The 65,728-nt window shown below is 36.4% G+C and overlaps 5 protein-coding genes across 6 annotated transcripts; 2 read left to right on the forward strand and 3 right to left on the reverse strand.

Moving 5' to 3' along the window:
* Positions 1-7,471: 7,471 nt before the first annotated feature.
* LOC140036876 (protein NRT1/ PTR FAMILY 4.3-like) lies at positions 7,472-11,561 on the forward strand. The gene is made up of 5 exons (XM_072079907.1): positions 7,472-7,905; positions 8,408-8,625; positions 9,143-9,583; positions 10,088-10,236; positions 10,450-11,561. Exons 1-5 carry the CDS (start codon positions 7,767-7,769, stop codon positions 11,336-11,338), a joined length of 1,836 nt encoding a protein of 611 aa, XP_071936008.1. The 5' UTR covers positions 7,472-7,766; the 3' UTR covers positions 11,339-11,561.
* Positions 11,562-13,704: 2,143 nt separating this feature from the next.
* LOC140036877 (uncharacterized) lies at positions 13,705-19,486 on the reverse strand. The gene is made up of 8 exons (XM_072079908.1): positions 19,195-19,486; positions 18,413-18,481; positions 17,676-17,798; positions 16,322-16,401; positions 16,141-16,216; positions 14,810-14,995; positions 14,241-14,369; positions 13,705-14,087 (listed from the first exon to the last, which is right to left on the reverse strand). The coding sequence occupies exons 1-8, from the start codon at positions 19,270-19,272 to the stop codon at positions 13,923-13,925; spliced, it is 906 nt and encodes a 301-aa protein (XP_071936009.1). The 5' UTR covers positions 19,273-19,486; the 3' UTR covers positions 13,705-13,922.
* Positions 19,487-21,028: 1,542 nt separating this feature from the next.
* On the reverse strand, positions 21,029-39,446 carry LOC113731958 (cullin-associated NEDD8-dissociated protein 1). The gene is made up of 29 exons (XM_027257510.2): positions 39,040-39,446; positions 37,441-37,522; positions 37,100-37,269; positions 35,205-35,415; positions 34,280-34,445; positions 34,027-34,156; positions 33,209-33,323; positions 32,951-33,108; positions 32,734-32,857; positions 32,093-32,143; positions 31,936-32,018; positions 31,224-31,308; positions 30,979-31,080; positions 30,767-30,865; positions 29,534-29,644; positions 29,376-29,459; positions 29,155-29,295; positions 28,319-28,411; positions 28,086-28,207; positions 27,805-27,967; positions 27,481-27,720; positions 26,442-26,690; positions 26,170-26,346; positions 25,913-26,059; positions 25,019-25,135; positions 22,890-23,058; positions 22,657-22,734; positions 22,439-22,577; positions 21,029-21,575 (listed from the first exon to the last, which is right to left on the reverse strand). The coding sequence occupies exons 2-29, from the start codon at positions 37,477-37,479 to the stop codon at positions 21,479-21,481; spliced, it is 3,660 nt and encodes a 1,219-aa protein (XP_027113311.2). The 5' UTR covers positions 37,480-37,522; positions 39,040-39,446; the 3' UTR covers positions 21,029-21,478.
* A 2,074-nt stretch (positions 39,447-41,520) lies between these two features.
* Positions 41,521-46,745, reverse strand: LOC140036878 (2-C-methyl-D-erythritol 4-phosphate cytidylyltransferase, chloroplastic-like). Of its 2 annotated transcripts, XM_072079910.1 has the most exons (9): positions 46,602-46,745; positions 45,930-46,009; positions 45,771-45,853; positions 44,921-44,998; positions 44,327-44,395; positions 42,610-42,678; positions 42,411-42,457; positions 42,222-42,312; positions 41,521-42,000 (listed from the first exon to the last, which is right to left on the reverse strand). In XM_072079910.1, exons 1-9 carry the CDS (start codon positions 46,649-46,651, stop codon positions 41,932-41,934), a joined length of 636 nt encoding a protein of 211 aa, XP_071936011.1. In that variant the 5' UTR covers positions 46,652-46,745; the 3' UTR covers positions 41,521-41,931. The 2 variants fall into 2 exon arrangements, with proteins under 2 accessions (XP_071936011.1, XP_071936010.1); XM_072079909.1 differs by lacking the exon at positions 46,602-46,745 and having other exon boundaries at positions 45,930-46,286.
* Positions 46,746-48,797: 2,052 nt separating this feature from the next.
* LOC140037224 (protein FAR1-RELATED SEQUENCE 5-like) lies at positions 48,798-52,227 on the forward strand. Its single transcript, XM_072081413.1, has 6 exons — positions 48,798-50,910; positions 51,034-51,114; positions 51,282-51,353; positions 51,519-51,626; positions 51,740-51,808; positions 51,937-52,227. Exons 1-6 carry the CDS (start codon positions 48,838-48,840, stop codon positions 52,006-52,008), a joined length of 2,475 nt encoding a protein of 824 aa, XP_071937514.1. The 5' UTR covers positions 48,798-48,837; the 3' UTR covers positions 52,009-52,227.
* The last annotated feature ends 13,501 nt before the right edge of the window (positions 52,228-65,728 follow it).

A 65,728-nucleotide genomic window follows, 5' to 3' on the forward strand; every position in this document is an offset into this window, starting at 1 on the left:
AAGGGTATTTTAGGAAAATAGCAACTAAATTTATTGTTCTAACAAAGTTAACTACTTTTTCTTAAACTGTGTGAAAAAAAACTAGGACTATCAAAATGGGGCAGAGGAAGTATAAAATTTTAGCAAATGCAATTTCTTAATTATATCTTGAGAATATTAACGTACTACAGAAGTTCATGAACCACCTAATAAACCAAAGTAATTCTAGAGCCATTTGGAGTTGCGGTAACTTATTGAAAAGTATTTTTTCAATAGATTTTTTAATAAAAGTACTTATTAAGTGTTTAAGTACTTTTAAGTATACTGTTTGGAGATATAGTTCAACAAGTATTTATTGTATTGGATAATATGTGATTTAAAAATTTTTAAATGTATTTATCTCTTTATTTAGTTTATTATATAGGATAAAATGATTAAATTTAATATTTTATTTTTTAAATTACAAAAGGTGCTCTAAAAGCACCAAATTTGAACTTTTACTAAGAGCGTTTTAATATCAAAAACTCTACTTTTAATTTTATGGAATGATGTTCATCAAATGACTTAAAAGTACTTTTAATACCTAAAAATACTTTTTTACTAACCAAACAGGACCTTAATTGAAGATGAACTTGACCAGACCAGCATGGGGACTGGCCATCAACCCGACATATCTAGTACAAAGTTGAGTTATAATGGACTTCTTGTTTTGGTGCTAAAAAGGGCTCGATTTGAAATGCACATATCATTGTATATATCAAATATACACGAATTTTGTTGTTGGTAAAAAAAAAATAATAATAATTTCTTAGAGCCCGTTTGGACTGTTATTTTCTGAAGTTTTTTTTTTTTTTTTAAATTCTGTAACGATTTGATGTATGTGCGATAACAAAGTAATTAAAAAATATGTGTTCATAAAAAATACAGAACTTTTTTTTTTTTAAAAAAAAAAAGGCAATCCAAATACATTACACTAATGGTTACTGCAGGTAAAAGTGTCACTATACAAAAGATTATGGTCCAACATTTTAGCTTAATGGGATCCACTCTTAATTCAAAAGCCATGTCTCCACTTGGTCTCCCATATTTGACATTGTCCTCCTTCATCTCCTCCTCCCTCTCGATGGCGCGGTGGTTCTTAAAAAGAGAGTCAAGCTCTCTCACTAGCTCGAAAAGATTATTTGATCATGGAGGTTTTAGGTTGGCATGCACTTTACATACACTAGTAAAAACTTCCCCGATCCCCACCAGAAATGAAGAAAACCAAAAAGGAGAAAACCCACTACTTTATTTTGTTTTCGCCGGCAAACCAATCAGCAGTTGCCACTTAACACCAAGATGCTGGGAGCTGTATTAACATTATAAGGCAGAGCTTTCCAGTTACAAGCTAAGCTACAAAAGATTACCATTAGTTATAGTACTTTTTTTTGATAATAGCTATATATCTACTTGAGAAAGGTGTTCATTTGGAAGCCATTTCATAGGAATTTTCGAGGAAAAATTATCTATTAATATATAGAAGAAGTGACGGGGGGAGCAGAATTGAGTAGGGTTGGCTTAGATGGCGACTTTGCTTCATTACAACCCTACAGCACACGTGCGAGCGGAGCAAAGGAGGATGAGATCAACATATTACACATCGACCCATTGATCACTTTTTTTTTTTTTTGCAGTGAGATCAAACATATTCTGTGTTTGATATTTTTGCAGTGAATTTGTGCTGTAGAGAATTGTTAAATTAACTCATCATCCCTTAGATTACAAGGGATAAGAAGGGGACCAGTGTATAAATTTACCAATCGGCAGATCAGTGACAAGGTTCATTAAGATGGAGAGCAAAAAGAAAAAGAAAATCTCAAGTGCGGCATACTTTCTCTCTTGGTTGGTCGGTCGGTTGGTTTACCACAATGAAACTAATATGTTCATGAGCATGTGAGATCTAGTTAGCAAATCTTATCCGACGGGGTTAAAAGTGAGACGTTCATAAGGCCGGGTTAAAATTACCTATCAGACATCCATTGAATTTAATCAAAGGGTGCTCCATGATTTTGGCCATCACAGGAATTTTAAGTTCTTTTGTCGAGTTGTAGGTCGTGGGATCGAATTCCTTAACCTGCAGTTCTGATGCATTCTTCTGATTTAGAGGTGATTTATTCTCTTCTTTGATTTCTGCGAGTCCTTCCCTTCTCGATTCGATTGCGTAAGAGTAGAATAGATACTCTAATTCCTACCCAAAAATGAAAAAAAAAGGTGCTCTAACGTAGTACATTTTTGGCCCAAGACTCCTTTAGACTCACCTCTTATTCATTGGTATAGGAACAAGAGTAGGTACGATCACACAGGCCCCGTTTCGAAGGTGAGTTTTTTGGGTGTTTGTCTAAAAATTTACTGTAGATTACTGTAGAAGTTGTAAGAAAAATTTTTAGGATGAAAATCTTTTTTCTTTCTTTTTCTTTTTCTTTTTTTCTTTTACTTTCTTTCTTTCTTTTTTCTTTCCTTTCCTCTCTTCTTCTTCTTCCTTCCCCTTCCCCCGGCACCTCTGCCTCTGACGAAGAAGAACCAGCAGCCATGTTTCCAATTTTTTTCCCTTTTTCTCTCCCCCTCTTCTCCCTCTCCCTTTCCTCCCCTTCCCCGTCGCCCTCCGACGCCAGAGAATTGCAGCCATGGATTTTTTTTTTTACTTTTTCTCCCCCCCTCCTTTCCCTTTCCCGCCATCCTCCCCCTCTCCCTAGTTGCGATCTGGTCTCCCAGCAGCCATCCTGCAATTTTTTTTCCTTTCTCTGCCCCTCTTTTCCCTCTCCTATCCCCTCCCTCTTGCCCTCCGACGCCAGAGCTAGCAGCCATGGATTTTTTTTTTAGCTTTTTCTCTTCCCCTCTCCTCCCCCTCCCCTAGCTGCAATCTGGTCGCAAGACGAGATCGTAGCCCCCCTCCCCCTCCCCCTTTGCGATCTGGTCGCGCGACCAGATCGTAGCTAGCGGGAGGGGGACGGTGGCGGGGGAGGGAGAGGGGAAGAGGGGAAGGGAGGAGAGGGGGTGAGGGAGAGGGAGAGAAAAAAAAAAAGAGGAAGGCCAGCACTGATTCCAGTGCCGAAATAAGTGACCGGCGCCGAGAGCGGTGGTGGAGGTGATGGCTGGCAACGGAGGACGTGGTGGGTTGGGTGAGGGAGGAAAAAGAAGAAAAGTTGAAGGAAAATTTTTTGTGTATTAGATAATTTTTAAGTGTGTAGGTTAAAAATTTTGAATTTTTTTGGGGTTCCTATAGTAAAAATTGTTAAAAAATTAGTAACATACAAACTTGGGGTTCCAAACAAAGCCACAATTTTTTGCTGGATTAGAACGTTAGAAGTGATTTAGTCCCTTCTGAATTCCCGACAAATATATACTCAAGTCTGTATATATCCATGAGTTCCATTCCAACTCTTGATATGAAATTGATTAAGCTTGATTTTTCAACTCACCATGAGTGGCTAATTTATTTAGTTGCTTTAAAAGATATACTACGTGCCAAGCTGTGTGGTACTGCTGCATCCAGCTTGGACCTGAATGTTGAAGTGCTGTCCGTCTCTCCCACACGAATTAGCACACAATTATTTTCGACCATTTAATCGTTCAACGTTTGGTATATAAAAATTATACCACTGCTGATTCGTCTTTCCAGCTGGTGTTGTTGTAAACGTAGACGGTCTTATCCAGTTTCTGGGGCATTTTGGAAAACACGTAGACGAGAAAAATCAAGCAATCAACCAAGAAAAATCAAGACAGCAACCAAGAGTTGACTACTTAGTCGTAATATAATGGTTCTGTTTGGAAGATGAGTTTTTTGGGAATTTGTCTAAAATTTTACTGTAGAAATTTTTTAAAAAATTTTTGAATGTGTAGATTTTTGAATATTTTGAAGTGTATAGTTTAAAAATTTTAAGAAATTTTTTGAGGTTACTGTAGCTAAAGTTTTTAAACAACTAGTAGCAGACAAACTTGGCAAAAAACTTGAGTTCCAAACAAGGCCATTAATATTTCGCTCAAAGAAGTAGGCAGGGAAAATGGTTTTTCGGTTATACTACAACACTTTCTTATATACATATGTATATATATATAATGCATCATGAACTGCTTTTGACCTTTACCTTGTCATTCGTCAAACGGATTAGTTTATGGACTCAAAATCATAGCAGCACAAACTTCGGGAGTATAATAATGCTCATTCCTCCCATCAAGTCTTCACTGCCGACTCTCTTTTGACTTTGGATCTGCTGTCCTTTTTATACTTCATGCTTAAAGAACTTATTGTACACACAAGATAATGAAAATGAAAGTTTTGCATCTTTTACACGATAATATTTGAAGAAATATCACTTGTCCAGAAATATTAAGACTAATTTTACTTTGAGCCCACTAACTTGTATAAAACTATCATTTTTCACCATCATATGCATCTGCGCAGCAGATGAAGGCAGGGATGACAATAGGACGGGATCTAAACATATCCCCCACCCCCCCCCCCCCCGGTTACCTGCTCCCCTGGCCCCCACCCCACCGCACTTCACTTCCCCGGCAGATACCTGCGGAGGGAAAAGTTTATAATTAATAAAAAAATATAATTAGTAAAAAATATAATTAGTAATTTAGTATAAATGTATAATTAGTAAAAAGTATCTAATGGAATAAATGTAGATTAGTAAAAATTGTAATTAGTAATTTAGTATAAATATATTAGTATAACTAGTCAATAATTTGTATTAATATAAATATATAGTTATTAGTATAACTAATAATATTAATTATATTACATATGCATAATTTGATATATATATATCTAATAATAATAAATATGTTATGTATATAATTAATATATATTATTTTATTTAAGCGGGGGATGGGGCGGGGGTATAGTCTCCTGTCCTCTGCCCCGTTTTTTAATGGGGGAGCATTTTACCCGCTGCCCCGCCCCATTATCCGTTCCACGGTACCCACCCCCAATTGCCATCTCTAGATGAAGGAAACTTTTTTTGTTTTTGCCCACATTATACTACTGAGGAAGAAAAAAGAAAAAGGAATAAAAGTTGATAATAAGAGATATCTACCCAAAAAATAATAATGTAATGTGAAAAATGAGAATCTTATACAAGTTAGGGGTCCAAAGTAGAATTGATCAGAAATTTTAATGCATGTGATACAACAATAAACAATAATGTAAGCAACAATGACAGAAAAGAAATTTTCACTAAGGGCGGTGGGATTATGCTAATTCTTATGCAACTTTAATCTAAGTTAGGTCAATCATCATATACGTAAAATTATTACTTGCTAATGCACAACCACATAGTTAAAAAAACAAAAAAGAACTTACAAGAAGGCCTAGAAAATAGACACTAATGAGTAGAATTATTACTATTGGCCATGAAATAATCTATATATATTATCGCTATTGGCAAATGCAGAGAGCCTAGTGGAGCTACTGTTTCTGCATTCCCGGGGTGACCTCAGTGCCTAGGCACCAATCACCATGCAAAGAATTGAATAGAGGAGAAGGCAAAGTATAAAGCAACATCTAGCACTCGTCCAGTCCAATTTTGAAGGTCAAAATCCCTCAGGCCACTGTTTTTTTTTTTTCTTGTGGTAAAATGTAGCAAACTGTCTTCATTTCGGCCACAGATTATATTATATCAAAAGACATCTGTAGCCATGTGACCAGCCTATCTACATGTAATCAAATCTTTCTGCTGTCAACAAGTCAAACGAACAACCAATTTTTTATTTTGTTTTTTCATATTTTCCACGTTAGACTGATTAAAAAGTAAATAGTGCATTAAATATTATTTCATGGAGGACAAATTTTCAAATTTCTTTAAGAGAAACATTTAAATCAGAAAAGAATAGATTTGAAACTATTGGCTTTTAGCTTCATAAGTCCTTTTCATACCATATCAATGAGTGTGGATTATTTATGTGTCTCTTTAGAAACTCATGCTATATAGAGTCATAAAATTCGCTCACGGACGTGTCACCACTAACTTGAGAAAGCGATTTTTTCTATAAAAATTATTGAAATGACTCATTAAGTCCTAAACAAAAAATGTATCATATTTTTGTTTGAATAAGTAATTGAGCTTAATTACTCATGTTATATATTTTTAGAGGAAATTAAGTCTTAAAATAAGACATGAGATAAGCAATTATTGCTAGTGATGATCATCATTTTTCTTTATTTAGTCAACAAATTGTCATACTTATAAAATTCACCAAGTATGATTGACATGGTGCGCTAATAGTAGTATCCATCCTTACTTTCCCATTATACAAGTACAAAGTTGCATGTGGTATAATCCATTTTTCATTGCATCATCCTTAGTATTGTCATAGGTACAATCAAGATGCTCCTTAGGTTGGGCAAATGACCCCCTCAAAATTTTAAAACCCCTTTTTATACCTTATAACTATTGCTAATTGCATTTTAAACTAGTTATATTGTAATAGTTTGCACTCCCTAAAATAATAAAAAATTGTATATTGCTCCCCCTCAAAGAAAAATTAGGGTACTTAGTAAAAGTTAAATCAATCACCAACTATGTAATGAGGGACAAGTGAAGCAAAACCGAGAAATTAGTATATAAAGACAATTCATGCTTAAAAAGTCAAAAAAAAAAATACTGTTTTAGATTGAGAATAATATGGAAGGCATGACCAAATACAATTAATCTATTTAAGGAAGAAAAGAGCTATGTGTGGGGAAAGAAGAAATATATAAAGAGAAAAGAGTGCAAAAGCAAAGAGATTAATCTAATAGCGTATTACAAACTATATATTTGGAATATTTCTTTCCTTGTTGAATTTGAATTCCCTTTTATTGTTAGTCTTTTATTTGGTTGATAATTAACTCACTGACACTTGGATAATTTGCAATTGTGTAACTCATTTTGGTATTAAAGCGCCCTATAATTTAACACTCGACTAAATTAACCACACCATTTTGTGAAATACTAGTGTTAATCATTCAAATAATTAATGAAACGAGTGAAAATGCTAAATTCTAATTTCTTTTTCCATGGAAACATATATATAAATATATATGGGAATTTCAGTAAATGATTTTGGGTGCTTGGAAAATTATTGACTACATTAAAAGGACTAGAATTAGATGGTTACTAGGCATTTTTAATAAAATTAGAATTAGACGGTTGCTACAATAAAAGGATTAAAAGAATTTTAGTAATTAATAAAGTAACTAGGCATTTTTGCATTTTTGTAGTTGCTTTTTTCACTAAGATACGTAGTTACTCAATAGTAGACAGTTACACTTCCTAACCCCGGGTCTTGACTCCGCCACGACACAAAGGATAGTGATAAGACTTATGAATGCAATAGCAATTGTTGAATCTGAAATTATTATAGGAAAAACCAAAAAAGAATTTAGTTATAAGGAAAAAAGGAAAGAGGTCGGAGTGGGGGGATTGGTTGCAAAGAAGCTCTCAAGGCTATGTGGACTCCGTGGCCACACTAGCCAATAGGGACCTGAAGAGTTGTATAAATAAGCTATACATCTGTCTGTCTCTTTGTATAATCTATAGCAAGGTAAATAGCTCCTTCACGCCTCTTCTGATATGTATGTGCTCACACAAAACTAGTGAAGGAAGTTTTTAGAGGGATTCAGTTATAGAAAAAGAACCAAGTAGTAAGACATATTATACTCCTAGATATATATATATAAATAAAAAAAAAAACTCCTAGATAGCAGAGAGGGAAGTGAAGGGACAATAAGCTAGCCCAGAAAAGAACTAGAGAGAAAGTTGATGGAAATGGAGGCAAGAAGGCAGCAGTTGGAGAAAGGGGATAATGTTGCCAGTGAGGAAATTACTACTGTTGACTGGAGAGGCAGACCCTCCAACCCAAGCAAGCATGGTGGAATGGGAGCTGCTGCTTTTGTGTTAGGTCTATTTCATGCTCTCCCTTTAATCTCCAGTATTTGTTGTGTGTGTTTTTCTGGGCTCATCATAAGGGGTCAGTTTTGAGGTTCAGAACCTCAAAAAGCAGGCTTAGGACTAATTTGCATCACTTTTTTTTTTTTTTTAAATTATATGAGGTTGCACCTTCTCTTTCTTCCCTCATCCGCAGCAAGATTTCACCTTTCTTTCTGATGAGTAAACAGTAACCACCTAAAATCCAGTGTTTTTTTGGTTGCGTGTGTGTGATATTGATTTCTTCTTAGTTTCCTTTAAGATGGCAAGTCGGTAATTTAGATGTTGATATGGTTCTGTGTGATTGCATGTGTCCATGTTGATGTGAATTTTTGCCCCTTGTACATATGTTTGTTTGGTCAGGGTTAATTACATTTTTTTTCTTTTTATTTCAGTCATTGTCAATTTATACATGGTTGTGATTTTCTGATTTTATGCCTTGAAGTTGAGATGTATATCTATATATACCTTCGCAGGGCTTCAAGCATTTGAAATAATGGCAATAGCAGCAGTTGGGAACAACCTCATAACGTATGTGATCAATGAGATGCACTTTTCTCTATCAAAGTCTGCCAACATAGTGACAAACTTCATTGGAACTGTCTTCATCCTCGCACTCCTTGGAGGCTACCTCTCCGACTCTTATCTTGGTTGCTTTTGGACCATGCTCATCTTTGGCTTTGTTGAACTTTCGGTATATCTTCTTTCCCCATCAGTTTCTCTCCCTTCTAGGTCCCTTCACTTTTTGTCTTTCTCTACCCTCTCCTTTCTTTTTTTTTTTTTTTTTTGTCATTTAAAAGCAAGGCGGATAAAATGATGATTTCATCAAAAAGATTATTTTACCATCATACTCTCTCTCTCTATATATATATAGAGAGAGAGAGAGAGAGAGTATCAGCGCGCAAAACCCAGAAAAATCATCAGAAGACAAATTATTTGTCTGGTCCTTGTTTAGAGTACTGGGAATCTAACTGCTACAAGAAATTAGAAATTGGAAATTGGTTCATGTTCAAGTACATCCTGTGTGTGTACGTCTTTGTATTTGCATGTGCATGCATAGGACAATATATACTTTGTTGGTTAATTGGTGACAGTGTGATGTTATAATTATTTGTCCTTTTTGTAGTATATATATATGTCAAAATTATTGGTTGTAGAATAATATCCATGTATCAGCTGATCTGTACCTTTATGTTTGTGTTGAATTACAGGGTTTCATACTATTGTCAGTTCAAGCTCATTTACCCCAGCTAAAACCACCCCACTGCAACATGTTAACTGATGGGGACAATTGTGTGGAGGCGAAGGGATTCAAATCCATAATATTTTTCATGGCACTGTACCTGGTGGCATTAGGGAGTGGATGTGTGAAGCCAAACATGATAGCTCACGGTGCTGACCAATTTGACAAGGAAGTCCCCAAGGAGTCCAAGAAACTCTCGAGATACTTCAATGCTGCCTATTTTGCCTTCTCCGTGGGAGAACTTGTTGCTCTAACCATTTTAGTTTGGGTCCAAACACATTCTGGCATGGACATTGGATTTGGAGTCTCAGCTGCAGCCATGGCAATGGGTTTGATCAGCTTAGTGGGTGGTACACTTCTTTACAGGAATAAGCCTCCTCAACGAAGCATCCTCACCCCAATTGCACAAGTAATTCATTCAGAATCTTTCTTTGGTTCCATCTTTCACACATAATTAAAGATATATACTCCTATTTAATTTGTACTATTACTTAATTTTTTTTTTCATGTCATTAATTTCACTAACCTCTCTGTGACAATGACCTGGGGTGGGATTATTTATTTGTTGGATGACAATTGGAATCTTTTATCATTTATTTGTTTTAATCATTTTATATTTCTCTAATTAATCCGGTGAATTAATTAAACTACTCTTTTGATTCTTATGATTGTGAGTGCAATCTTGTTTTCTTGTGCTTGCTGCATTAATAAAAAAATAATCTCCTGTTTGTTGAATCAATAAACTAAGGTCATTTAGATGCAAGTGCCAGCTGCTGTCTTCTTCTGATTAACATTTTTATGAGAAAAGCTCATCATTGATGTGCCATATCATAGCCCAACATCTCATTTTTGGTCGGATAATTTGGCATCTACTTGTACATTAATCTGTTGAATTTTGTAATATTTCTCCCAGGTCCTAGTGGCTGCAACTTTAAAGAGAAAGCAAGTTTGTCCTTCAGATCCCCGACTGCTTCATGGGAGCCACTACCCTAAGCTTCCTAGCAGCAACAATATCACCATCTCTGAAAATACGGGCGATCTTCATCATACTGAAAGATTCAGGTAACTTTTTCTTTTCCCTTTGCAAGATTCTAAGTTGGATTAGAATACTCAGAAATTTCTTTAAATTATCATTTACCCTCCAAAAGAAGTTTGAGAAAGTTTGCAACTTAATTAATAACGATTGACATTTATTAGACAAGAAACTGAGGCTACCTACACTGAATCAATCAATTAATTATTTTTCTAACTAGCAGTAGTGCAATTAATTCTCAGGTTCTTGGACAAGGCATGCATCAGAATTCAAGATGGAAATAATACAAAGGAAAGTGCATGGAGATTATGCACAGTAAACCAAGTCGAGCAAGTGAAGATACTAATTTCAGTCATTCCCATCTTTGCATGTACTATTGTCTTCAACACCATCCTTGCACAGCTCCAGACATTTTCAGTTCAGCAGGGAAGTGCTATGAATACTCGGATAACCAAAAGCTTCCACATCCCTCCGGCTTCTCTTCAAGCAATCCCTTATATTATGCTAATCTTCATAGTCCCTCTCTACGATTCGCTTTTCGTCCCTTTTTCCAGAAGAATCACAGGTCATGATTCCGGGATATCGCCTTTACAGCGAATAGGATTCGGCCTTTTTCTTTCGACATTTTCCATGGTGGCAGCCGCACTAATGGAGAACAAGAGAAGGGATGCTGCGGTAAACTCAAACAAGATAATATCCATTTTTTGGATCACCCCACAATTCTTGATCTTTGGATTATCAGAAATGTTTACTGCAGTTGGCCTAATTGAGTTCTTCTACAAGCAGTCTTTAAAGGGGATGCAATCATTTTTAACAGCCATTACTTATTGCTCATACTCAATTGGATTTTACCTAAGCTCAGTTCTTGTTTCTCTGGTAAATAAGATCACTTCACATTCCTCCGGTGGTGGTTGGCTCAGTGACAACAATCTCAACAAAGACAGATTAGACCTTTTCTATTGGATGCTAGCTGCTCTAAGCTTCATCAACTTCCTCAATTATCTGTTTTGGGCCAGATGGAATTCAAAGGACTCGGCAAGCAGTCTACAGTATGATTCTAACAACCAAGATTTACGCCATCATCCTATCTTCAGCTCCAGCAAAATTGCTGGAGATGATAGTATACCTTGAATGTTATTGAATTGTCCCCAGTTGGATGCTTAATTTCCTGATCGCATCCCTTGAATATTGCACTAGACGTATTTAGAGGAAAGAAATCAAGAATGCTTTGGGAGTGGCCCCAAACGCTTGCATATTAGGCTAATCTCATCTGTAAACAGAAGCATAAAATCCCATTACAAATGGGTTATCTAATTTGGAATATGGTGGATATTTCCTCCAAATGCTTTATGTACTTGCTCAAGGAGTTGATGGCAAAGTATCTTGATGCATGATAATTAATCGGAGATTCATACCCAAAAAAACTCCTCCAAGATCTAAAACAATAAGCTTTTACTTCATAACAATAAAATATTTAGAAGCGATCCTGTTTCTAAACCAAATCATGGCTTAGATTCTCCCCCTATACTATTATTATAAAGTTATCCTTCGAAAAGCAAATGGTTGCCTAGTTGTACTTACGTTCTACAATTGGAGGGCTTGCTTTCCGCACTATATGAAAAAGGGTTTTCCAGGACATTTTAAGTTGGTACGAATTATGAAGACCATATATAGGCACAAGTTCATTTGCAAGATTCACTGCACAAATCTCTGCAACAACATCAATATCATGATTCTTTTATGAGCATGACGAGTATGGGAGAACCATTGCATTTGATATTCTATGGATTTGGATAGGAAAGAAAGGAACATCTCCAGTCCACCTACTAGTTTTGGGTGCTTTTCGTCTCTGTTGCATGAAGCTAAAAGGGTCCCTCAGTGTAACCTAACTACAACAATAATACGTAATGCATATATTTGTATTCATGGAACACAATCAAAGCCTCTATCCTTTCAAGTCAAAAAGAGAAGGGGGCGGGCCAGGAGGACGTAAGGGACACTACTGATGATTTTCATGGAGGAAATCTAGCGTATGTAATTGTAGAGAGAGGATGCTGTCCTGGTTTTTTGTTTTCACCTTTCTACTTACAGAGGGACATGTCTGAAACATGTTGTGATGTTGGAGCTAGGCCCCCCACTTTGGAGTTTGGAGGCCTTTTACAATTTCTATCCTCCTAACACCACTGGCTCAATCCTCATCAAGATGTTTGCTAAAAGAGTAACATGGCCCCCTCCATGCAATATGCCCTTTTGATCCCTCATGCTCTACCAATTTATACCATGCACAGTTAAACGGGGAAACAAAAAAATGAAAAAGAGCTAGTACCCTGTACCCTACCATTTATGAGATTGATCACAATTTTGCCTCAAATATATATATATATATATACCATTAATTAATTTCCTAACAACAGGGGAGGGCAATTGCTGAAGGAAAAAAAGGGATTGTTAGATTTGGAACTGAAAATCAAATGATAATGGAGCCCCTTAACTTAACTTAAAGATCTTTGTAATGCAAATATATACATAGAAGTCAACGTCAAAGAGTGGAAATAAAATGTTGGCACCCCATATTTGTGTGTTTTAGGACGCTATATTGTGGAACACCAATTGCGGATTAACAATAATCTTCATAATTCTTCTGCATCGAATTTATTGTAAACCGCAGAACATGAGTCATTGACTACATTTGTATACATGAATTGTGGCAACCTCCACAATTCATGCCAACAGCATAAGACCTTCTTTTATTTTCCTCCTACCAAAAGGAAAATACATACATATATATATATATATATAGCAAGAGCAAGAGCTTTGGTTCCTTTTCCTTCCGTTCAATGAATTTGTAGCCTTTTTCTTCCATGATAACTTTACAACGTCATGCCACGTGCACATATAGTATTAGTAGCCAAACTGGAATCCTCTCCCTCCCTTGCTTTTTTGGGGGGTCTTTCTGCCCCCCCACAGCGGTTTAAAAATCCAGCACAAAGTTTATCCATGCACCTCCATTATTTATGCAGCTGGATGCCTACAGGTAAATACCATAATCAGGCATACTACCTGAGAAACATCATCAAGTTTTCGGACAGGGAAAAAGAAAAAAATTGAGGAAGCAATTTAGCAAAAAAAAAAACTGCAAATTCCAATTTGTAACCTTTTACTGTTTTTTCCCCACCTTTTGCAGCTGTTAGTACAACTTCAACAAAAAGTTACATCAGATTTTTCCCTTTTTTTATTTCCCCATTTCTCCCGGCCACTGAAAAATGGCGTTTTTCACGAGCATTCGGATGAAATTGAGCTGCAGCAAACCTCCATTCAACCATTTAGACAAAATGAGAGTTCCCCGCATTCAACTTAAACCACATATTCTGGCAGATCGGAAGACGACTGCGGATGAGGCTTTTGATTCCTAACTCGACTTACAACTAACTCAAACACAGACCCCAAAACAAAAAAAAACAAAAAAAAAAAGAGGTCCAGACGTGAAGACTGAGAACTGAAGAACGTTGAGGTACAAGACACGTTAACTATTACTTGTCTTGCACAATAACAGCTTCTGTTTCAGTCCAAAAAGCAAAGGCCCCAGGTAAAATTTGGTGATTACAGCAACATATTTTACATCAGTCCTAAATTCTATTTCAAACTGCCCAGCAGCAACAGATACTAACAATCGGAAGATGAAACAAAAAAAAAAAATTTTGCATTTCCAATGCCTCTAATCATCGGCAGCCTCCATATTTGCTCCTTTAAGATGCAGGTGTTTTTCCCTCTTTTGAAACTCTGTCAAACCTTTCCCGCTTCCTGTTACACCAACTTTCCCATTTGGGTCATCTGGGGATTTGAATATGCTCTCCCGCTTTCGGCCAGAGAAGAAACCAACCTGAGAATTAAGTGAAATTCGAGAAGGAAATGAGTTAAAAGCGAGATGATCAAGCAATGGGTGTATAGGGTACAGGAAATGCATCTTTTAACGCACTAATGCATGTTTCACGAATTCATGACACTACAAGAGCCAGATTCTTTGTGCATCTACCTTCTTAGCCCGGCCCTTAGTTGTCTGAAATTGCTGCCAAGCATTTTGCCTCTTATTCTGTGTCATCTCAAGCTGCTCCATTCGCATCTTAGACTTAAAAGCATGTATCTTTTTCCGTTTAGCAGCTCTCTGTAAAGGGTGAAGATAGTTAAATGGGACAATACAGTCAATAAATGGGAAATGAAATGCAAAACGTGAGAATACAATGTAAAGTAATGTAAATTGGCACAATGTCAACCAGGAAAACAAAAAACTACAGAAATATTGGTGTAGCAGTTATGAAAAGCCTGGAGACTTTTTGAAAGTAACCATGATGAACATTAATAAGATATTCTCCACTGCAGCTTTCACTAGTCACATGAATATGTGTGGAGTTAACATGTTAAATGAGTCCTAGACAGAAAATTTTCTTCAGAATAAAACACAATGAACATTTTGACAACAAAATTGGCTTAAGTAGATCATTGATCAAAGAGATGCCAAGACTTCAGTCAGGCAAAAACATGAGGCCTATTATGGAAAGTCCAAAGAAGTTAGGAGTTCTCCAACAGATCCTTAAGGGAACATACCACATCTTCGGGATCATCAGGCTCAATCCGAAGTTTTGCTGGTAAACTTCGAGACTGAAAGTCAGTGGAAGCAGCCTGTGCAATTTTCCTTTTGAGAGCTTCTTTCGTAGCCTGAGCTAACTTTTCTGCTTCAAGTAAGGGATTAACAGTTGCATCATGAATTGGTCGAACATTGTCTGGATCAACCTGGAAGCATAAACTGTCAATGACACATAGTTCCACAAATTAAGTAAAGCAGTCTGTAGCAAATGACAGCAAGCAGCAAGACAAATTCCCACATCAAAGGGTTCACAAACTAACTGCAACTTAAGGCAAAAAAAACCCAACTAGCATGGCATGTCATCTGCATTACATAGTAAATATATAGCACACTTCCCTTGTCTTAATCTTATAATCAAATGCAATAAGAACTCTCCCCTTAGCCAAAGCACCATATCTCAAAAGATCTTAAAGTACCTAATGGAGTTGGTCAAACTTCGGCCAATCCTAATTATTCACTTAATACATTTCTTGCCTTCACAGGTGAAACCAGAAAAAAGGGTTTCTGGTCAAGTTGATTTGTATTGCAAATGGGAAAAGGCATACTTTCCTTGTTTTCTCGACCACACATACACCCCTGTTCCCATCTTACATGTCATTGTCAACGTTGAATATAGTTAGAGAAAAGTAAAACTTGAGAAAAACACATCAGCTACTAAAGCAGCTCTTTCCATTATTGCCCCTCAATTCTACTTCATCATTTTTTAGTTCAGTTTTGAATTTTAAAAAGGCACAACAGCTACTAAAGCAGCTCTTTCCATTATTGCCCCTCAATTTTACTTCATAATTTGTTAGTTGAGTTTCGGAGAGCAGTATTTAAACGTTTCTTGTTGGAAATAGTAAGAAGTGTACAATAGGAAAGTTTTAATTTATTTCGATTTTAAACCATGACAAGTAATTTGGACAAACCAATATAAAAATCAAGACGTATAAAATGGGACAGAGTGCTACATTAAGTAGAGGGTTGTGCAGAGATTATAGAAGTAAACCATGATAGTAGCTTATAATGTTTTTGGAGGTCACGAATTCAAGATATCAAAAGCCTGCAAGAACCTTATGGACTAGAATGTCATTCAATACCATACCACTAAAAACATAATGATAAATACACAGTTTAACCATATTATTACCAGAAACTAACAATTTGGAAAGAGCAAGAAAGGAAAGGAAGACAACAGAACCAAGTCAAAAAAGTTTAACGCATAACGAATACTATAAATCTTTGTAAGATGATTTACAAGTGTATTCCAAGAAGACAACTCCAAGATAATAAAGCAGTCTGGAGAACATACCTCTTCCTTGTTACCCCAACCATCATAATAAACATAATACCCATTTGGAGTATGCGCCTCAATTGTTGCTTCATACCTGAACATTCAGCTAAATCAAACACAAGAAAATGGTAAAGCAAAAGCAGGAATGAAACAAATAACATCATCAGAGTGCAAAATTAGTTGAAGTAATCTTACGAACCATTCACCATCTTCACTAAAGACAGCTTGAACTTTGGTGCCAACAGGAAACTTTGAGTAATCCAACATGGATCCCGATTCCTAAGTCAGAAGACACAAGCAAATAAACCTTAAGTGGCACATCAATGCTATGTCAACATTCCACGTGCAAATTCTAGAAAAGTAGTTGGCTGCAAAGCTCCAAAACTTTACATATAAATAGCAGATGCTTTTTGCGAACATAGAGCACAACTCAATAAAGTAGAAATGTAGAGCAAGTGTGTCCAAGCTGTTAGACATCTAAATTAAGTCTAAATAGCGCATTAGAAGATCTAATCACCTGCTTCTGAGATAAAAAATTCCATAACTGCTCAAACCCCCCCCCCCCCCCCATAACCGTGCTATTTTAGTCTGTAACCATGTCATATCATTTTTGCAACCCAATATTCTTTATCAACTTTTCAAAGTTAACTTTGTCAATTCTGATTTCCAAAACCCCCTTTGAACCTGGCAGAATTTGTGCCAAAGACAATTGGAGGGGATAATCATGGAATTTTCTCTCTTCAAATTTTCTCAAAATCCAAGGTAAATGCAAAATGGTGTATTGGCACAAGGAAGTGATAATTACAAAAAAAAAAAAAAAAGAACTATGAGGGACTGGCTGGCAGAGCCAACTCAAATGAGACAGCCTATGGTAACCTTAGTGATGAAAAGCCAACAAAACAATCTTAACATGCACTTACATTTTACTATGCGCCATAGTTCAGGAAATGCAGACTGATCCAATTTTGCATAATTAGAAAAGTTTCTCATTGTTATCCCATCAAGTATCTGGAAAGGCTAAAACGTCATGCTTCCTTTTCATAAAAATCGTTAAGGTGTTCTAATCCAATTCAAAAGCCCGTAGTCTTCAAATAAGCTGGGACTTTCTGACTTGGCCAAATGCTAGTACTTAAAAGAAGTCAATATAATTGCACAAACAATTTCTTTGAAAAGGTAGATTTGAATAAGATGCTGGTAATCAAAGACAACATTTATGTATCCATACAAAAATACACTCTCTTGCTACCATTTAGTGGACTTTCCTATTGCTAAGGAAGACAGCACTTGCATTGACAATGCTGGAAAATATGAGTCAAAAATTAAAAGAAACTTATAGCGAAAAATTTCAGGAAGATGCCTTGAATTAAAATCATGGACTCCATCAAAGCCCTTTAATCCACCCTTAAGAAGCAGACACACTTCCTCACTCTTAACCAAAGAGCAACTCTTAAAAAAGGGTGGTGGTGGTGGTGGTTTTTGGTTGGGGGGGGGGGGGGGGGTCAAGCTAAAATTCAAGAGTGCAAATTCATATTACACATTAGAAGGGGATCTACCACATTAGAAAAATCCGCAGCATGCCGCAAACTGAGAGATGCATCACCACTAGCCCCAACACCCAATCCTGAATTTTCGTTTTGTCTTGCAGTTGCCAAGAGCTCTTCTGTCAAAGAAATTACCTGCAATCCAAGAAAATTAGCCAGTCCAGACTTAGTTAATCAGATCAACTGTTTCTGCAATAAAATTTCAAAATTATTGTTAAGTTTCGAACTTAGAATCACAGATTGACATCTGAAATGACATGTCAGAAGTAGGCCGGCCATCATGACTCATAGCAAACCTGCAATGGAATGAAGACAAAAATGATGGAAATCTTGATAAATTTTTTTACCCCAAATTTTTGCAAAAATGTGCTCTCTGCTCATTCCAGGTGTCTGAATTTCATTTTAACCAAAAATGCAAACTCACCTTCAGACCCCATCATACAGCATCTCCATCAGACTGCTTGTTCGAGCAATATAATAATTTCACAAAAATATGCTTGCATGCACACTTGAAAGTATTACCCATACAAAGCAAGAGAGAGAAATGTAATCAAGCTTTAGATGAAAACAAAAAGAACCACAATCGTATTATTATTTTACATGACTGGTGCTATTAATCAAGTGTCCTGAAATAAATGATCAAACACCCACTCCACTTCTGCATGACAATCCTATAAGCCAGATATCTTCACAATTCAGAAAGTACAAAAGAAATACAAAGGAGGAAAAGATTCCATCGGCAAGGTTACCTCTACAAGCTCCTTCTCCATGTCCAAATATTCAGAATTTCCAGGCTCATCATCCAGGAGCTTGCGGACCTAGAAAAAAGTAACAATTTCATGACACTATCATTTTGATGTGCATTTCATACACGAGATAATCAAACAAGTATTACATGTAGTGTATGCTACTGAATATAACAGTTGGAAACTCATGAAGAGAATCAACAAAAACATTTTTCTCCAAGTTTAGAACTAAAGCTCACTGATCTTAGCAAACATCATGCCAATTGAAGCTATTGGCATAAAATCAACTCTGTTGACAAATTTATACACAAGTAATATACTCAGTAAAACTAGAAACTTTTATAAAATTCCAGTTCAAATCTCTTCAGTATATGGCCAACCTTTTCCCTATTGGTTTCCGCTTTCAGCACATATTCCAATGAAAAGTCCTTTAAACACTCCCAACTAACACAGAGAAGTAGTTCACATTGTTTGAACAAGAAAATTAGAAAACTTATCCAGTAAACTAATCTGCAAAATCAGTACCGTTAGTAAACGATAAACATATACCTAAATATCTACGAAATGCTCTCAAATTATCTAATGCCAAAAATGTAATTTCAAGAAGCCCAAAAACTAAAATGTGAACTAGCAATTTACAACAGTTCAATCAAATTAAAGAAACAAAAACCCTAAGTAAAACAACAAATCAAAATCACGAAAATTCAAGAAGAAAACTCGAAACTACAGAAGTTAAGGAAAAAGAGAGAGAAAAGACGCAAAATTGGAGATAACTTTGATAGTACCTGTTGAAGCTGTTCCTTATACGTGGAGAGATTCGAAGCGAGTTCTTGGACGCTCACCTCCTCACTTCCGCTTTCCATTTTTTTTTTTTTTTTTTTTTTTTTTGGTTTTCTTGGATTTACCTCCGAAATTTAATCAGTTATTGAAGAACTACTTATCAGATTATTCAGAAGTTTAATTGAATTTAAAGAGACGGTGCGCATGAGAGACGACAGAAACCCTTGGGGTTGAGGTAATTTGTTTGCTTGAGGGAAAGGGACGAGAGAAACCGGTGAAGGTTTTCTACTTTTGTTTTATATTGTTGTATATTGCAGATGAGGATAATTACAGCCACAGTTTTCTTTAATTTCCAAAGAGGTCCCTAAATGCTTTGAATTTCTCAGGCTCGCCCCCGTGAAAATAAATGGAGATTGGCGGCCCTTCACAATTTTCTCTGTCAAACAACTGAAGGCCGAAGTCCCAGTCCAAAGTGGTAACAGCAGGTCTTTTATGTCGGTTCACAAATAACAAGACAAGGCAACTACTGGGCCTTGCTTGGTCCGATGGACAGGAAGAGACTCTTTAAAGTTCCAGAGTTCTCGTGTGTGTCTCAAATCCAACCCCATCTAAACTAGCGCATCACAAGAAAGAGCATAATACATCCTTTCATAAAAAATTCATACAAAATGATTTTGGACTGCCAAGTCCCAACTCCCGCGCAAATACTCCTGCATACAAGTACTTTTGGATCCCTTTTCCCCATAGCATAGATTAGCATAGGAGTAACGTCGATTGTTACCGTTGTCCCAAAAAAAAAAAAGATAAGATTGGAGTGTCATATTTGCTCGCTAAAATTATAGGAAAATTTATTCGAGGTTGAGCCAGTTGAATTTTATCCATTTTGTTTTGAATGATTAAAGAGTTCGGCATATCACCCAACTCAACTGGTAAAAATATTAGAGTAATGTAATTTTTATTTTTAAATTTTTTTTAAATCATTTTCCTAGTAGAGCAAAGAGCAGGCAAAGAGTCACAGTTGAATACAGAAAAAATATAGAAAAACAAAAAGTATTGCTGCCAGCTGAGGAAAAGGTTATTTCAACTTAAAGTTCTTTTTTAAATGCATAGTTGGTGAACTTGGCTACTCGGCAACTGTTTAAGTTTCTAAAAGCAGTCCAAATATTTGGAATTACAAACTAATAATTGCCCATGCTAACGCAGGAAAGGATAAGAATTTGAAGAAACTGGATTAGGTAGAAATCTTTTATGCCCATATAAAGTTCTTTTGTTTGAGGAAGGTTGAAATCTTATCCACGAGTAAAAATATTGTCAACATTAGGTGGCTGTAAGAGATGATGAAGGGACTATCTTCTCAGAAAATCCATTCCCGACCAGAGTTGGACTAAAAGGTGAAGAATAGGCTTTAGCGTTCTCAAACCACTACGGTTATCCTTTTATGACACTACCGGGAAAAAGAACTGAGAAACAGGAGCAGCAACCATTGTTTTTATCTTCTGTCTAAACCAAACGATTAAATTGATTACACAGCTAATCCAGAGAGATCAACAATACATGCTGCATATGCTACTAAGACGCAATGGATCACACGTCACTAATAACTGACAAACCAAACTTCAAAAATTCCAATAAGAGAGTGTGGGCAGTGACTGACGTGTGAATAGCTTCAAAATTCCCAGTCTTCAAATTCTGTTTCTAAGTTGAATAGCTGATGAATAGTATGGAGCTCGCATCTAATCAAATCAGATGCCAGAGATCTGGGTCGTGCGAGGAGTCCCTATGTGGGAGATCTTACTGAGCCAACGTGGTAGCGCTGACACAGACTCAAGGGAAAAGCAATGATCCTCACATAACTCGAGCAAAATTTCGTAATATGCCAAGGATTAACAGCCGCCAATTTTTCCTGTGCTCGGAAGTCAGGTTCCTGGGGGCAAATTTCTTGCAAAAACTAGCAACCCAGCTGAATTTTACAACAATTTAGGGGATGGAAGAGGAAAGTGATAACCTAGTGCACAGATACTGGGGGGAAAACCCAATAAAGAAGAAAATGTAAAGCAGCGAAAGAATGGAAAAACTAGTGCTATGACTATACAATGTCAACCAAATCAGCCTTTTCCCCAAAAAGAGAGCGAATTGTACCATACCATTCTCCACAAACCCCATCTAGCTTGTATTCTGCACCCATCGATATTCCAACGGTATAACTTGTAAAAGGCTCTCCCGGAGAAATCAAGCAACGATCATTTTCTTCAGTTCAGCATGAACCTCAGAGGTGGCTTTAGAAAATTCTCACTCGTTACGAATAGAACAATAATTGTCCCAAAGTGTTTGAGATTTTCCAATTTCATTCATGAGATTTTTGAACTTGTGGCTGCAGTCTCCTCCACTGCAAAACAAAAGACAAAGTAACACGAGTCAAAAGCTAATAATTTAAATTTATAGGAAAGAGGAGAACATCCATAAAAACTGGCATTCCCATTATTGCTTCGACAGGAACTGCCATTGTCACTATTGCTTGACAGGAAACATGAGACCATTAGAATGCCAGAAGCTCATGCACAGAAGCACTGAAAGTTTGGCGAGGCACCAAGTGTAGCTTGTTTCAAACAGTTCTTAGAAGCAAGGCATGAGGCATGAAAGGCACACTCTAATGAGCCATAGGTGGGTTGTAAGACGAGCTATTTGCATGCAGAAAGATGAAGCTCGAAGTACTTTGCAACTTCAGGCATAATAGCTATGTCGTTCATTCCATCACAAGTATTACTGACCTCCTCCTAAAACTAAAAATTTAGATGGCCACCAAGCAATGGAAATGATCAAGCGCATTATTACAAACAAAAAGTCAACCATTTGATTACTTTGACAAATTTTGCTAGCAAAGTGATACAAATAACATACATATATATACAAAACTTGGCCTCCAGTCATACTTCATTGTCATAAAAGATATCTATCTACTCAAATTTCAAGCTGATAAACCAGAAAAGCCAAACTCCTCTCTTACAAGATATTCTAATAACTGCCAGCTTGAATGTTGCGCAAGACACTGGCCCCAGCCACAATTCATCTACTTTTTGAGACAAAATTTTAAAAAGAAAAATGAAATGACAAGTTCCAAGGAGGACAAACCCAGGTGCTTGTGTTAATTTAAGAAAGCAATCAAGTAAGCTAAAATTGTGAAGGAAGCAAAAAGAACAATTATCTGTGTGAAACTCCCAAATAAGGGGGAAGGGGGAAAAATAAACATACCTTATGCGGTTCAATGATGCAATTGCTCGAAGGGCACTCCTAACCATGTCTTCATTACGATCAACTTCTTGCTTGACTGCATCCTGTTTTGGCCTGAAACTAACAGTTTTTTGCAAGGGATCCACCAAAGAATCCAAAACTGGAAGCCAACAGATTTAGTTGATGAATAAAAAAATAATCAGCTAAAAGATCGACAATCAATATTCAGATTGAAATACCTGCTAATACGGCAGAGGGGCACTTATCCGCAAGTTTTGAGAGGATAAGATGACAAGGCATTTTAACATCATAATGATCTATGAAGCCCAAAAACCACAATTAATTTAGTGAAAGCCATAAGCAGAATAAGGATCAGAACAATGCTTGATACACACAACAAAGGCAATGAGATACAGTGTCTAAGAGTTGAAAAAGGCAAGCATAAGATGCTAAATATCAGAAAATAACTTACCTTCCAAACCAGATTTGAGGTAAGGAACAATAAAAGATGACGGATTCACTTGATCAAGACAACTGTCCAACAAAGTGTCAACACATTCAAAAGCTGCTTTTCTCAATTCAAGCCCATCATCTACTGTGTGCTTGAAGGGACCCAGATCAACTGTTCTAATCAATTCTTGCTGCCAACAAAGAGGAGAAACAAGTTAACATAAATTATTCTCAACTCATAAAAGAAATTAAAAATTTGGTGATGTCTAATGCCCACTCAAGTTAAAATAGCTTTATAAAAAGGTTCCTAATTAGATTTGCTATCAAGATCAACAGTTAAAGACTTTCTGCTTTACAAGATAATGTACCAATTAGCCACAGAAATGGGTTTTGATTTATCCAATGCAACTCCGCAGATGCCAGAGTTGCATGTGCATACTTATGAGTCAACTATAAGGGCAATAGATAAATTTCACAAACTGTCAGCAGAACAATTATGAACTTACAAACAGCAACCTTTACCCTTCCTTCCTCTGAAAAAGATTCCACAGATTCCAAGGTATAGATAGTCAAAACTTGTAACAAAGACATGTTGAGGAACTGAAAAACATGGGTAGTCCAGCACATGACATGCAACACTAGCTTCAACCAGAGCAACATAGAGTAGAACTATGGAGTCATGCATTAAGTGCTGTACAAGCCTATGCTTCATTTTCTCATATTTTACACGTACATGTTCAAGTCTACTTTGTATATATGAAGAATGGGGGGTTTAGCGTTTTGCCTTCTTTTCGCCACATGGCTTTCTATTGATGCAACAAGCGGTACATCTCTATATTCAGGACAATGACATCCTTCATTGCTTTTGTTGGTCTTTGTTAATGGGCCCGATGAACTCAAAAGGGTTCAGCCTAATGAATAAATTGTATTTGTCATATTTTAACTGCTTGGCCCTTAACGGTGGCCTTTACCCAAAAGAAAAAAGAAAAAAAAGAATGTCACCTTTATTTAGTTCTTTGAGGCCCAAAGGGTTAATCTTAACTTAATTAACTTATAATTAATTTACTTATTATCTGGTTGGGTGGATGTGCTGTCTAAACCACGACTCTTAGATTAGGCTTAATGGACTAATAATAGATTTCAACTGAGATAAATTTCAATTAAAATCTAATTACAATTTCGCTATTGTTACTTACAATAACATATCTTGCACATTGCTATTCTTGCCATTACACATCGTTTTGTTTTTTCCTTTTGCCTGTTATTCATGACAAGTCAAATAAGTCTAGCCCTTATGTTTATGGGTGCTTATTGGCCAATAATCAGGAATTCGGTAAAAAAATTTGGTAATTCGAAAATTGATTTTTTAAGACCAATATCTGATCACCGTCCAAACCTTAGTTTGATAAATTGGATCAAAGAACCGGTAATTCAGTAATATCCGAAATATCGATAGTCAGTTAAAACATTTAATTTTCTCTAAAAAATTGTTATAACAAAATAATATCTTATATGTTTTTCCAATAAAATTCAATCAACTCAAACAAACATGATATTAAAAAAAAAGGTTCATAATTCTAAGTCCTAACTTATAATTTCAATTCTTAAACAACATTGAAATATATAAGAACTTCAAATTTAATTGTTGAGCTAAACTCCAACGCATCAATTTCCATTAAAATTTTACATCCAAGTACACTTATAGTTAAGTTAACTAATTAGTATTTAGTGATAGGATTAAGATTTACTCTTATTTTTAGTAATATACATAAGTGGGCATATATTCTACTTTGACGACTCCTATTGATTTTATGCGAAAGAATGGTTTACTTAATTATTCTTGAAATTTTAAGTGGGCAAGCACAGCCTGAATTCTGCTAGTGTTTGTAACTTACATGAACAAGGACTTGGACCTTAACTACCAGTTTAACTAGCCACTCATTACCATCAATTCAATCACACAAATAAACAGTAAAACTTAGATTGCCAGCATTAAATAGACTAAAGTCAAAAGAGATGCTACTATCCAACCAAATCCTCCCAACACTCACGCTCCAGAGAAATAAAATTGGGTAACTTTCAACTGGTTCCTTTCTCCACCTTTAACAAGTCCAAAGAATTAGAATTCAATAACCGTGTACATTTACTTACCTTAATTATCGTCTGGTCGTATAGTAGTGGCAAAAGTTCAGGTAAAAGACCCTTTATCAAGTTTGGCTTATTATGGGCTGCTGTATTCAAGGCCAAAACAGCTGCACGCCTAACATGCTGCACAACAGTTAGAGATAATAAGATCAATGAAACAACCCAAGGGGAAAAAAATATAGAAAGCTAAAGTATCCCCCCCCCCCCAAACACCCCCAAAAAAACCAGAGAGAGAGAGAGAGAAAGAGAAGAAGGAATGTAGGCCAATCAAGCCTACCTCAAATTAAAGTCCATGTTAGCTTACTCTGGATACTTTTAGACCAGAAGGGTCAACATAGCATGAAATGATTAAATGAAATTTCCATCAGAAAATAGAAGATCTAAAGCTATTCTCACATGATATATACCATCCTGGGAACTGAATTTTGATGATCTAAACTACAATAAATTCAGCACCATCAGTTCTGAACAAACTGTTTTCTTGATAAACTAATGTACCCATATCAAAAACCATTCAGGATATAAGACCGGTCAGCAAAGGACTGCAGCAGCAGGTAGTGATCAGCTAGTTGGAGCAAAAGATTATAAATAAAACAGAAACCCCATTGCGTCTAGATAAAAGTACAAAGAAAAGGGAGAGCAATTTGATTAAAAATTGGCAATCACTAATTGAGAATATAATTATCATCTTCTGCAGTGCAATAAAGCACCAGAAAAGGGACTTACCACCTTTAAACATTCAAGTTGAAATTACATAAAATTAAGTTGAGCATTCATGTATCACGTACAGCAAAAGAAGCCAAATACAAAAGATCTCCAAACCATTATAAGCAGAACTGGAAAGCTTAAGAAATCATAAGCGATAATATATACAACTTTGCATATTGAAAGGGAAATTACCCGGTCTTGATCCTTTATGAGCATCAGGAAAGATGAAATTTCAGACTGCAGAATTGCATCTATCTTCCCTGGACGCTCAACTATAGCATATTTTACCCCAATGACAACTGTTGCTCGGGTAAATGCGGCTGGATAAGTGGTACGGTCCTAAAGAAAGGAAAAACATGTTGATTGTTGGGTTGTTATCAATTGTACAAAAGAAACTGTGCTAGCCATATAAAAAGAGATCAACGAGGCATTATTGTGTGTAGCACTACCTTGAGAGCAGGAACAAGTTTTTGGGGTTCAATGAGGGCAATTTTTCCAAGACACTCAGCTACAACATTGCGAACACCCTCTTCCTCACTTTCACAGTGGTTAAAGAGCAGATTAAGTATCTTCTCAACACTTGATTCCTGAAAATCTGATCTGTCCACTGACTGTCTTACAATGACCTTAAGGAAGGATTCATTTCACAAGTTTTAGAAAGTAATAAAAGATCAAGCAATTAAAAAGAATATCAAGAGAGAACTCCATATCAATGGCATACCTCCTTCAATGAGTGTAATAGTAGATATTGTTTCTTCTGTTGATTATCAATCTTGTCCAAGATAAATGGCAGATATTTTTGTAGATTACCAACAGCAATATTCCCAAGAGCATAAGAGGCAGCTGATTTGATCTCTTCAAAAGGAGATTGGAATGATTCAATGATAATACTCTCGATCTGAACATGTGAGCTTAGATCCTTTCTCCTCCCAATCTCTCCCAAGCAAAGCAACGCAAGATGTTGTTTGGCCTAGAGAAATGGAAAATAAAACTACCACAAAATGATAACAAAGAAAGAAAGAGGAGCTCAAATATATATATATATATATGTTAAATTGCTACTCTCATACTAGATTCAGCTTATCACAAAGCTTAAAACACAAGTAATTCCCAACTTACAACCAAAAAGTACAAATAAATAAATAAATTCCACTTGTGTTAAAAGACACACACAATATGCATGCAATTTAGAAATTATTATTATTTTCCATGAATATATAAATTTTGTTTTTACACAAATAAATTTTATATAAATTATTTATTAACAAACTTCAAGTTATGATAATAAATAAATTTGGTGGTTACAATACTTACGGTAGTTATGAGTGCATGATAATGTAAACCACAGATGGAAGCCCTTCGAGGTGGCACTTGAGTGCAAAGCTATACAAGTAACAAATTTCTGCAATCTATGTAGAAACCACTTTCAATTTCTTAGCAGATACAACAATATCATGCCTAATTGCAAGCACTTAGCATACTAGCAAAACCTTCTCTAAAGCACCTAGCATCAGCTAAATTCACTGAACAATAATATCAGACCAATAAAAACATGTAAACCTTTAAGAATAGCATGAAGGTTATCAGAAACAAATTCAGCTAAAAACTAGTTTTCACCGCAACATAAACTTTTCCAAGAACATTGAGAAATGATATGAATAGCTTTATCACTTGTAATTTTTATATGATACTAATCTAAGTAAGCAAAAATCATATGGAAAATAAGGCATAAAAGTTTTTCTAGTCTAGGCTAGGCTTACCGAACTTGTGCTGCTGTCATCTTTCAAAATGTCTGTCAGCATGTTAACGGTAGATGAACATTTCTTATCACCTGCAGCAAGGCAAAGAACAGCTACACACTGAGCAATGGAAAATAAAGCCTGCTTTGCAACACCACCAGCCTGTGGAGATGGTTTGGCAGTTGAAAGAAGAGATTCCAGTAATGCATCAAAGCTTGTATTTGCTGAGTAAACCAATGCAGCAAAAAAATTCCGCAAAGCCTGCAGGTTTGATAAAAAGAAAGTTAATGCAAAGAAGACTGCTGTACATCAACCATTTTATAGAGTACAAAATGTGCAACGTACAAGAAGTGCCTGTCCCTGAAGCAAGGAGCTTTTCACCAAAGTTAATGCTTGAGGAAGAACTTTATTTCTGACAGTCAAACCCACATTAGGGGTTGATCTGCTGTCAGACATTAAGGTACAACAAAGTTCCAGGGCAAGTGCTGTCATATGCAAGTCGAAGTCACTGGAGTTCAAGAAAAGCACCATCAGAACTTTTTCATTAATTAGCCCATGACATTGAAAACTCATAAACAGATACATAGGTACAAAATGCAGTTTAACACAAAATACTAGCAAGAAACCTTATCAAAGTAGAGAGTTCTATGACAATGACTTCGCAAGCAGCCGAACCAATTTTATCACCATAAGCAACTATCAGGGTGTTTAAAGTCCCAAGTGTTGCCTGTCTTAGTGCGCGATTGGCCTATCCATAAGCAAGTAAAGGAGATCAGACATTTCTTCAAAGGTACTATATAATCTTGATTCAAAAAAATAGAACAGACAAAATTACTTGTTAAATGACAAATTTTCTCACCTTTCTTAAGAATGCGGTCAACTCTGAAATTACATGCTCTAAAACACAAGATAGGTCAAGATGCAGTGGAGAAGCAGCAATGACAGCAAATGCCTGGAGAGACAATACATTAAAGCTTCTACACATGTAAAAGTAGTTAAGCAGTAAGTTCTGAAAGTATCCAATGTCAAACACTATTACTACTATGTCAACATAGTGAGAGGAAAAATATTACCACCCACTATCAACTCTTCTCCACTTGCCAATAACAAGAATACAAAAAATAGAAGAGAAGATAGGGCTACCATACCACCAGCAATAACATTTTTCTACAAGATTTCAGGAAAGGATGGGCAATGTAAAAGAAAATGACACAACAATGTCAAAATTTAGATCTGCAGAGGTAAAATTATGAACCTAAAAGCCAAATTTTCTCTGCCACTAAGACATAACAGCAATTCCACAAATCAATGTCATATAGCTTAAATGGTTGACAAATCATCAACTAAACTCTTGACTCCAGAAACATGCCACCATTAGATGGTAACAAGATGACCAAGAAATAGTTTATCATGATAGTGGAAAAAGCATTTACAACAGAAATGTGATGCAGCTATTCTCCAATTCAAAATCATGAGGGAAAAGTGGTTGGATAATCTCTAAAATCAGTTGCCACTTTACTTCAATCAAATATCAAACCAATAAGACAAAAAAAAATGAGGGGAGTCATAAGAAGCCTAATGACAGCCACTCAACAACAGTTTTATCATTGAGAAAAAAAAATCATTATCAAGTACCCATACCAACTTTCTTAAGAGGTTCTTTTCTAGTCAATGTATTCTAGAAACTAAACCAACCTTCACGGCAGTTAGCCGAGTTATCTCATTCCCCATTCGATCCACAAGCACAGGAAGGCATGCAGGTAACTCCCCTCTCAGATAATCACCAAACGTTGAAACAACGAGCCCCATACATGTAATGGCACTTTCCTTAACCTCCTGCAAAGGAAGAATGATGAGACACTCCAAAGTTGTATTGAGCTGGAAGAGAGAAAATTATGGATACAAATGTTGCAAACCTGATCCTGATCTTGATTTGCCAAACGGGCCATGATAGCATTATATATTGGATGAACATATGGTTTGAAATCAAAACCAGAACCCTGAAAAGGGTATCCCATTAGCATCTGACAAAGTAACCTGAAATAAGAGATGCACGAAGTAGACACAATCTAACCTCAATATTTGGCCTCACAACACGAACAAGTTCTCCACATACTCTGAGTGCTTCAGCTGTAACTTTATAGTATCGCTCACCCACAGCAGATATAACAGGAGCTGATATGGCCTGAAAATAAAATGGGGAAGCCAGAACCAAACTTTTTGGGACGTCAACGGTTCAACTAGAGGATATCATACATGGTATAATGCATCTCTAAGAATTATAAAACATGAAAAGAACATTATAAACATATAAACATATTTTATTCATTTAAAAAAAAGCAATGAACCCAGAATTGTCCATCTCATCTTCATTCAGTATTTTTTTCATTTCTCTTTAATTTCAGAAAAGGTTTCTATTGCAAAGAAGCTTATACAATACAATACAAGACCATCATTGATTTCCTCTTAGAGGTTTTTAATTATTAAAATTAACTGTACATAAGAAAATAAAACAAAAAAATTACACATTTACTTCATGTCATACACGTCAACTGCTTCTGCAATTTCACCATCATTGATTTGCGCGCAGAGGTTTTTAATTATGAAAATTAACTGCACATAAGAAAATAACCAAAAAAATTACATTTACTTCATGTCATTCACGTCAACCACTTCTGCAATTTCTTTCCCTTTCTCACTTCTAGGTAAATGAAAACAAATGAGAGGACCATTTAACACTTTTGCCAGTCATTCAGTGTATAGCTATACAAGCTAAAGCTTTTCTAGAAATAATCTAGAAAAACAAATCTAAAAATGAGTAAAATGGTAAATTAACACAACCAACATCGAAGAGAACCTTATTCTAAGTACCTGACATGTTGGAAGACATAATAATACTTACCATATCCACAAACTAAAAGGTATGTCTCAATCTTTCAGTAAATGTACGAGCTTGTAGTTCTGGATTAGTTTCAGGGGTATAAGCTGGAGAGTTTCAATGTGTTTACATTTTCCTTAATATATCACATGTACAAGCTACAATATCTCGTGCAACCCAAAGCAGGAAACAAGAGTCAAGAAAAAATGGCTCAGTGGATTTTGGGCAACCAAAAAGAAATGACCTAACATCACTCCTTACAGGAATGTGATATTAAACAATGAAAACCAGCCAACATTGCAAACAGCAAGGATGAAGAATGCACCTGATTGCTTAAAATGTTATTAAAGTACTTGATTGAACAACACTTGACGAACAATTTGACATTCTTGACATGTTTAGAAGGTAGAATGAGTTATAAGACAATACCTTAATATAAGGATGGAAAACGGGAGGTGCATGAGAAGCCAAAACTAATCTTGTAAAAGTAAGAGCTTCAATCTTCAAATTTGAAGTAGAGGACTTGTCCTGATAAATTTTTAAAAAAATTTAAAAAAACCAGTAAAATACCAGATTAGTTTTTTATAAACAACATCAAGATAATAAGAATTTTGTTTCACATATGAATAAATAAAACTCACACATAATGCTTTCTCAAATCCAGGTATAAGAGATCCAATGTGCTCAGCAAGGCAATCAGGCAAGACCACCACCAGTTCTTTCAAAACTGAAAATGCACCAACCTGCAGAGGAAACACTATAAGAAAGTCGTAGAACAAAAAATGAACCTTTATCACTTCAGATGATAACACTTGGAGACAAAATAAAACAAGTCCCTGAATCAAGACAAATATAACAGCACAACTGTAAGGTTATAGAAGTCAACCTTTGTTTTGACAGATTTCTCTCTTAATTGCTTATTGATGGACCGAACAATTTTAGGCACTTCTTGCTTCAATAACCATCTAGGACTGCAAGATACATCGTTAAAATAGAGCAAAACCCAACATTGAGCAGAAAACAGCTGAATGCCACAACAAATTGGTCATAATCACAATCGGCAGGAAAGCTTTAGACTACTTTGGTATTGACGGGAGATGCGACACAACAAACACTAAAATCCAAAGAAAAGGATTTTCCACAAATGTGGCTAGATACATCTTGTTGCTTTCTAAAGTGCAAATTTGAACAGAAAAGTGCCAACACCAGCACAGTAAACGCATGCAAAAACAAGGTGAAAAAAAATAATAAACCTAACCGCACCCAGTACGAAACTTGCCCATATATCTCTTCAACTATTGTCAATGCACCAGATGCACTAGACAGAAGCAAATTGAGAATATCATAGAGAACAGATTTCAATCCATGGATGCATGGCAATGATAAGCTCTAAGAAATTGCTAGTTATCATTTTCTATTTAACAAATTAACCCCCTCAACACCCCCATCCCCCCCCCCCCCCCAAAAAAAGAAAAAAAAAAAAGCAATAGAAGCTATCTATACAAATTGATACAAGATTATCTCCAGCAATAACTAGAACTCAGAAGGTCCCAAGCTTTACAGGTCAGCAGTTTAACTAGGTTATAAGAAAATCTTGCCTTGATTCATCAAACTCCATCTGCCCTTTTGTAACATTTCCAGTTTGTCGCAGCAACGAAATGAAAGTATTGAACACATCCATCTGTGAAAAAGATAATCAGATGCTTTACAACAGGAAGATTTAAATTTGAAATCCAAAACATTCACTGGCATTACCTTGACATTTTCTTCCCTTTCCTTAAATCGGTCAATTAATTTTGGACAAGCCTGCACAAGAAATAAAACTTGAACTGTAAAAGTAATAAATGCAATGCACGAATTCATTTCATTTACATGCATTTAACCAGCAGCAAAAGTTTATCACTCTTTCCAAGGAAAAGATAAATCCTCCATCAATTGTCAGCATGAAATCCCTAATTATGTGACAAATCAACACTGACACGGAAATTGAAAACCTGCAAACAAAAAGCTGAGACAGCCTTTCTTGGTATATGAAAATTGGTTTTAGAATAGCTTAATATACCTTAAGACTGTAGATATTGTAACTCATTACTTCTTAATGTTGACCTAAATGCTTTTTCAACAGTTAATCATGAAAATTAAAAGGATGACTAACTTATTCTGTATTGTCATGTAAACCCTTTTTTTTGTTTGTGGTGGTGGTGGTTTTTTGGAGGTGGTGGGGGTGGGGGGGGGGGGGGGGAAGGGAACCACTGGACAAGAGAACTTTTGGTAAAATGGGATCCAACCTAATCTTTCACATATTGAAAGCAAAGTAATTTCACAATAATGTCAAAGCAATAATGTTCATGGAAGCAATAGAAGAGTACGAAAAATCAGAGTTGCCCCTTATGTACCTCTTCATATAGCTTTCCAAGCAACTCAGGGCGAGAAACAATTACTCCCGCCAAGCACTTGGCTGCAGCCCTACGGACTTTCCAGCTGACATCTTCGTCATCTGTATACTCATTTTCACTCTCACTAATATACAATAAAAAATGAGAAGTCAGCTGAAACTCTATAATAGACAGATCGATAAAGGAATAAGCAAACCAATATTAACTGAGAACATACTCATCTTCTTCCTCCTCATGACTTTCATCATCGGTATCTTCCTCCATGTTATCAGTGAAATTTGGATCATAACTAAGAAACTCCAATGTAAGGTGGAGAATTTCATCACAGTAAGAAGAAATATCTCTAGGGCACCTTAGTAAAAAACTCTCCAATGCCTAGGAACAATAATTCAATATCTTAGAGTGCATTAAAGCAGAGAAGCCAATACATAATATTAACAAAGGGGAAAAAAACTCTAATTAACAAATAAAATACCTGCAAGCTATATTCGCGAAGCTCCTCATCATTCTCTGATGCACTTGTGCAATAGTTTATTAGAACTGGAACAGTATCTCCAAGGTGGGGACCAAAACGATAGCCAACAGCTCGGCTAGAGATAAAAGCTCGTGATCAGTCAAATCAGGATTTCTCATTGAATAAATACAGAAAAGACAATAATGAGACACCAAGAAAAAGCTATAGAAATGTTGAACAATCTCATGAGCCCATACAAAGCATCATAGAGAGAAAAACTATTCTCAAATGCTATTGCAATCAGACGAGCAACACGTCAACCTAGGTCGGAGGCTTTTTAACCATGCTCCTTTCATGATGCAAAATCTTACACACAACTTTAACCCATGTTTCCTGGCTTACAGAAAATACAACATAAAATAAATTCTTTTATGTATTTTGATGAATTTTAAAGGATAGCATGAGACAGAGTAACCAAGGCAGAATACAAATGTTCATCTCAATGAGACCAAAGTTGGGAAATGTTTCTTCTCCCATGAATTGAAATATTGCATTTTTCATTTCTTATTTTCAGCCAGTATATACTCATTTTGTACATTGAAAAAATAACCTTTATTAATCAAAGACATAGCTCTGACTAAGACTACGTGGGGTCAAAAATTAGTTTTCCTTTCCCTCACACAACTTGATATAAGTCAACAAAAATCTTTCAACACCTACAGGCAAAACTATGTCATCCACATCCAACAAGTGGACTGCAATAAAAATTTAGATCCAAAAGGAAAGCCTCCAAATGTGAGTAAAATTAAGAAGCATGAAAGCCACATCTAAAAACAAACCTTAAGGCCCCGCTCATCTGAATGTTTGTTCGTGCCATTTCAGATTTTGAAGCCCTATTTTTCAAAAGCCGAAGAACTTCGCCAGTAGCTTTTGCCAGCAAGTCATCTGACAAGCTTGAAGCCAAAGATGCTGAAGGAAGACACAGATCACAATCAGAATACTCCATCAAAAGTCCCATGGGGATTTTCTTACCAATCAAAGAAGCATTTACAGAACATGCAAACTTCTCAATTTGAGTATATTTGTGCTTACCAATACATGAGACAGTCTTCTTCCTAACTGTGGCTTGATTGGAACTTAACTGAGGTAATAATGCACCTAAAAGTGGCTCATGGTCTGAAGCCATCAAATTCCCATATTTGTGAAGAACATCACATAAAATGTCAAGACATTCACATTTTATTTCTGTGCTCATTCCCTGGACAAGCAAATAAAGGATATAACAATAATGGGAAAAAGAAAAAGAATTTATAAGTAGAAGGCATTCCATGCAAGTCAATATATGAGTGTACAATCCATTTTCATTTGAAAAAGAAAATTACAAATGCAAGAAGAGAAGGACAGAGCAGTAAAGGATATAGGGGACAAGTGAATTCAGCCCTTTCTTGACCACTAGGTCCACATTTTAATGTATTTATTTCGCAACAAAGTAGCTAATTATATTAATTTCAAGAAAATCTCTTCCAAAAAGTTTAACTTGACTGCAATATCCGCAGACAACCAAAATGTTTAACTTGAGAGTGAAACCAAAACGATAGAAAGAGGAAATGTGCACTCTTGCTCATTCAAAGTAAAATGAGGTGCCATTCAACAACTTCTATAGCACAAACAGGAATTATCTCTCTCAATGCATGGAAAACATGACTAACAAATCAAGAAAATTCAGTTTGTTCTTGAATCTGGAAGTCAAGGACGTGAAGTAGCTCCCATTTTGCTGAATTCAGAGCAAGATTTTGAGTGACTTAGAAATACTATTCCACATTGAAGTTGGTCACTGGTTTGAAGCCAATTATGCAAAATAAATAAATACATATCCAGGATATCACTTTGATTTAGAACTGAAATATTGTTTACCAAATAATACATGTACACAAGTGCATTAATCTTCACAGATCCTGATTAAAAGTTTAAAGAAAAACATCTATGATTTTGGAACAATCTGTTCTCAGAAACTTACAGTGCCAGTGATCCCTTGAATCAACCTCGGAGTAATGGACACAAGAACAGACTGTGCAACAGAAAGTGAAGGAACTTCGGCAACAATTGTCTTCATAGCTATGCTAGCAATATCACGATGCTGGTCTTTTAAATTAAGCAGCTTATCACAAAGCTTATTAGTCATATCCAACACTTGTTGCTCATGGATTTTCTTAACCAAAGGAGCAAGGCTGAAAGTTAAGATCAACACAAGAAATGAAAAACAATCAGAAAACAACCACAACAGTAACCCATCATTAAACATCCATCAATGCTGCAACACAATGTAACCTAGTCTCATAAGAGTCAAAATAAACAAATACAATGAAAAGATGGCACATGCCAATAAGTACTTTGACTCGATGAATGAAAAGCAATCAGAAAACAGCCACAACAGTAACTCGTCATGAAACAAAATCGGTGTTGCAACACATGAAGGTACTCTCATCTCAAAACAGTCAAAGCAAACCAAAACAAAGAAATAACAACGCTTGCCAACAAGTACTTTTAACTCAGCCTCTCTCATCCATCGAAAAGTGAAAAAAATGTTGCAAAGAAGATAGACTATTGAGAGAACTACCAGAAAATCCTCCACTGTAGATTGGAAAAGCAATCCAATGTTCCAGAATTGAGAGAAAATGAATTAGTGTGGATTAACAATCTATCACTGTGAAATTAATATGTTTAAAATACTTGACTGAATGTAATGATAAGGATGAAACTAAACATTATGACCATTGAATATATGTAAATGGTCAAATTAAAGAGAGATGAACCTCATTCCCCATCTTAGGTTATGGATGAACTTTTTGCAACTTATTGGCAATTATAAGCAGAAATATGTAATCAAAAAAATAATTGGCTGAGATGAGAAAACATTATGGCATTGCTTTCAACCTCAAAAAAAAGCTTTAGGACAATAGCAACATTCTGTGGGTGCAGGAAGAATCCTGATCAACTATCCAATTATAACATATACCCTTGAGAGTTCAGAGCAGCCTTTTGGCAGTTGAAGAATTAATTATCTCCTTTGGCTAGTTAGCCTATAAATTCTACCATCATTCACTTCCCCATTTGCCACTGTTCCTCGAAGTCCATAGAATTCCACTTAGATAAATATTCTAACCTCGGGTTATTAGCACTTTCAGATGTGCTCTGATTCCTGTTTGATTATTACAACTTGCCTTTTGTTTAAGTTTCAACTCATAGAACGTTGGGGCCACGGCCAAGTCATCCCATATTCAAGGTTTTCTCTTGATCTTTTATATATAAATCAAGAACTCATCAATCAAAGTATCTCTCTAATGCTTATGCCTTTGCAATTGCGGATCCGCATGAAATTACTGAAGGAGTAGGAGGCAGGATAGTACTTTTGCCTGGTAATGGTGAGTTCCTATGAACAACCCGCTCACCAATTAACTACAATGTATATGAAACAAAATAAGTTCAACCAAAGAAGCTCAGATGAATGTCCAGTTTCCAATTTCTCATTCTCCACTAAGTTTCCCAGTAAGCCAGCAATTTAGCAACCCGATTCTTAAAGCCAATTGTTTCTTTGAAATTTCCAGAAATTCGGAACATGCTATTACTACGCAAAGTCACAATGTTCATATGTAATTAAAATCATGGTATATATAAAGGCTCAAAGACCTAAATCATTGCTAGCACATAGAAACCTCATGCATCTAGCTGTAGATACAACCGCCACTCAAATCCAAAGAACAGAAATTAGAAGTTGTCGACTGCCAGACAAATAAAGAAATTCTTTTGTTCATTTCTCAAAAAAGCTATCTCAACAAATGCATTGCACAAAACAAAAAGTCTTGTAATGGGAGAAGGTGCAAATTTTGCAAATATTACTAGCTGCAGCATTACCATTTTACAGCTAATCCAGAGACATCACCAGCCACATCATCAAGCTGCTGCAGAACAATATTTGACAACTTCCCCTCTAGCTCAACATCAAGTTTAAATCCCTCCTTGTTTAATTCATTTAGCAAATCAGATGTTGCCATGTATCTGTAATCCTTATCCTTCCCAGTCATCTGCACCAATATATCAAGTAAGCAAGCAATATCCAGCGAAACTTTGAAAGGAGAAACCCACAGCGAAATCAGACACATAGATACAGATGGAAAGAACAGACCACCTTTTGGAAGATGGAAAGTAGAGGGGCCTAGAATTTGAACATACAAGAAAACAGACTGACTAGTTACCTTTTCAAGTATGCCAGTTATGGTGAGATTCGCCGCCATTTTAAGGAACCTGATGAACTATAATCCCGGAAATAAGATTAACCTGCAGAACGAAACCCTTAGAAAATCAAAAAAAATCAAAGAAGAAACAAGCAAATGGCTGCAGGGGTTAGAACCACATATTTACTAATTGTAAACAGCATGAACCATTATCCAGATAATTAAAGATTAAAAACAGTACCAAAACCAAACTATTTTAGATAAAGGAGATGGAAGTCATTAATGTCAAAATAAACCAACTGAAATAGAGGCTGAGCTGAAAGTATTGAATAACCAAGTGACAGGCAAGTGTATATATGGATAAGTCCCGATGAACATGGAGAGTCGTATGTATCTAACTCTAAAAGCTGACATCATGGAAGCAGTCCAACAAGATCCTTTAATCACACAACCAACTCTTTTTAGATTAAAATTTTTCACTTGCGTGCCTTTAGAATTACAGTAATAATTGAGCATACAAAATTTAAATGTACGATCATTATGAGGTCTGGAATTTGTACCATGTAAAATCCATATAATCCACAGTAAGAAAAAGATCAAACACAACCATCCCAGACATGTCAACATAGCCCGGGAGGCCTCTGCCCTTAAAATCCTTTAAGTACTCATGATTAATATTTTAAAAGTGATTCTCTGTTGAATACTAAAACTAAAACAATTCCTTTTATTTCGATTTGGATTTACTTTTTCGGCTCTTCCCTGCCGTATGAAAAGAACTCCATAAAGAACATAAAATTGCCATTTACACCTTTCAGTCCACAGAAGTTTCCAAAATATTGAAAGTCTATACCAGATTGAGTAAATATAATTTGGATTTGTTGTCTTGAAACTGCCGCATTAAGGATGTTGTTGTGCTATTCAGCTTCAACTTAGCATGTATTTAATGCAATCTATATCTTATTCCAAATAGCATATCACATCTTTTAACTACTGCTTCTCTCAAATTAGGGCCCTTGCTTTAAAACTATCATCGTATCGGATATGCCCCATGGGTCTTAATAGAGACTCATAGACTACCCATTGCCCGCCCGACGCCAGTCAACATGACTTTAACAAATCACTAACCAAAATCCACAAGGTAAATAAATTTAGATAGACCAACGGTTTGTCCATGAAAAATAAAATTTAACTCAAATTAAATGTTCAGAGACGTCATTCTGTTATCAACCAAAGAACTAGACAAGAGGGTTCTGTATATCCCTTCATCTAGCATTGTAAGCAAAGACTGCCCCACGTACAATAGCATATGACCCACAAAACATAATTAACCATTAACCACAGTTTCAGAAGTCTTCAAAACACATAAATTAGCATATAATCAACAACAACAGAAGAAAATTATGCTTCTTAAGGAACGTAAAAACAAACACTTGATGGATGGTAAGAATAGTAAAAAGATCAGTAAACAGCTTCTATGAATTCTCAACCATTGCCCTAAAAACCAATCGATAATCACAAGAACGAGCTGAACTATGAACCAAAAAAAAAATTTTTTTTTTTTAAAAAAACGCATTCATAAGTTTTAAGTGAAAGCGAACATAAAAGGAAATGAACGCCTACCTTGAGTATCAGCGGCCAAAAATAAAAAAAGGCAGAAAACGCAGGCTTGCGCTGTGGTTGTATAGATAAAATATGCGGAATTGATCGGTTTGGATTGTTTCCCGGAGCTGTTAAACCCTACCAGTACAATGCGTAACAGTTTGCAGGCATCAGACTGAGACTGTGTAGACTGCGTGTAGTGCGTGTGAGTGAGGTTTTAGAGAAAGAAAACAGAAATTGACGCAAGAAGCGATGACCGTCTTTAGCTGGGCCGCACCTTTTTTTATTATTTTATAGAAAGAGAAGAGAAGAGAAGAGAGACAGGTGGGGCGGTCGCGGTGGGGCGATGGCTGAAGGAGAGGGAAGGAAGACAGGGACTCCGAGGTTACAGATTGATCGAGGAAAGTTTCTAAAAACTTCACATCGGCCCAATGTCCTGTCCGGGTCGGGTTTTTTTAAAACTTTTTAAATTTAAGTGTATCCGAGTCAGGTTTTTTTTTTTAAGGGTTATTATCACTTTACCCCCTTAACGTTTGGTGCTACTATCAATTTCCCCCATAACGTTATCTTTTAGTCACTTTACCCCCAAGACTAACGGTCAAACTTAACGGAATTTGTTAATTAAAGTGAAAAGACATGTTTAACCCTTAAAATTATTATCACTTTACCCTCAAAAAATATAGTCTCATTATTAATTTACCCCATAGAGTTATTTTTTAGATAATTTATCCTACCATTAAACCAACTTAGCAAGTTAAAAAACTTTAGAAGAAAATACCATTGTCTTTGCATAATAAAAATAATAAAAAATTTAGAGTGACTCTTCTCCTTTTTAATATCAAGAAAAAAAGTCAAAGTATTAATTTTTTTCTTCTTGACAATCTTATTAATATTGAAAAAAATAGAAAGATGGAGAGGGGGAGGGGGAGAGAGAGATCTCAATTCTTTTTTTAAAAATTACAAATAAGAAAGAATTAAATACTTTTATTATTTTAAAATTATTTCACTTTTTTGTTTACCACCAAATTTCAATTCTAATCCCGACAATCTTAAAATAATACGATAATGTTAGACTTTTCTTTATTTTATTTTTTTGCAAAATCTAATTTTTTGTTTCCTTCTTTCCTATCTCTTTTTCTTTTCCTAGTATTAATAAGTGCGAAAAAAAAGAAATTTGAGAAAATTCTTTTATTTTTATGTTTTTCGATCTCTTAAAGTGAAAAAAAAGGAAGAATAACCATTCTAACTTTTTATTTTTAATTATATATAAAAAGGGTAAATATATTTAAAATTTTTTGATCATACTAGTTAGATTAATGATGAGGTAAAATGCCTAAATAATGTTAGGAACTAAAATGATTGTATCACTATAATTCAAATGAATAAAGTGATAATAACAACGTAGTAATGCTATAAAATAAAAGGATAGTTTTGCCCAAAATTTATTAACATGTTGAGTCGAATTACTTATAGGGGTGAAGTAACTAAAAGATAACGTTAGGGGGTAAACTGATAATAATGATATGGTTTAAGGGGGTAAACTGATAATAACCTTTTTTTTAATATAAGATGAGATAATTTGATATTTTCTGGATGCTAAGCAGCCAGTGTGTACCAAATTGAGACTAATCGATACACAAATTGTAGATTTTTCTTAACAAAAAAAAATGTGTACCAAGTTGTGTTTTTTTTTTTTTTTTTTAAGTGGGAGGCCTACTGAATACCAAGTTGTTTATGTATATACCGTTATTCTTTTTTAAACAGGGAGAGAGAAAGAGAGAAAAATATTTATCGATGCTAAGATTGCTGCCTACTTGGGATTAATCACTTAGTTTAGATACACAGATTTAAATTTACCGCGTTTAAAAACACAATAAGATTTATTGAATTTCATAAAGTGTATCCATAGATTTGTCATGTCTTCATCATAGTTCCAACAATTTCAATTATAGTAGGGTAATGTTGGATTATAAATATCTGAACCCTCCAAAGCAACTTTTCAATTTTTCTTATTTGATGCACCCCTAAAACAAAATGAACCTTAGTCACTTGTGAGGATTTATCATAATTGCTTTTGTGTCCAATTAGCTTGATGGAAAAAAAACAAAAGAGAAAAAATTCTAGTCAGCTCATAATTGGCAGACAAAAATAAAATTTGTATATGTTTTCCTTCACTTTTTCAAGTGAAGATGCATACTTCAATTTTACGAATTTCAATTGTTAAAATGCTGCATGATACCCTTTAAATTGCTTCAACCAAATGGTTGTACTTTTTTTTTTCCCTTATCCGATACGCGTTTGGAACTATTTTAAAATGGCAGACCACATATAGTGGCAGATAGTGGGAGGCAAAGTTTGAACCTTGACCTCCCACCCCACCAAAGCCTGCCATTGAATGAAAAGATAGTCAAACAATAAAAGGAATAAGAGAAACTACAGACCCCAGATGGCATGAAAGCCTTAATTCGTTTGACAAACAAATGTACAACCACAAGAAGCAAATGAGGAGCATGGAAAACTCCAGTAATGGAATTCCATTAAATGACGCTGCAACAGTTATTGAACTCACAATAGCTCATTATCACAAGAATTACAAACGAAGCCCCAGATCAGGCTGGAAGAGATGAACCTACAGTAGTGCTGTAGTGGCAAACTTGCTTTTATTTGCTAGCATGGTATTGTAATAGAAAACTGCCTCTTCCAGAGAGGTTTGATTTGTAATAATGCACAAAGGAATGAGTTGCTATTCGATTTTCTGCAAAACTGGGAAACAAACTACGATTAACCATCAACACTTGCCCATTTCTCGAGAGACCTATGCCGCATAAAGCTACAAAGAGATGCCTTTCTTGGTCTCAAGGCTGAGATCGAGAGTAGGATACAAAAGGTTGAGGCTCGGGGGAGAGATATTTGCTAGGATGGCTTTGGAGAGGTAGGCTTCAGTATTCTTTCTGCAAGCAACAAGTCATCCGGCGTGGTAACCTGCACGTTCATAAAGATCTCTGAGGAGTTGACATGTAATTCTTAGTAAGTCAGACGACTAGGAACAATTACATGGCAGCAATATATTAGCATCCAGGCATGTGATATGCTTATAACCAGGAATGTTAGGAATACCAAGATATCGGATATGCTGAAACAGAATAGTGGGAGTTCATGGGCTTGCCTTTTGGGGAAAAATGAAACAATCATAGTTTCATTACCTTGATATTTGTGTAGGATCCCTCAGTAATATAAACAGGATGTTTTAGGTGCTCCACTATGGATACATCATCAGTGACCTCAAGGCCCTCCCTGGAGGAAAATGGAAGTCCATTAAAACATAACATAACAATATTTAAAATTAAGAAGACAGAAAATAACTAATGTTTAGCCACCAAAATATTGATTACCTGTTAACAAGCTCAAAACCCTTTCTAAGCAAGTCAGGCTTGATAACCTGTAGAAGAAGTTTTATGGATATTTCATCGACCATGTATATGGCTAAAAATGTTTATGTCCTATCTATCTATCCCTATCATGATAAACCAGGAAACTTTTTAAGGTATCATAGCATAAAGAAATAAGATAAATATGCTTCCAATGGCAGACCTGTGGAGTCTGCATTTCCCATAATGTTTTCCTGTCTAGAGTCTTGACAACAAAATATTTACTATCAGCCTGCACAATGAATGGGAGACCTGTCAGATACCATAAGCATAGAGAAAGAGCAGAAATCTTTTAAACAATTCAAGTACTAGCATCTCAAGCCAGCATGAAAACTCTTTCTATCAGATTAGGGCTTTAGGCAAGCTAGCTAGTCAGTAAACTAGAGTGTAGGAGTCCCACTCACTTAACTCAATTCCCTCCTCATTTCAGAGTCCCACTCACTTGACTCACTTCCATGTCTCATTTCAGAGAGAACCTCAAAGTGGCTCTATTTCATCATATTCCAGCCATATCCCAATTCCACTCATTCAGTATCCATCATTGTCATGAAAGATGTCGTTTATAGTCCACAATTCTTTTGTAAATGTGGAAGGTTCAAAAAAACATCATATAATAATCCAGAAATTGCAATAGACAGATATAAGGGAGATTTGTAGTGATTTTTAATCTTTTCTGCTAGATAATCTAGTATTTTTATGCATGAAGATAGGTCATTGTGGTCGGAATATATTATGGGGAAGAAGAGTTATTCTTTAATATAAAAAGGCAATCCATCTCCAAATTGAATATAAAGCCACCTTTCTATTTGTTTACCTCACATACTTCACATCCCAAAAAGTGCTAAACTGTTTCATCAAATACACATTTTCATGCTTGTAGTTCCACTTAGTTCTTTACGATAAATGAGTACCACTTATGCGGTGGATGTGATTAGATTGTCTTCACTTGAATGGCATACTTCTATAAGTTTTAAACTCAGTTAAACCTTGCAATATAAGCAGATGTACCAGTCAAGCAAAATTCAGTCTTTGTCAATCTGGTCCTCCAAATTGAAAGTGTCATCCCCCCCTCTCCCCCCCACCCAACCCAAACAAGGATGCCAAATTCACTATAGCCATCAACTCAGTCCTTCTAATGTTTATCTTTTCAGTTTAATCCTTCAAATGTTGAAATATGTTCCAATAATCACCCTTCTGCTAGCAGTCATGCATGCAGAGTTTTTACAAAAATAGAAGGGTAAAGTGGAAGAGTTTGAAAGTTCAAGGATGAAATTCAACGAATTAGTTGTGACTTGTGAAAGGACTCAACTAGTATGAGACTATAATTTGAAGGCCAACTTGAATAATTTGATCTTTTAACGGTTTAATAGACAATTGTTTTGGAGGGCTTGATTGGAATCTGTTCTCCTTGATTAAACATTGACCAGTGAAATGTAAGACCAGTGAAATGTAATGACTAATTTTGCCTCGACCAGCTAAGTCAGTAGAGAGCAATCCATGCATCATGGTGTTGACTTACTACCATTGCACCTTCACTACTAGGAAAGAAGCTCTGAAACAAGCAATTTGAGACTTAACAATAACTCATCTTCCTCGGTATGGAATACATGTGCTCACAATTTGGGGTTCAATCAACTGAATAATCCAAAATCACGTACTGTATAAGCCAAATTGCTCAGAAACCTTAAAAAGCACTATAAAGCTAAGAATTATTATTCAGCCAGAATAAAAGCAGAGAAGTACTTTGGATCACTTCTTTCATCCAGACACAAAGTTCTGCCTCTGGTCATTTCATACCAGTCATTACTCTCTAAAATGGCCTAAGTAGACATTGCTGACGTCAAACTGGGATAGAATCAACTATCATGAAACATATGTACCTCTTTGATTGTGGCCTTAGAGGGTACACCAAGTACAGCAGCTCCAACCCTCAAAGCATCCTTTAGAACCTGCCATGATGCCACCGAAAGAGTAAATGGAGTATTGCAAGGCTGTTTCTTTGAGCATTTAATATTTAGGAGGGTAGATTCTAGAAAATAAGCCAGGGCAAAAATAGAATATGGAAGGATAGCATCCTACATTTAATATGCAGATGACAACAAAAATCTCCCCATAATATGCTCATGTCTAACTAGCATTAGATCCAATATTTTAAGTTTCTGAGTTTTACATTTTACATAGAAAATAGAAGACTGAATATAGGAATATTACAACTTCCTGATGCACATAACCAGCTAGGACAAACAGCATGATTAGTTTCAAATCACAGAGAAAAGGTTAAACAAGTATAACAGATAAAAGAAGTGAAGAATATAAAAGAATGGAAGAACATCAGATAAGCTTTTGGAGCTTGATAAGATATACACAAATACACCAAAAACAAAAAAAGATGAAATTCTATTCAAATGTGAAACTAATATTGTCCAGACATTCAATTAATAGAAAGAAGAGATAAGTTTAGATGATGACAATACCTTCCCTACATCCTCAGCTAATACCAGAGGTCTCGCAGAATCATGGATGCAAACAAGTTCTGTACTTGAATCAACTGCCTAAGCAAAAATAGCCATGTATGAATAAGATAGATAACCATTGCTGTGAATTTCATAGGAGCATGAAGAATTGCAGATGAAGTGCCACATTTGGAATCAGCAAGCATTGCATCGGGTAATCATGAATTTTGGGGTTAAGAACTAAAAGTCAACTTGTCTTCTATTCAATTGCAAAAGGTCAATACCAAAGGATGCTTGACTAGAGACAAGTACCCACACATCTACTGGAAAGTTGATGACCATAGTTTCAATATTAGCATGCAGATGAATCGCATAGGAGAACTTCCATTACGTTCCTAAGGACAAGTACTATATGGAGAATAAGACTGATATAAATATCTTCTAGGACCCAAAGAGACTCTGACAAGGAACTCAGATAGTATTTACACTGTAATATATAAATATCAGTATATTTTCTTGTTGTGTAAAAGCAGATGTGTGCTGTAACTTCAAAGTGAAAAAGATGGAATAAGTGAAATCGAAATGAGCAAGTTTTCATGTGGTCTTCAATATGTAAAATTCTTTTGTACTAAGAAGCAAAACCATCAATGGGAACATTGAGTTGAGATGAAACTTTCTTACATCGACCCTAGGAAAAAGGTATAAGCAACCCAAAGTTAAAAGATCACGAAGAACATCAACCACTTTTAATCACAATCAATCATTGTAACGAGTTTTGCACAAAAACCTTCGAAACGTGATACAGCATATATAGTTCATTTGAGTGCCCTTTGACAACATATTCTATTAGACCAAGATACCATATCTGTACCTGTAGGCCACTATACACAGAGTCTTGTCTCTCCTTTCCAGGCAATGCAAACTTCATATCCACGTGGATCTTCTCTTTTGCATCTGAGGTAAGGAATTTAGACTAATTAACTGTTATATCAGTAAGAGAGAATAACTAAACAGACGAAGGTCTACATACCTTCAAAGATATCTTGATAAGAAGGATCGCATACCACAACAATTTCCCTTACTTCAGGCAGAGCGCAGAAGGTAAAGAAACTAAAATGCAAGTCATCCAATAAACAACTCAGAGAGTGAAGGTTAGCCAAGAACAGCAAACAACCATGGGAAATATTTACTCTGACTCTGAGATGAAGTTCTTTCTTTTTCTTAATGAATGTGAACCCAACCACAACAGGTTTCATCTAGAAGATAATTCCACTAAGAGTTGAGTACACTGATGTTTAGACTCTAAACGATCAGATACTAGTAAGAATATATGCAAGTGAAATCTTGCTTTAACATTGGCATGGTTGCAGATTGGAATTAGATCAGATCTCCCTGTTATGGACAGAAACTTAAAAGTGGGATGGACTTAAACTACTCATAAAAATGGAGAGGATAAACAAGGATATTTTCTCTGAAATTCTTAACGGGCCCAGAAATATAGCTCTGTCAACCTTGCAAATAAAACAAATAATGTAGGGCTCAGAAATTCTAATAAACTCATATAGTTTATTTTAATGACTTCAATTTTGTAAATTTTCAAAGAGGAATTTTGGTTCCTTTTTTCAGAAGATCTCAACAGACCTCATTCTGACTCATTGGCTTTCATAGCTATCAGGCTTGAGTTGGAGCGGTAGCTGTTTACCTGTACAATGCGATAGGTTGGCCTAGAAGTGGAAGATACTGCTTTGGCATGCTAGCCTATTCACACAAAAGAGATTAAATCCATCATCTGACAGTGAAAATCATTAATGCAAAGCGCTGAAAATCCATCACGAGCCAATGATGCAAAGCGCTGAAAATCATTATAGAGTAAACATCCCTTATCCTGGATTTCCGGATACGGGGCAGGAGCGGTCCTCAGACGACCGCTCCTGAACGGTCTCCTCACAATAAAAAACGTGAGGAGACAAATGAGCCAAGTCAGCAAGGCTGAAGCAGGGCACAAAAACGATGCCGTTCCAAATAAAAAAATGTTGACTTCTAAACGGGAGCAGACGGAGCAAACGGAAGAGAATTGGTTTTTGAAATTCAAGTTGAAATTTTGAATTAGCCGCAGAAAACAAAACTGAGGGAAGCGTTTTCATGTGCTTGTGAAGGTAATCTACTCTGACCAACCACTCACTGAAAGCAGAAAGCTGAAGTTCAGGTGGGATTCAACCTACTAGGTGTTTCTAGGTGAAGTGGGTGTAGTCTACTCTGATGAAGGTAGCAATTGACAGAAAAGTGGGTGGAGAGGCAGGCGGCATGGAAGAATCAAACAGAGATGAAGCCAAAGTTTATCCGTAAAACTGAATAGCAGAAGCAGTTGTGGTCTCCAATTGGGTATAAGAGTGTTGTATGTATTCTGAATGCGTGCAAGAGCGGCGGTAAGGTAGAAGCAAATAGAGGAAATTCAGCATCTCACGAAACCAGATTTTGTCCTTCAACTTAATAGCAGAAGCAGCTACGTCTCCGACTTCGGTGAAACGTGAAGCGTATTAGCAGACCAAGGTAACATGACTGAACCATGTCAGTAATTGTGACCAATAATTTATCACCCAAATGCACATCTGTTAAAGGAAGGCTGAAATTAGAGTCACTGAAGACATAATATGAAAATGATAGAAGAATAGTGAAGTTGTACTGTATTTGTATGTGTGTACCGTATCTGTGTGTGTGTGAGCATTCAGCTTTTCAGTGATGGACTATAATGGGATAGTAGTTTTTGGAAGACCTAGGGTTATGTATTCAAGTAAACCGTCGACTGGAATTAGGGAAAGATGAGAGAAATAAAGTCACATTTAACAAGTGAATGAATATACATCCTGTTGTAAATTAGTTACATGTTATAGCCACCGTATTACAATTGATATGAATCATTGTGCATCTAGTAATTGGTCCATGCTCATGGAGCAATATTAGTTTGCCCCTCTCCTGACCATATAGTGTGTATAAAATGGAGGCGTAGAGTTGAATGAGGTGAAGCAGAGGAAAAGACACATATGTGAATAATAAATGGGTGAACCTTGTGTTGTAAGTCAATTACATGATGTAAGAAATATATTACAATGAGTAGAAAGTAGGGTTATGTATTCAAGTAAACCATCGACTAGAATTAGGGAAAGATGAGAGAAACAAAGTCACATTTAACAAGTGAATGAATATACATCTTGTTGTAAATTAGTTACATGTTATAGCCACCGTATTACAATTGATATGAATTATTGTGCATCTAGTAATTGGTCCATGCTCATGGAGCAATATTAGTTTGCCCCTCTCCTAACCATACAGTGTGTATAAAATAGAGGCGCAGAGTTGAATGAGGTGAAACAGAGGAAAAGACACATATGTGAATAATAAATGGGTGAACCTTGTGTTGTAAGTCAATTACATGATGTAAGAAATATATTACAATGAGTAGAAAGTACTTGTTTGGCCCTCAAAATGTAGAAAAAGTAGAAAATGTGGAGTTGGTTTATGCGGTTGTCATTAACGAATGACATAAGGTCCAGTAAGTTAAAGAATCTAGAATCAAAATATAATCACCAGCGTGGATGTACATACAGTTAAAATAGACTTACATCGTGTGACCAATACATTACAGTCCGTATAAGTTAGTGTACATGGAGTTGTATTTGTACATAGATAATGTCGTTGTCTTAGAGTAAAAGTAAGGTGATGTGAATCATTAATCATATTGATAAGCGTAATAATAGGATTTGGTATACGAGTAATGTGTGATTCATAACACATTATAAATGGTAATATACATTTATATTGTCGTTTATGTACATACTATTCATGAAATGTTGCAAATTAGGGTGTTTGATGCATAATTGGCAGGAGTAGAAGTAATGGATTACAGCAAATTGGCAGAAAATGGGACCCCTGAATTAGGAATGGAGTTCAACAGTGAAGAGGATGCGTACAAGTTTTACAACAAGTATGCCTTTAAAATGGGTTTCAGTGTACGTAAAGACTATCTGAATAAAGATAAAGACGGCGTGACCACGTCTAGGAGATATAGTTGCTGCAAGGAAGGTGTGAAACGCAAGTACGAAGGTGATGTGATGCCAAAGAGGACACGAGCGCCGATGAAAACAGGGTGTGGAGCTAAGATGGTTATCGTGTTGTTTAGAGGGACAATGAAGTACCGTGTGCATGACCTTGTCTTAGAGCATAATCATGAGTTGCACATTGCTCAATGTGCTCACATGATGCCATCACAAAGAAAAGTGAGTGTGGCTCAAGGATTCCAAGCTGAAATAAGCGAGGATGCTGGGCTTTCATTGAAACAGAGCCATGAGCTTATGGGAACGGAAGCAGGTGGAATGGGTAATGTGGGATATACTCGGGATGATCTTAAACGATATCTTCGAACGAGACGGGAAAGGAGCTTGAAATATGGAGAAGCAGGTAGCATGCTGAATTATTTTCAAGAGCAAACACTCGAGAATCCATCCTTTTTTCATGCCGTACAGCTGGACTGTGAAGAGCAGATAACGAATATCTTTTGGGCTGATGCAGGAATGTTAATTGACTACAACTTTTTTGGAGACGTAGTCACATTCGACACAACCTACAAAACAAATAAAGAATACCGGCCACTTGGAGTATTTGTGGGTTTTAACCAGCATAGGCAAATTGTGATATTCGGTGCTGCCCTTATGTATGATGAGACGATAGATTCTTTCAAATGGGTGTTTGGTACATTTTTAGAAGCAATGTGCGGAAAACATCCAAGTACCATACTAACCGACCAAGATCACGCCATGGCAGCCGCTCTTTCAATTGTCATGCCTGAAACATTTCACGGTCTATGTACGTTTCACATAAGGCGTAATTTTATGAAACATCTTGGCAATCACTACAAGGAAAATAGTGATCTTCCATACATGTTTGGTGCCTGCATGTATGAGTTTGAAGAAGTGGAACAATTCAATAGGGTGTGGGAGGCGATGGTGAAGAAACACAATCTTGAAAATAATGAATGGCTCTCAGGGTTGTACAAAATTCGTGATAAATGGGCAAGGTGCATGATGAAAGAAAGATGGACCGCGGGAATGCGAAGCACCCAACTCAGCGAAAGCCTAAATGCAGCAATTAAAAATCATTTGAAACTGGATCATGACCTTGTGCAGTTCTTTAGACATTTCAATCGGGTGGTTGATGAAAAGAGATATAATGAACTGATCGCAGAATATGAAATGAGGCAAAAGCTCCCCATGGTAGGGTTAAGACAAACACCTATGCTTGTGCATGCATCAGAGACGTATTCACCAACCGTATTTGTTGCATTCCAAAATGAATATGGTGAGTCAACAGCTATGGTTATATTGAGACAACAAGATGCAGCGATGTTTGTGGAGTTTACGGTCATGAGGTATGATGGAGGACCTGAAAGAACAGTAGTATTCAATCGGAATGATCTAAGTGTACGTTGCAGTTGCAAAAAATACGAGAATGAAGGCATTTTATGTGGGCACGCGTTGAAGGTGTTTGATACCGTGGGCATAAAAATAATTCCTCTTGAATACATTAAGAGGCGATGGACAAAAAGAGCTCGGGCTGGAGACTGTTTTGATCGGCGAGGACAGGAAGTTGTGACTGATCCTAAAGTCATGATTTCAACTCGTTATCGGGAGCTCGCTCCAGCCATGATTAAGGTCGCAACTCGAGCAGCAATGTCGGAGGACACCAGCAAAGTAGCAATCACTGTCATATCCGATTTGTCAAAGAGAGTTGAGCTCCTCCTCTCAGAAAGTGAAGAGCAACCTTTGCAAAATCAAAAAAATCTGAATATGGAGGAACGAGATAAAATTGAAATTGTAAATGAAATGGGGGAGGCAGTAGTCGCAAGAGGCATTAAAAAACGAGGCTGTGGGAAGAAAAGTAGAGTGATGCGAAGTTGGGTCGATAAATTTGACAGAGTAAAAAGAAAATCTAGATTATCAAGGACTACACAGACTACGGTATGGATCAAAATTTGGTACTTGGGAAACATTTATGCTAAAATTAAGTTATTGTTATACTATTAACTAAAGTTTAGGTAACATTCATTATGAAATAATATTATTACCGTGTCAATACTGTAGGTCTCAGAATCGGAGCCGACATCGGTTTCATTTGAGGAATACATGTTTATGGGATGCCGTTCATCTACTGACTCTGTTTCGGTTAGTATAAAAGGGACATGACTCTTGCTTTTATCTGGATGTTTCTAACAGCCTAAATAGTTACATTGATGTTACATTATGTGATAATGTTGTTACGGCCGTCATCCCTCCTGATATACGTATTTTATTTGTGTTATACAATGATTTTGCCCATACGAAACTTGTAGACGCATTCAATGAGTCAGACAGTGAATGGCCCTCCAAATGCTGTTGCTCCCGATATCGATGAAAATCAAACGGTATGCATACATTTAGTAGTTAAAATAAAACCTTCTTGTTCATGTAATAGAGCTACCTTTTTTTCTTTAATTGTAACGGTGAGCTCCCGAAGGCTGTCAAATCATGCAAATTATGTAATTAATGTATGCTCGCTTTAATAACGTATTATTTTTTATTATTTCAAGGTCCACCGTTTCGCTAATCAGGGGCCTCCTGCAAGTGTCCCTACAGAATGGATGCATCCCAGATTTTCTATTTTTTCCAAGCATAACTCCGTCAGAGATGTCTTAATGGTCTGATATATCATTTTTGTTATAATGTCTAGTCCAATTTAACTTTATAAGTGAGCAATATAGGCACTGGTAATGATTTGTTGACAGTCGATTACTTATATTATATAATGTAGGAGGAGCGTGGGGCAATTTCAACACACTGTGATGTTGATGCATATCATGCATTTGCACCATCACCTCAGGTGACAAATTTTTATCGTTACAGCACATATTTATGTAATGTTATTAATTGGAGACTTGGACATCGTATATCATTAATCATATGTTTTATTAATAATATTTGCTGATTTGCCATCGTTACGCATTTCAGGGAAGAAATAACACACAGGGATTGCAACTACGCGTTGACGTCGCCTCCCCCCAAAATGAGGTTGATGAATGATGTGTAACTGTACATTTTGAACGAGACATTAAGTGGTTATCCCAACTTGAGAATGCTGCATATGTACGTTACAAGCAGTTAGTAAGCTGTTACAACTTATTGACGAGGTTATACAGGCACCATTGATGTTTCACTCTTTTCAAATTTAGACAAGTGGATTACAATGCAACAAAAAGGAAGAACGAACAGTACACAATGGGTTACAACCAGTTAGGGATCTGTTACTGTTACGTTACAACTAATTACGACTGTTTAACAATCATGATTAATATCCAAATATGGTAAGCAATTTGTTTGAGTAGAGATTATAATGAGTATAGTTTTACCGCTACCCTAACAAACATTGAACTACATCTCTTGTTATCAGTTGTATCCCATACAACACCTGGGAACGCCGTCATGCATTAGACAATGGGGTATGTACCTTTGAAAGTCATCGTCGCTTGATTCAGTAAAGTCAGATAGGTCCGGATCGGATATAAGCATGGGATCTGCTAAAATGTGCTGAACATTAAATTGTTTTCCAATACCATGTTTTTTTGCGGCCTGGATCTCGTGGAACCTGTGAAGCCTACGCTCCGTCTGCATAACTTCTCGCTGTAGTCTGTGTAATACGCTTGCATCATTGGCTTGTGGTCCTATAACAAGATCCGCTGACCTTGTTCTCGGGATGCGGATGCAATGCCAGCGACAAAATACCTCTAATTCCATTCTTCGCTCACGAACAGGCTCCCATATGGGTTCATGGTCCATAACGAAATAGCCATGCGGTAGATGATCGTTGACGGTATTTTTAAAAATGTGACCAGCTAGTCCCAGAGAATTGTTGGTGTTAAGTGGAGCGTTCCTGAACTCGCGTTTGGTACCATATAAAATCCTCCCATCTGGTGTTTCATACTTGCTTATGGCATTTGTTGGATCCAATGATACTTTCCGTCTTTTTTGCCGAACATTTGATGGTGAGCTTGTATGAGACCCTTCGTTTGTGGATTGCATGACTATGCTAATACCTACTGTTTTTTGGTTGGATGAAAGGAAGGATCTACTGATAAAGAATTAGGTGATAGAAAAAAAGAGGTAGAAATTTTAAACAGAGCACCTATTTAAGACCATGCATAGTAAATGGTTTCTTCCGACAACTTGACCAACTGCTTGCTATGTCATTTCATGTTGTTCTCCACGGGATGGTACTCCTGGGTGAGTAGATGAAGGCATGACACCACCTATTAACGAGACAATAGACTCAACGTGTAGTCAAATGTATAGTGTGTGGATGAAATAATTGTTGAATTTGATTCGACCATGACCTGTACTCCAAGAACAATTGGGTCAGGTGAATACCCAATTATTCATCAGTCACCTTACTTTTCCTGTGTAACAAGAAGTTACCACCAGTATTTACGTAAATTACAGGACGTTAATAAGATGTTACCTCTTATTGATGTTCTTGTACAGGCACCTTGTCATTTGCCTATATGTTAAAATTTAGACAATTTGTTTACAATTGTATTAACGATAAGTATTACAGATAGTATTACAGGCACTTCAATATGTATTACTCATTCAGTACAGAAATGAACTTGATATTGGCGGCTTGGCTTGGTTCCACATGACCACATAATAAGTAACAGTTTCGCAGAAGAACATGATACTTCGTTGGGACAAGTAATTTGAAAGTAGGGTAACTAATATTTAAAATGCAACAAATTTTGATTACGCCATGTACATGTTGAGTTACAACCAGTTATGTATATGTTACAATTGATTACAACTAATGAATATGCAAACGGCAGTTTTTCGTCTTATCTAGTTAAATCTACTGATATTACAACTAGAAATTCCCTGATATTACAACTAGTGATACTACAACTAGTTAATATCCGATGAACCTTTCCTCTTCTCTCGTTTGCGCAATTGCGCTTGGCACAAACAATAAGTCCGGCCCTCTAACACATACAATTTCTTAGACACTTTATTAAGTGTCTATTGAGAACATAGAGATGGTCGATTCGAACCCCAAAATAATTGATGTAGCGAGGCCTTCTCGAACATCTCATTAAATTAGCGAGATCTTCTCGAACATCATGCAACCTACTGGCTGCTATTTGGCACCCAAGAGCTTGATTTCAGTGTGAACCCTCTATTGATGACACTGCAATTGAGGTTAGAGGAGGGTTGAAGAATACTAATAATAAATTTCATGCACGGGTTCATTGCCACCCAGACGGTAGAATGAAATAGGAAGTGTGAAGTTATTGAAAATGAAAAATGTTTGTGTAGTAGTGAAAGGTTGACGGAAAAATCTTTGTTGTTGAGGGATATACTACTGCAACCGCGCCCTTTTATAGTCCGCAGGACCCTCACAATGTAGTAAAATATCACTGGACAACGCATTCCAGACCAAACAATTTTGTCGTGGCAGTGGAAGCTGTAGAGTTCGATGCATGCCATTGAATTGTGTCAAATCTGTTCACACAATAAAACATATTTTGCAGCTTTTGTCATGAAATGACCTGTACACCAATATTAAGGGTCATGTGGATAAACAGTTACACATCAGTGACCTGTACGTTTCACTATGTACGGATTGCGTTACAACCAGTTAGCTGTATGTTACAATTTATTATAACTAATGAATTTGCAATCAGCAGCTTTTCGTTTGCTCTATTTAAAACTGAATAATATTCCAACTAAATATTCCCCGATATTACAACTAGTAATAATACAACTAGTTAATATTCGATGAATCTTTTCTCTTCTCTTGTTTGTGCTATTGCCCTTGGTAGAAACGATAATTCCTCCCACTGACACATTAAATTTCTTAGACACTTTATTAAGTATCTATTGAGAATAGTTACGATGATCGTTTCGAACCCCAAAACATTGCGTAGCGAGACTTTCTCGAACATCTCATTAAAATAATGAGATCTTCACGAACGCATATGAGGGCAACTAGTACATCACGGGAGAAGAGACTGTAGACCCACATGCAGTGCCTGAACCATGTCGGATAAGTTTTGTTACGTTTCCAGGCCAGATTTGTTGTACCGACAGTGAATATACGTGTTACGTGCTGTTGCCAATCGTTTACAGATTTCAACACATGTTTGCAGCTTTTATCATATTTTGGTCCTGTCCACCAACTTTTAAGAGTCACGTGGATACAGAGTTACACCTTAGATTCATGTACATTTCACTGTGTGCATGCACAGTTACACTGTCACAGGGAGGTATGACAGCCCAAATTATGCAACAGTTTCTTGGCCAAGAGTCAGATGTGTAACACTCTATGACCTTGGTCGGTGTATGACCCAAATTTACTACCTCTATGACCGGTTCGTACCTCCTTCTGCTCCAATGCTCTATAGGAGATTTCAAATTCGACCAGAAATTTTATGTATGTTGTAACTCAGAACGAACAAAGAGGTAAATAATAACTTACGAATTGTAACAATATATGAACAGTTTGTCAATCGTATGGACAAAATTTGTTGAACTATATTTTTAGTATCGATACATAAAATAATAAGTGTTACGTCGTGTCACTAATCAGCATCAGAAAATAAAATACCAATTGGGCAATTTTTATCATGGTAAGACCTGTATTGCAACATTAAGGGTACCGATGTGAATACTGAGTTACACATTAGTGACCTTAATTTCGACATTGTGCATACACAGTAATACGCAAAATATTGTGCACAAAATCTCACAATGAATGTCAGTTTTTTGGCCCAGAGTCAGATGTGTAAAACTGAATGGCGTTGGTCATTCAATGACCCACAATGTGATAGTACCCATCAGTATGACCGACACATGCACGGTTCATGGTCCAGATTGGACCTCAAAAAAATGTGCGGCTCAGATAACAAGTGGTAACTCGATTTCCGCGTCAAGTGTGGGGCCCACCACTATCTGTTGTGAAAATACAACCAGTGGAAAAAAAGTTACACGGTGAACAAAAGAAGTTACGCGCTGTTGATGAAGAGGAAATTTGTCAGGGACGGTTGCACCTGCAACCGTCCCTGCCCCGAGTCCGGCAAGAAACGATATAAGCTAGTAACTAAATTCTGGACAATTAGTAAGTATAGAATAAGTAACATGTTTTTTTAAGACATACACAAAACTCAAAACATGTAATTGACTGTTACAATTGGGTTTACGTATCACTAATCCAATAAATAAATTGATAATCAAATTTTTTGAATAAATGTAATAAACTACTGACCCGATTCGACACATGCATGCCATTTTCGAGTGTGTTCAAATAAACTATTTTATTTGAATGTCATTCGTCATTTGTCACAATAACTACACTGACACAACCTATAAGCACACTATAGCATGCAATCATCAAACATGGAGTTTTGTATTAATTTTCACACTCTAACTTCCCATTGAAGCATTTTGTAATAGTCTTTATTAACATTCAACTTCCCAATAACTATTTTGTAACAACCTACAAATACTTCGTAAAAAATGTCAATTTTCAAATATGGAGTTTTGTAAAAATTTTCAAACTATCCCCTTGCGAGTAACTGTTTTGTAACGGTTTTCGAACATACTGTAACTTCCCAATAACTATTTTGTAATAATTTACAAACACTTCGTAACCAACAGACTTCAAATATGGACTTTTGTATTAATTTTCAAATTGCAACTTTCCAACTAACTATTTTGTAATACTTAGCGAGCACACTGTAACTTTTAAAAAACTATTTTGTAACAACCTACAAACACTTTGTAATTAACAGTTTTCAAATATGGAGTTTTATATTAATTTTCAAACTGCAACTTCCCAACTAACTATTCTGTAACATTCTACGAACACACTATAACTTTCCCAAAACTATTTTGTAACAACGTACAAACACATCGTAACTAACAGTTTTCAAATATGAAGTTTTGTATTAATTTTCAAACTGTAACTTCCCAAATAACTATTTTGTTGCAGTCATACAAAACACTGTAACTTCCCAATAATTCTTGACTAACAACCTACAAACACTTTGTAACTACCAGCAGTTATATATGAAAGTTTTGTATTAATTTTCAAACTGTAACTTTTCAATAACTAATTTTGCAACAAACTAATTGGGCGCTTGTTCTATAGTTACACATTGTTCAATGTAGGTTCTAGTATAGTTGGCACAGAGTCACGACGAGCATCTTTGAACCATAGATTCACGACACAATTGAACCAATTAATGCTCCGTTAATGTTATTACTGACATTATTCTAGTGTCAATAGAAAATCTGAATTAAATTCAGAATTTATGGCCACAAATGATAAATAAACAGCACCACGATAAAAATTGCTAATCAGTATTGATGCTAATGTCTCCAGAAAAACAAAACTACTGTCTCAAAAGAAAGGTCCTTCTGAGTAGACTCCATAATAAAATTAGTTACAGCAATCCAAAAGCTGTAATACACATGTAATAATATACAAAAGCACGTCAAATGCAATTTTGTGAATTTCTTTCTCTCCCAGTCATGAATACTTATAAATCAGGCATTACCAACATTCAACTGCGCCCGTTTAGGTACTTGCAGGTTTGCGAAGCTGTCCGGAAACTTTGAGTTCGCCGCTGAGTTACACAATCGAGCTGTGTACAGCACTCGATACTTGCCAACATTTTCCTATCAGCACAAGAGGTAGGAATTAGCATAGTTGAGTGCCGAGGTAACAAGCATTAAATCAATTTCAGATGGATTGTAGGGAGAAAAGGAATATCAATTGTAATACCTGTGTAAGCCGAACAGCCAACCTTCCGCTCCAATGCTCTAGGAATGTCATAACGAAAACACCACTGTCACACCTGGTCACGTTGTCTTCTCATTAGTCAGTTATGGTATATATGTTGGACAAAAAACTTAGTACACGCTCTAACAATAATGACAGGAGAAGTCAAACTATTTACACTTTGTTGGGTGAGTGATGAGGGACATCGGCAACAGAAAATCCGAAACTGGAGAAGTCAATTTCCTTGCCAAACTTTGCCGCCACAACCAAACCCAGTGAACGTTTCTATATCACCAAAGATTATGTAAAACTGATTACAATCCACTAATGTGTCACTGTCATGTCGTGTAATGCATTTAGCAATTTGTCCAACATACCAGTCGATTCAGTACACTAATGTCTTTGCTCTTTGCTTGACTGCTATCAGGGTCTAGCACGTGCACTTCTTTCTCTGAGACACCGAAGCTGTAGACAAACCAAGACCCCTCTATGCATACTGGCACAAGTATCTGCGCCAAATGAGGTATGAAAAAGGTCAGACAGGTCATTCTACATAACCGAGTATGACTATGTTTTGAATGTTTAACAGTCACATAAGAAGTTTTGGATTAAAACTGATAATTGCATACCCAATCACAATTTGCAGGATCAACCCCCGTATTGTTATTGCGAACCTTGAAGAGCTTTAGAAGCTTAGCAGATAAGCTGGCATCAGAGAGCTTGTCGAATTTTCCCATTTTTAAAATTCCTTCCTGCAACCAATAACATAGCCGAGTGAAAGGTGCATAGAAGACATTAATAATGGTGTGTTGGATCGTAATACCAATTCAGATATGATGATGAGCATCTTTAACACAACTGTAGGATGCAATCCAAATTTCAAACTCACAACTGCAACAGGTTCTACGATGTAGCGTTCAAGCTTCCTAATTTTGGCAGTTCTTCCACCCCAATTCATGAGACGGGCAAACATATCAATCACCTAATCAATGGCAAATGGTGATCAAAACATATAATTGAGTGTTGCTTGGGTGAGTTTACGTATGACTATTCCAATCAATAGATACATAATCAAACTTTTTGACTAAAAGTAATGAACTACTGACCCGATTAGACACATGCATGCCATTTTCCATAGTCTTCAAGTCAAGCCGAGTCAGCGAAAATTGATACATTTGAACAAGTATGTCCCTATCACATCCAGGACACAATTAAACGATTTACTAATAATTATTACTCCTACTCCAAAACACGAAAATCTGACTAATGTATATGAACTCCAATCTCATCCATATTCAATCTATTTTTCTATGCCATCTTCTTATGAACCACACGCGTACTTATTGTAGTGAATGGATCACAAGATCGAATTAATAGTTTTGTCAAGAATCTTACTTGGGATTTTGGTCCCGATCCCATGCATATGCAGCAACATTTTTTTCGTATAGGCTAACTGTCACAGGTGCTGGTAGAATGAACTCTGCTGACCGCAGAACAGTGCTCTTCTTTGTTGCACGTGTAGACTTGTGCTTCACCTCAACGTCAAGGCCTCCTACAAAAGACAAATAACATGCATTTCATATGACATTCATTTGTTGTCGTCTAACAAATTATAAGGTATTTTGCTTCATTCTTCAGACACAATGCAATTAGCAGTCATCAAACACCAATCGATAATTCACTAAATGCAATGTAACTGTCATAAGAACTATTTGTACAACTCTTCAAACACACTGTAACTAACACTTTTCAAACAGTTGTGATAAATTTTCAAACACACTAACTTCTCAATAACTAATTTGTAACAGACTTCAATCACACCATAACAGTATGCTAAACTAACCGTTTCTAAGAGTTTTCAAATGCACTTTGACCAATAAATAAGTGAGTATCAACCTACAAACACACATTTAAACAGCAATCATTTAATATGGAGTTATGTTTGAATTTTGGAAACTGTAACTTATCTATTAATTATAATGACTAACAGTCTCCAATAACATTCAACTTTCATCTAAATCATCACTCATGTAACAAGTTACAAACACTTCGTAACTAAAATTCTTCAATTACATCACCTGCATTAATTATGAAATAGCTTTCCGGTAACTATTGTACAATAATGTAAAATAAATTCCGTGACTAACGATCCGCGAATATGGAGTTGTGTATTCAATAGAGCAAACTGTAACTTTCAGGTTACTATTTCGTGACAAACTTCAAGCACACTGTAAACATTCTTCAAACATACTAACTTTTAATCTATAAGTTTCCACATTTTTTGGTAACAATTTTTAAACACACTGTAACTTTTCAATAACTATTTTGTAACATTTTTCCACTGCAATGTAACTAACATTTTTCGAAACACACTAACTTCTTAACATTAATAAAGTCATACTTTCATAATATGCCTAATTACGTTTGTTACATCAACTTCATATGTGTTTCATATCGGACAGGGTATGACAGTATGCTTAACAAGTTTTCGATGATGACAAGCCAGAGTTCAGACCCGTGTACGTAGCATCATGATGGTATAAACAAAGTTACCGTATATGATAATAGATGTTACAGTCATAGTACATGAATTACAACCTTATGAATAATAACAGTATACCAACCTTTCCGCTTTCGACCATATGATCGCAACTTTCGTGGCATTTCTTGCTCAAGCAGATGTGACGTCGATGCACTGGCGTGCAAAGGTGGTTGCACCGTACATTGACCCTCTTCGGCAGGTTCTATGACGTTTGACCTGTATTGCTCCTGCTCTTGCTCTTGAAGCTGTATAATGCTTCCTTGCGCAGTTGTTGTCATGGTGGTTCCTTGTTCCAATCCGCGACTGCTGTTATCGGGTACGACTGAAGAGGTAGGAATTGGATTCTCCATGTCCATTACATCTTCATTCAGCTCTGGATCTTGGATACCTTCAATATTTGTCCTCGTATTGGCATCGTCTTTCTCGGCCTGCGCTGCATTATGCTCGTCTTCATCAGACCCTTCCGCATCAATTTCTTCAGCATCATCATCCTCGTCGTCTGCCCCTTCTTCGGCAGATTGAAATTCCGGCTCTTCTTCGGTATCAGGACTCTTGTGCATTGTATAGTCCTCCTGTACAGGTTTTTTTCCTTTGTCCAATGCTTCAGTCCCAGAAGTGGAAGCTTTTGCTCTCGGCTGAGAGGAGAGGATTTCTGCAATCTTCAATATCCTTCGTTGGCTACTAACAGCAATGTTATACAGCTCATTTAGCTCAGCCTGCAGTTAGATGATGAAATTATCAATCCATAAATGAGCCACATGCTCTCAACAATTTCATACAATACAGGCATATACAATAGTACATTTACGCAAAGGTTCTTAATTTAACATTTGAATTGCGGCCATAGGTTCTATAACTGTAACTTATATACTAAAAAATAAAATGATCACCCGGGATCATTGAAACTTCATACATTTATAACATGATTGGCCAAGAGATCACTATATTTCTGTATTTCCATTCATGTGACTTAATTTTTAATAACTCTCTCGAGAGGGATGTAATATTGGGATTGGTATCACATATCTTCCCAATACTACAACATGAATGAAGTTGATAGGCCTATCAATAACCAATAACGTTGCTTACAATATGCAGTAATTACGTCTAATCAAACAACAAATTTCATTAAATCATGGAACAGACCCACTTACACCGATATCGGCGTGCCCGCTGTTCATCAGCATTCCTACCAAATCAGGGGGTAGTTCAGTACTCTGCCCATCATATTCATTATCTTCCGGATCATGTTGTCCAATCTTTAACAACAAATTAAACCAACCATTTCAATAGAAAAGCCACGCAATACATAGACCACTACCTTTTATATGAAATGAGATCAATAATATATAACATTTTACCAGTTTTCCTTTTCCATAAGCTCCAAGATTTTTAATCTCAAGTGCATCCCTTTCAGAGATCAGAGCATCTGTCCATGCCTTAGCTCGCGGAGTAGTCCTCGACACTTTATGCTTCAGTATTTGTACCCGATCAAGATAATGAATCTGCAATACAATACAGTAATTAATTCAACTGTAGATAAACTTGACCACACTGTTAAAACATCATCGTAGACGCATTCATTTGAGCATAATCTAATCAATCCATCGCACTGAATTTGATAAAATGTGGAAATACAGACAGTAGTTATGAAGGCTCGCAAAACTAATTGACTCTCTGGTGCACTGTGTAACAATTAGAGCATATTTTCGTCATGACTACAACTATCTAATCTTACCAGCAGAACGAAGATACAACCGCCAACGTATTGGTGCTGCTTTTCACTTTTCTTTTGCACCTCTAGCACCTTATTGCATAGTACGATCCTCACATACTCAGCCCAGTTCAATCTGGCTACCCTATCAACCAATTGCGTACAGTTCCAAACCTTTATTTTGTGCTCGGCTCTAGTGGTTGGAGCCAGTAGACATCCACAACAAAATGCCACGAATAGTCTTAAGAATTCTTCCCCTGCATTCATGGCTACCAACTCATTTGGGAGCTCATTCCATTTGTATGTCCTACGACTTGGTCCACTTCCCCCAACCTCGGTTGTATCGGTGTCTTCAACTGGAATGGGACCTTCGTTCGGGATCCCCAGGATTAAATTGATATCCTTTGACGTTAAAGGTAGCACACCATCTCCACCAACATTTAAACTGCTCAATGTCGGATTAAAGTTGTCAACAAGCCAGGTAGCTATGCCACTAGGAATCCAGTGACACTGTATGTCTAGCAGCCCTCCAAATCCTATGTCTCTAATCTGCTGCTTCTTAGTTTCATCGATTCGTGAAACTAAACTTGACATCTGCTTTGGCGAGCATCGGATAGTGTACTTCTGATTCTACACCATTTTTTAGATATATGCATTAGACTAATATAAGTTTCATTAAATGTTTGATGAATCATGCCGTGTATTTACCTTGATTTGAACCCGTGTTTTTCGCAATATCGGCTTTCCTAGACGTTCCATTTCTTTCTCATACTCTTCTTTCTCTTTCAAATATTCCTCCTTTCGCTTCCTCATTTCTTCCTCACTCAACTTATTATATGCTGCCCGGACAATGTCATTGTACTGCATTGAATAAATAAAATCAAAAAACACGTTAGACTAAACACAAAATAATTGCTCGTTTCACTATTTTTCCCTTAGGCACCCCATCGGTTCAATGATTCTTCAGTTTATTTTGCTAGGACAGCATACCTCAGTCAGCTTAACACCCTTCGCCGAAACCGTGTGTTGATACTCTTTCCTGTCCACATTCAAAACTCCAAAGTTATATGTGCTATTTAGTACCATTATTTTTCCCTCATATTCAATAATCTTACCTGAACTTCATCCATGGATTCAATGGTGGGACTGGTTCTGCGACCTCGCTTGTTCCCGCTGTAATCAGTTCTTCCTCCCCACCTAAACGATCATTCCTTTTACTACTTCTTTTCCTTCTCATCCTTCCCCTGAACAGTCAACATTGTAATGCTGAATAATGATGCCAAGTCTAACCGGCCAAGACCTTACGCAAGCACTGGCCACTTACCTATTCGATGAAGTGGGTGCTGCACCGTGTTCTGTACCACCACTTGTTTCGGCGAGTTCTTCTCTGTCTGCTTCCTGAAGTGTGCTTCCTGCTCGCGTTCTTGCCATTGTAAACTAATGTTTTTAACAAACATATTGCACTTCAGTTCCAAAATTTTTTTTCCAACCACAGTCAGAACATATCATGAAGTACTGCTAAACATAATATATGAGCATCAAATATTAGTCACGCTAGTTATAGTACAACCTGTAACATTTTTTCTCACACTCAGTAACTCATTCTTCACAGTTTGTTATTTATTCCAACTGCCACTAATCTACATAATCTGTTGTTCTACCTATCAGATTGTACTTCATCCATCAATTTCTTCTTCTATTTATTATGCTACTGTACAATACCAATGCAGTAGAATAAGGGGCCATCCAAATTTATAGTATCTTCATGAAATTCTATAGACCAGTTCTATTATTGTAACTTCTGATCTATTACGTGTAACAACTATCAAAGATGATGTCCAACCACAACAATTATTGTACAAGTAATCTTCCTTTTCACAATTTGTTTGTCTCAATACCAAATTTTCTGGTTAATTATCCCTCATTTAGTCATTTCATAATCTATTCCCCTGCCTATCAAGTTCAATTCAATCACATTCTCCTTTATTTATCACCCTCTTCAACAATATGAATGAAGCAACAAACCCGTTAAACAATTTTACGTCATTGTTCATCCAATTTTACAGTGCACTTCTCCTAGTGTCACTATTAAATGACTGCGTGTAATGACTATCCAACATGATGTGCACCTACAATAACTAGTAAGATTCTTAACCGTTATTCCACACTAACTATGCTAAACCTCATGATTTGTTATTCCGTCTGTCTCATATTGCCAACTTATAACCTACTCTCGCACTCATTCACTTCCAACCTAGAAACTTGTCTCTCTTTATGCAAGTAAACCAATAACCTGTAACATCAATGTAAAAGAAAATATGAGAAGCACAACTGAGTACAAAACATTAAAACTCTGTTATTTCTCTGTACCTGTTAAACCACAACATGTAACAATTATCCAACACTGTGTTAATGCACATGCCCTAATACAATAAACTTACACCAATCAAGACACAAATACGACATCTCAATTTCAAAATAACATTTTCATTAGCAAGTATGAGACGCACAACTCAGTACAAAACATTTGAACTCTATTATTTCTATGTACCTGTTCAACCACAACATGTAACAATTATCCAACACTGTGTTCGTGCACACGAACTAATACAATAAACTTACACTATTCAAGACCCAAAAACGCCATCCCAATTTCAAAATAACATTTTCATTAGCAACTATGAGACGCACAACTCAGTACAAAACATTTGAACTCTATTATTTCTATGTACCTGTTCAACCACAACATGTAACAATTATCCAACACTGTGTTCGTGCACACGAACTAATACAATAAACTTACACTATTCAAGACCCAAAAACGCCATCCCAATTTCAAAATAACATTTTCATTAGCAACTATGAGACGCACAACTCAGTACAAAACATTTGAACTCTATTATTTCTATGTACCTGTTCAACCACAACATGTAACAATTATCCAACACTGTGTTCGTGCACACGAACTAATACAATAAACTTACACCATTCAAGACCCAAAAACGCCATCCCAATTTCATGATAACATTTTTTCAATTATAATCTGCATCCATTTTTTCAATACTAACTATCGAACCCATGCACACATTTTCTCAAGCAGTTGTGCCGCACGATTTCCCCCTTCTTTCCCACTCTCACTTGTCATGCTCAAAAACTAACTTATAATACTCCTATCATGCTGCACTTACTCATTACTATACACAAAATTGTGCTCACGTGATATCCCTCTAAGCGATCATCCTACTGTACGCCAACAACATCCACAAGTAAGGTCCTTCAACAAGCATGTCAAATCACACATGTTACTGCATCATCGTAGGCCTCAAAAAAATTTGAATACCTGACTGGTTTTCGGTCATTCACTACTCCCGCGCCTACGATCTTCCGCTCTTCAACCTTGGGTTCACCTTTCTTCTTCTTATAACAAATCCGAATCACCAGAAATTTGTCCACCACTCCACCGCTTCTTGCTTCTCCTTGCTATTTTTTCAGTATCCAATGTTGCACTTCCACAGCTTTTCGCAATGTCACGCCGGAGAGTGTTGCCAATCTCGTATTTTCCCCTCTTATTTCTCCCTTCGTGGCTTTTCGCATGCAACTGCTTCGTCTGGTTTGGGTGGGAGTCTAAGTGCCGCTTTTCATTTTGGTTTGGGCGGGACTTTGCTTACTAGTGGTCATAACGTTCCGTTTCTTGCCGTTACGGTCAGCAGAGCATAAC

This window comes from Coffea arabica, chromosome 2e (assembly GCF_036785885.1).
Source record: "Coffea arabica cultivar ET-39 chromosome 2e, Coffea Arabica ET-39 HiFi, whole genome shotgun sequence".
NCBI classification, from domain to species: Eukaryota; Viridiplantae; Streptophyta; class Magnoliopsida; order Gentianales; family Rubiaceae; genus Coffea; species Coffea arabica.

Excerpts from the sequence above, each read along its gene's own strand:
- LOC140036876 (XM_072079907.1), top strand. The coding sequence starts at position 7,767 with ATGGAAATGGAGGCAAGAAGGCAGCAGTTGGAGAAAGGGGATAATGTT. Across the intron at positions 7,906-8,407 it reads AGCTGCTGCTTTTGTGTTAG|GGCTTCAAGCATTTGAAATA; the intron begins GTCTATTTCATG and ends ATACCTTCGCAG. Across the intron at positions 10,237-10,449 it reads CATCATACTGAAAGATTCAG|GTTCTTGGACAAGGCATGCA; the intron begins GTAACTTTTTCT and ends ATTAATTCTCAG.
- LOC140036878 (XM_072079909.1), bottom strand. The coding sequence starts at position 46,155 with ATGAAACCTGTTGTGGTTGGGTTCACATTCATTAAGAAAAAGAAAGAA. Across the intron at positions 45,854-45,929 it reads TTATCAAGATATCTTTGAAG|ATGCAAAAGAGAAGATCCAC; the intron begins GTATGTAGACCT and ends TCCTTACCTCAG. Across the intron at positions 44,396-44,920 it reads TAGCTGAGGATGTAGGGAAG|GTTCTAAAGGATGCTTTGAG; the intron begins GTATTGTCATCA and ends GCATCATGGCAG.
- LOC140037224 (XM_072081413.1), top strand. The coding sequence starts at position 48,838 with ATGGAGTTCAACAGTGAAGAGGATGCGTACAAGTTTTACAACAAGTAT. Across the intron at positions 51,115-51,281 it reads CATCTACTGACTCTGTTTCG|ACGCATTCAATGAGTCAGAC; the intron begins GTTAGTATAAAA and ends CGAAACTTGTAG. Across the intron at positions 51,354-51,518 it reads ATATCGATGAAAATCAAACG|GTCCACCGTTTCGCTAATCA; the intron begins GTATGCATACAT and ends TATTATTTCAAG.
- LOC113731958 (XM_027257510.2), bottom strand. The coding sequence starts at position 37,479 with ATGGCGGCGAATCTCACCATAACTGGCATACTTGAAAAG. Across the intron at positions 33,324-34,026 it reads CAGATGAGCGGGGCCTTAAG|CCGAGCTGTTGGCTATCGTT; the intron begins GTTTGTTTTTAG and ends TTTTATCTCTAG. Across the intron at positions 26,347-26,441 it reads TATTACACTCATTGAAGGAG|GTCATTGTAAGACAGTCAGT; the intron begins GTATGCCATTGA and ends TCCTTCCTTAAG.
- LOC140036877 (XM_072079908.1), bottom strand. The coding sequence starts at position 19,272 with ATGGAAAGCGGAAGTGAGGAGGTGAGCGTCCAAGAACTCGCTTCGAAT. Across the intron at positions 16,402-17,675 it reads CTGCGGATTTTTCTAATGTG|GAATCGGGATCCATGTTGGA; the intron begins GTAGATCCCCTT and ends CTTCTGACTTAG. Across the intron at positions 16,217-16,321 it reads TTTAGTGAAGATGGTGAATG|GTATGAAGCAACAATTGAGG; the intron begins GTTCGTAAGATT and ends CTGAATGTTCAG.